At 37.7% G+C, this 72,089-nt stretch overlaps 2 protein-coding genes across 2 annotated transcripts; both read left to right on the forward strand.

Annotated features, from left to right (window-relative positions):
- Positions 15,483-17,029, forward strand: LOC109838613. Its single transcript, XM_020407043.1, has 3 exons — positions 15,483-15,912; positions 15,974-16,419; positions 16,910-17,029. Exons 1-3 carry the CDS (start codon positions 15,483-15,485, stop codon positions 17,027-17,029), a joined length of 996 nt encoding a protein of 331 aa, XP_020262632.1.
- LOC109838614 lies at positions 40,243-41,313 on the forward strand. Its single transcript, XM_020407044.1, has one exon. The coding sequence runs from the start codon at positions 40,243-40,245 to the stop codon at positions 41,311-41,313; it is 1,071 nt and encodes a 356-aa protein (XP_020262633.1).

Consider the following 72,089-nt stretch of genomic DNA (forward strand, 5'->3'; position numbering starts at 1 on the left):
GATTCATCTCCATATTTGATTCTACCTAAAAAGTCCTGCTCATAATTTGTAATAATATAAAGTTTGTTCAGTTGTGGTTTCACATAATACAAAGATTGTAATTATTAGCATATTTCGGAAGCACATACTATAATACAAACATAAATATATCTTGATTTATAGTAAATAAGAAATGAATAGAAATTGTGTATAACTTAAAATTGAATAAGTATAATAGATTGAGGAATCTCTTCTTACAATTTCTAGCATAAATCTTGCAAAATCTAAATTTCTTCAAGCTATAATTTAGAAGTACATATAAGTATCATGTCTATTTTAATAAAGAATATTTGTAAGATCATGTTTACAAAGTAAATACTGATTGCTTTTGCATTATATTATATTATATTAAGTTATTGACACACTGAAACAAATCTATACAATTGACATTGCAAACATTATAATCCTTCAAAAATAAACTTTATTAGATAATTAGGTCGTTGTCAATTACAGCTATTTCAGTCGGTTGAAAATGTACTGGATAGAAGGCATAATGTTGCACACATGATATACACGTCAAGTCATTTCAGAAATAAATGTGGATAAAGTCAATGCAGCTTGTCTGCCCAGGTTAAACTGACATGGTATTGAAAAGGTTTTGGGAATTAATGTGGAAGGACACTTCTTTTAAATTATGTGTGCAGTTATATCTCTATATAAAGAGCATAACAAAAGGAAGTGAGAGTTTTGGATTTGTGAAGAACAAAGAGACCAGTGTTGGCTTTGCCTACTAAAATCTATTCTTTTATTATCTAAGATTGTAGAATTTTTCTATTTTTCCGTTTATTTCAGTTGACTTAGTTCTTCTAATTAAATTGTAGTTTCATTATATGAAGAGAACACATCTCGCACTTCCTTCAGATTCACCACCGCATTCGCCAAAGGTAATGATACTTACTGATATAAATTTCATGCATTGTTTGTATTGTTTTCAACTGATAGATAAATTTAGCCATTGTCGTGTAGATTGTATGCATAAGTGTGGATGAATGTGAGTCCTGAAACCTTACTGAAAATGAAGAGGAGATTGAGGAATATGATAGGCGCTATTTACATGTATGATAAGCATGGCAATCTGAGATGTTCATTCTGAATTGGAAAGAAATAACAGGTATAGGAGATGAGGGACCTGAGTCAACATGCCAATCGAGTTGTTTTCCATCCATCACAAACACAGCGCAAGAGTGATGAACTTGGCAAACACATGGCCCTCATCAGATATTTGAAGGTCACTGCCGAGATCAATGAGGAGGACAATGAGGTTCAAAATGACAAAGGAAACAACAATGTTGACAACAACGGTGTACACAACAGTGCAAGCAATGTTGTAAACAACAATGTACATAGACAAAGGCGCAGACTACTATAGCGCAGACAACAATGGAGGGTACAATAATGCTGACAACAAAAATGCTGGGATCTCTGGCGCTCCTTAAGATGGTGGAAGAGGTATTTTGTTGTTGACAATGATGGTTAATGTATATTTTGCTAAAAACTTTACGATGGATATTTGTCTTATTATGTTGCCGCTGGTGATTGCAGGATTTATATATTTTTGGACCCCTTGCAATGTCTATGTTTTTGTTAAATATGACAGACTGAACAACATGCTATGTTTAATTAAGTAGTATTATCTAAATATTAGTCAACAGATACTGTATGCTTAAAAAGATGATGTGAACGGTGAAATACTCTGTACTTGTATGCTATCTATAAAAATTTCTTTGCAGACATTATTCTATATTCAAGCAATGCAGGAAGACTATACATGAGGCACTGTTGTGATCTATGTTTATATTTCAATGTCAAATTTCTATTGCTGATGATTCTCCTCGTTTTGTAGGACATTGATATGTATAGGCTTTGTAATCAGACAACATGCAAATGGCAACAAAGCCATTGTAATAACATTCATTATAAAAAACCTCTTATGTAAGGTTGACAAACTACTTGGATATGTAATTTCTTAATAAAAATGGTAAATAACAGTGAAGATAATATCAAAGGTTAGACTTAAGAAGAGATTTTGGAATTACCTGATGTAGTGAGAGAAATTTTCCTTGAGTGAATTATGAATGGAAGTGTATTATAGTGGGAACTTGGAGGGAGAAAACATGAGTTTGGAGGGAGAATAGATGATTTCATTACAATAATTGTATTTGAATTTTAAATAGATGGTAAAAGACATCTGAGGGGATGGAAACTATTATTTTAATCTTTAATTTTTGAATTAAACCGCTCAATTTGTAGGTGTGATATGTGACTAACACTGATAGAGGGATTTTCACATATTTCTAAATATTTGAAAAAAAAATAATTGAATATAATGGATTATAATTTTAAGGCTACTGTAGATGCTTTTGGTTCTGCCTTTTATAAAAAGTAATTGATAAGTTTTAGAGTGCTTCTTCTTAAATTGCTATAAAAGTACTCTTGATGAATCAGTTGTCTAGTTATCGTTATCACCACTCTGAAGAAAAAATAACAAGAAATGAATCATTTATTGCATCATACGGAACATATTTGGTTTGCCAATCCATATTATTCATTGGTCTATCTCTTTAGATTCAGATTAGAATGTATCGATATTCTGTTGGTTTTGGAAGTGTGAAGACCGAAACCTGAAACAAAACGGCGAGTCTGGAAATTCTCGGGTCGGTCAACCAACATGGTGACTCCGGTCGACCTCATCGACTGTAGGAAAACAGCCCAGGAATTCACTCTAGCCAGTCGACCGAAGCAAGATGGCGGTCGACCGAGAGTGGTCATCCGATCAACCAAAGGTGATGGTCCGGTTGACCGAAAAGGTGCACAAAACCGTGTAGGAAATTGTCGTTCTGGCCTATCGACTGATACTCATGGTCCGATCGACCGAAAGTCGTTTTTCCAGTTTCCTAAAGTGTTTGAGAAACTGTTTTGGGCTGGGATCTTATATATACCTAAACGATTTTAGGATTATTAGAACACGTGAAAAAGAGGGTTTTGAGAGGATTCTTTCAGAGAGATCTCAGAGAGATAAAAACATATTTGTGGGCATTGTAATCTTCTTTAATTAATCAAAGAATTGTGTGGTGTGGCTCCCGAGGACATATGCACGTTGCCGAACCTCGTTAAATCTGGTGTGTTCTTTCTTGTTTATCTTTCCTGTAATTTTTCTTTATTTGCGGTAATTTTCCTACTTGCTAAACTCTTATCACAAGATCTGGAAGGAAACGAGTTCGATTGATTGTTTCGAATCCCCAACAACTGGTATCAGAGATTCGTTCAGAAGATTTGTGCAAGAACCATGGCAAAGGAAAGCAAATCAAAGATTGAGAATTTTGACGGGTCAGACTTCGCCTATTGAAAGTCACAGATGGAAGACTATCTTTACCAGAAGGATCTTTACTGTCCATTGATGGGCAATTCTAAGGGAAAGAAGAAGGAGGAATCGGACGAGGAGTGGGAAATACTGGATAGGAAGGCTTTAGGAAAAATCCGATTGTCGCTAGCTAAATCAGTCACCCACAATATATTGAAGGAGAAAACGACGGTGGGGCTTATGGAAGCGCTTGCGAAGATGTACGAGCAACCATCAGCTACAAATAAGGTGCATCTCGTCAAAATGCTTTTCAACCTCAAGATGGCAGAAGGATGCTCCTTCACGATACACCTTAGCGAGTTTAACATGATTATTGATCAACTTATCTCCATGGACATCACGTTTGATGATGAAGTGCATGCCCTATTGATTCTATCACAGTTGCCGGATAGTTAGGCAGGTTGCGTGGTTACAATTAGCAACTCGACGGAGAATGAGAAGTTAAAGTTGAGCGAGGTTGTTAGCATGATTCTATCTGAGGAGGTTAGAAGAAAATCGTCCAAATCAGAAGGTTCAGGTTCAACCTTAAATCTCCAGTAGAGAGGCCGAAGCCAGAAGAAGTGTAACTAGAACATGAATCAGTCAAAGTCAAAGAAGAAGAGGTCAAACTCGAAAGTTAGACCTATCAAAGGGAAGTGTTAGAACTGCGGTCAGGAGGGCCAAATATTTTTAGTCAGTAAATCATAAAAGAAGGATACGAATGAGCAGGAGGCTCATATCGTGCAAGATGCCTTGATCCTTACTATGGATAGTGATTCTGATTCATGGGTAATTGATTCAGGAGCCTCATTTCACACCACTGCTAATAGGAAGCTTCTTCAGAACTATGTAGCAGGGGACTTTGGGAAAGTGTACTTGGGAGATAACGAGCCTTGTAGTATTGTTGGAAGAGACGACGTGCAGATTCAGATGAAGGGCTCCAAGTGGAATCTAAAGAATGTCAGACACGTACCGAAGCTGAAGAGGAATCTTGTTTTGGTTGGCCAGCTTGGAGCTGAAGGCTATGTTTCAACATTCATCGAAGATTCATGGAAAATCTCTAACAATACTATGATGGTTGCCCGAGGCAATAAAATAGGAACTCTCTACCTCACTTCACATGCGAGTGACACCCACGCAATTGCAGCTGGCAAGGAGAGTACAAATCTGTGGCACAATAGGCTGGGATACATGAGTGAGAAGGGCATGAAGATTATACACTCACAGGAAAAGCTAACCGGTATCAATTCTGTAGAAGTTGGTGTTTACGAGGACTGTATCTACGGGAAGCAGAAGAGCGTCAGCTTTCAGAAGGGTGGAAGGCCACCTAAAACTCAGAAGCTAGAGCTTGTTCATACAAATGTCTAAGGTTCAGCTAGCGTGTCTTCTATTGGCAGTTCGGTGTACTATGTCACATTTATCGATGATCACTCGAGGAGGAAGGTGTTGGTATACTTCATGAAGCACAAGTAAGAGGTGTTCGGAATCTTCCAGAAGTGGAAATCCATGGTGGAGAACGAGACAGGTCTAAAAGTGAAGTGTCTGAGATCAGACAACGGTGGAGAATACGAGCTGGAGGAGTTCAAGAGGTTCTGTGCTCTAAATGGGATTCGTTTAGAGAGGACTACTCTAGGAATGCTGCAATAGAACGACGTTACAGAGAGGATGAACAGGACGTTGATAGAGTATTCGAGGAGCATGCGTTTACATATAAGTCTACCTAAGACATTTTGGACAGACGCGGTGCATACTGCAGCTTATCTGATTAATCATGGGCCATCTGTTCTATTAGATTTTGGGATTCCAGATGAGATTTGGAGTGACAAGAAGGTTAATCTCTCACACTTATGAGTATTTGGCTGCGTGGAATATATTCATATCAGTGACCATGTCAGGGACAAGCTAGAAGCTAAGTCACAGAAGTGTACATTCATTGATATGGCATTGATGAGTTTGGGTATCGTCTATAGGATGAGAAGAACAGGAAGATCATCAAAAGCAGAGATGTGATATTCAATAAGAAGGTGATGTACAAGAACAAGGATAATGCCAATGATAGCCAAAGCAGTGGGAGAAGCACTACGGATACAGGAGGATTCGAGTACATAGATTTGGAGGAACTTCTAGATGGGAGCGACAACGACAATTCTGACCGAAGAACGAAGGAGACTCCAGGTGCAGAGATGACTACCCAGGGTGTAGAGCTTAGGAGGTCATCTAGGGTACCCAAATCGAATCCTAGATATCTCTCATCAATAGATTTTTTACTTTTGACAGATAGGGGAGAACCATAGTTCTATGAGGAGGCTATGCAAGTGAGTGAATCTCAGCAGTGAGAGTATGTAATGCAAGAAGATGGATTCTCTACACACTAATGAGATATGAAAGTTAGCCTAGCTACGTACACAGAAGAAAGCCTTACATAACAAATGGGTCTATCGGGTCAAACAAGAGAGTGATGGAAGCAAGAGGTATAAGGCCAGATTAGTCGTGAAGGGTTCCAACAGCAGGAAGGAGTGGATTATAGGGAGATATTTTTCCCCGTTGTGAAGCTTACAACCATTAGAGTGATGTTGAGCTTAGTAACTGCAGAAGATCTTTATCTTGAGCAGTTGAATATAAAGACTGTCTTTCTTCATGGTGACTTGGATGAAGAAATCTACATGAAGTAACCTGTTAGGTTTATAGAAGAAGGAAAGGAAATGATGGTGTGTAAGCTCAAGAAGAGCTTGTACGGATTGAAACAGGCTTCGAGATAGTGGTACAAGAAGTTCGACAACTTCATGCAGAGCAATGGCTATGGAATATGTAATTCAGATCATTGTTGCCACTTCAAGAGGTTCGAGTCCAGCTATATCGTGTTATTATTATACGTTGATGACATGTTAGTAGCAGGACCATGTTTAGAGGAGATAAACAATTTGAAGAAGCAGTTAGCGAAATAATTTGCTATGAAGGATCTGGGTGTAGCGAAGCAAATTTTTGATATGCGAATCAATAGAGATGAAGCTGAAGGGACGTTAAAGTTGAGTCAGGCTGAATACATCGAGAATGTACTTCAGAGGTTCAACATGGAGAACGCTAAGCCCGTCAACACACCCTTTGAAAGCCAGTTCAAGTTATCTGAGGAGCAATCACCAAAGACAGATGCAAAGAAGGAGCACATGATCAGAATGCCATATTCATAAGCCATTGGTAGTCTTATGTACGCGATGGTTTGCACGAGGCTGGATATCACCCATGTAGTGGGAGTTATGAGCAGGTTTGCAAACAATTCAGGAAGCAACACTGGGAGACTGTGAAGTGAATATTGCGTTACTTGAGAGGGACTACGAATATGTCACTATGCTTCAAGAGGAAGGAGTTGGTACTGCGGGGATACATGGATGCATATTTCGCTGGTGATCATGATATGATGAGAAGCGCCATGGGGTATGTTTATACCTTGGCGTTGATAACAGTGAGCTGTGTTTCACGTCTGCAGAAGATAGTAACATTGTCCACGACTGAGGCATAGTATGTCGTAGTGACTGAAGCTAGCAAGGAGATAATTTGGTTGACCGAGTGCCTAGAAGAGTTGGGTTTGAAGCAGGCGAACGGTGTTCTTTATTGTGATAGCTAGAATTCTATACACCTTGCCAAGAATCCAGTATATCATGTCAGAATGAAACACGTCGATGTACGTTACCACTTCATACGCTCGCAGATTGAGGACGGAAAGCTATGATTGGAGAAGATTTTGGGGAGCCAAAATCCTACGGATATGTTGACAAAAGCAGTGACTATCGAAAAACTGGAGTTGTGCACAACTCCAGTTGGCCTTCACGCGTAGAAGATGAAGGCGGAGCCAAACTAGGAGGATCGGCGGGATCGCCGAGATGATGATGATTGAAGAATAGATTTATTCGTGGAGGAGAAGATGCTTGCGAAGATGGTAGGAGTTCGGGATAGCTCGTTGATGACGGTTTCGTCTCAAAGTGGGAGATTGTTGGTTTTGAAAGTGTGAAGATCGAAACCTGAAACAAAACCGCGAGTCTGGAAATTCTCCGATCGGTCGACCGACATGGTGACTCCGGTCGACCGCATCGATTGTAGGAAAATAGCCAGGAACTCACTCTGGCCGGTCGACCGAAGCAAGATGGCGGTCGACCGAGAGTGGTCATCCGGTCGACCGAAGGTGATGGTCCGGTCGACCGAAAAGGTACACAAAATCCTGTAGAAAATTGACGTTCTGGCCAGTCGACCGACACTCATAGTCCGGTTGACTGAAAGTCGTTTTTCCAGTTTCCTAAACTGTTTGGGAAACTATTTTGGGTTGGGATCCTATTTATACCTAAATGATTTTAGGGTTATTAGAACACGTGAAAAAGAGGGTTTTGAGAAAATTCTTTCAGAGAGATCTCAGAGAGATGAAAACATACTTGTAAGCATTGTAATCTTCTTTAACTAATCAAAGAATTATGTGGTGTGGCTCCCGAGGACGTAGGCACGTTGCCGAACCTCGTTAAATCTGGTGTGTTCTTTCTTATCTTTCCTACAATTTTTTATTTGCGGTGATTTTCCTACTTGTTGCTAAACTCCTAGCACAAGGTTCGGAAGGGCACAGGTTCGATTGATTGTTTTTAATCCCCAACATATTCAAGACCATAGAAAATTGAACAAACATTATATTAGCAACATCAATCAAGAAGGTGAAGTAAGAAATGAGTTCTCCCGTGATTTAATATAACCTTTTTTTTAACAGGGAACCACTCCAAACTTAGACCCCATTCCAGATTGCCATTTTTAATTAACCGAATTTCAAAAAACCATTTTTGTATAACATTCCATCAACAAATAAAAACTTGCACTCTTTTTCCGTTCAATTTACCCATCACAAAGTAGTAGTATGACGGATAAAGTAGATAAGCACTATTGTATTTGTTTCTTTTAAGATTCGAATCTCTTTGCTGTAAAAAAGTAATGGATGGACCACTACGTTATTATAACCATTGATCATATAGTGGATGGTTATGATTTTTAGTACAAATTAGAAATGAGTGCAGTAGATGGGGGTGTGTGAGTATTAGATTTAAAATATATCATAATCACTTATTTGGATAATTAATGATTGTGATCAAAAGTAGTAGTGCCGCCACTACTTTTTTATAATAGTGAGGATCCAAATTATTTCTTTTAGTCTCACATTGCTTGGGATACTGGAAGTACTCCTCTTACTATTGTATATAAACACATCAATATAATAAAGGATATAATCCATTTTCTCCCAATTCTCTACACTACACTACTCTTTGATCCAAATTATTTCTGTTAGTCTCATATTGTTTGGGATACTAGAACTACTTCTCTCACTCTTGTATATAAACACATCAATATAGTAAAGGATGTAATCCATTTTCTCCTAATACTCTACACTTAAAATGGTATCAAATTTACCTCTCGCGCTTGAGAGACCTCTTTCTTCTTCCCCAATCTCGAGGCTACTAGGGGGTTTCACCGCAAACTTCATCTCTGCGCTTCCCGTCGGGTGCTTCGACATTAATTTCGATCGACATCAATCCCACCAACCTACCCTCTAGCAACACCACTGCCGATCCTTCCTCAGGCAACAATTTGGCGACCATCCCCTCAACCCTCTAACCATCATCACTACAGCCCTCATGCCTCAAACCTCTGCAATACGACTCTACAAAACTCCCCCACCAGCATCCCTAACCAAGAACCCCTCCATCTAACTCCTGTAGTCAGCACGTTCCCAACTTGCACCCCCCGACCAGCTCTCTCGGACAAGCATCCTTCGAGCCAAATCCCCTTGCCAGCCCTTCCCACTCAGCTAGTTTTCCTTAGAAAGCACTCATCTGGTCAGCCTTCCAGAAAGCATCTACTAGGCACCCCGACACTAAACTCGATCGACAAACTGCCTTTGGTTGACCGCAAAACAAATTGATTAAATATAGTAGATAAGCACTTTTGTACTTCTTTCTTTCCGGCTCACATTATTTAAGATACTAGAACTACTATTCTTACTCTTTTATATGAACATCCAAGTATGATGAAGCATATAATTCATACTCTCCCTGTACTCTATACTCAACAATCACAGCAGGGGCGCCGCTGAGGCGGTTCCGCCGGTTCCGCAGAACAGGGCCCCCAACTTTGGGGGGCCCCCAAATCTCTCGGGGTGACAGGGCGAAGGCGAGATCAGAGATGGGCTCATTTGCTTCATCAATCTTAGATCTCCGCTCTACTCGGATCCCTAATCCTCCAGGTTTCGTTTCATCAAGAAATCCGAACAAAGAAAGAGATCCTAATAGGCGAATCCAGAATCCAATGGAGGCTGCAATGGATCTGATGAGGAGAATACCTCCGAATCAGAGCGAAATGGCGCTCTTCGCTGAGCTCTCCTCTCTCTTCTCCCTCATCACTCCGCCAATCTCCTCTCTCAAGTTGACCAAGCCCCTTCAGGTCTCTTCTCTTCGATTTGATTCTCTTTGTTAGGGTTTCACTTAAAGATTCGATTTTGTTATCTGGGTTTTCTTTTATTTGGTCTCATGTAGAAGGAATCCTGCTCATCTGAGTCATCTCGTAATGCTCTTAACTAGGGTTTTATTCTAGAAGGTAGTTATCGTAGCATGTGATGCTATGTTAATGCCCTTCAATCTGCATTTTCCTAAAATTAGTGGGGTTTCCTTTCCTAAGGTTTAGGATCGTGAATCTTGCTTAATTTTTATGTTCAGCTCTTTAAAATTAGTGAAGATTGAGCTTCATTAACCTTAAAAAATCAAAAAAAATCTGAACTTGAATCGATGTGGTTAAATATTTGGAGAGTCTCTCACGTTGCCGCTATTATTTTAGTTGCAATAATTTACTATTATCCCAGCCAGTTGGAGCTAAAGTTTGGATGAAGGCATTTCTGTATCCTATTTTCTAGGCTTATTGTTATTCTACTGTTGCTGTATTTCTCAGTATTGATGTAAAAATTTCTTTCCATGGTTAGTACTACGTATAAAAACAATTATTAGTTTCTTCTGAAGATTGATTAAGAGGCCCCGATTGAAATTTAGAACCGGGCCCCCAAATTGTCAGCCACGCCTCTGAATCACAGCACGCTTATCACACGTGTAGGGCTAAGTCCATCATTTTATAGCTTTTTGGATGGTAAACTAATATAATCGAAAATGGACACGGGTGATTACAGGTTGACGGAATAGCACATAAAAATGGATTGGCTCATGTTATGTCTAATTTAACTTATTTTAAGTCTAAAAATAAGTTGAATTAGGCTTAACATGAATCATGTTAAGTCAATTTCAACTTATTTTAAGTCCAATTTCATGTTAAGTCCAATTTGGTTTATATTAAGTACAATTCGGCTCATGTTAAGTCTAATTTGGTTTATGTTAAGTCCAATTCGGTTCATGTAAAGTCCAATTTAAATCATGTTAAGTCTAATTTAACTTGTTTTAAGTCTAATTTCATGTTAAGTCTAATTTAATTCATATTAAGTCTAATTTAATTCTTTTTAAGTCTAATTTAAATCATATCATGTCTAATTCAACTTGTTTTAAGTGTAAAAACAATTTGAATTAGACTTAACATGATTTATGTTAAGTCTAATTCAACTTGTTTTAAGTCTAATTTCATATTAAGTCCAATTTGATTCATGTTAAGTCTAATTTGATTCATGTTAAGTTTAGTTTGATTCTTGTTAAGTCTAATTTAGTTTCTTTTAAGTTTAATTTAAATCATGTTATGTCTAATTTAACTTATTTTAAGTCTAAAACAAGTTAAATTGGGCTTAACATAAATCATGTTAAGTTTATTTCAACTTATTTTAAGTCTAATTTCATGTTAAGTCCAATTTGATTCATGTTACGTCTAATTTAATTCCTTTTAAGTTTAATTTCAATCATGTTAAATTATTTTTAAGTCTAATTTAAATCATGTTAAGTCTAATTCAAGTTGTTTTAAGTCTGATTTCATGTTAAGTCCAATTTAATTAAACATAAAACAAATTAAATTAGACATAACATGATTTAAATTAGACTTAAAAGGAATTAAATTAGACTTAACACAGTTGCTACTTATCAAATTTTTTGGCGGTTTCTCCTTGGTGCACGTTAGCAGGCGATTTTTTGCCTGCTAACTTGCGCCCCCGTCTTGATTCAATGGTGAAAAAAAAGAAAAACAGCGGATCTGAGATCTTGAAGTCTGATCTAAGTGCCTCAAATTCTTGTGCGAAATCATCTGAGATCTTGAAGACTGATCGAAGTGCCTCAAATTCTTGTGCGAAATCATCTGAGGCTGGAGATGATGAAGGATTAAACCATGAGGTCATGGGATCTACGGGACCAAAGGGAGAGAAGAAGAAGTTACTGATGACAGACATCCTCAACTCTAGCAAGTTCGTGGTTAATTCTCTTCAACCTCAGAAATCTCCTGAGGTTTGTGGATTACAATCGAGGCAGCTCTGTAAGTCTTTGAACTCTGTAACTGGTGAATGTAGCTCTTCTCGATTTTCTTGGGCAGATGATCAAGAATCAGATATCTCTTTGAAGATTTTCTCAAATAATGATAAAACTTCTATGAAATTGGATTCCTTGACGAATCTAGATAAAATATCTGTGAATCTTGATAGGATAAACTCTGATCCGACAACAGATTTCTTGAATGGGGAAAATTTCCCTCCTCTTGAGAAAACAACTAAAACACCAATTCCTGATCCAGTTATGGCAAAGAAAAGTTGGACTAGTTTATTCGCTGAGAATAGAAAGCCTGGAAATGGTTTTAGCTTGAATTATGTGCCGCCTGATAGTAATGACACAGTTACTTTTGATGAAGAAGAATGGAATGAAGGGGAATCTTTTTGGAAGTTTTCCCTAATTGGGCAGATTTTGGGATTAAATGCTAAGTTCAAAGCAATGGAGAATTATGTGCAGAAGATATGAGGAAATTTGGCAGTGCCTGAAACTTTTCTTTTAAAACCTGGTCTGTTTTTATTCAAATTCAAGAACATAGAAGATATGAGGAAAATTTTGGAGCATGGACCTTGGTTCTTTGGTTCCAGGCCTATACTTTTGAAGCCATAGACAATTGATGAAGAACTGGAAAAGAGAACTGAAAGTGTTTACCCTGTCTGGATACAATTAACAGGCTTGAGGTTGAATCTATGGAATGAAAAGAGCATTAGCAAGATAGCTAGCATCATAGGTAAGCCAATTACCACTGATATGTTAACAGCAAATAGGCAAAGACTTGCATATGCTAGAGTCTTAGTAGAAGTGAATATGCCCTCTAACCTTCCTGATGTTATAACAATTAAAGGACCAGATGGGAAAAGTTTTCAACAGAAGGTGTATTATGAGTTTAAGCCTAGATGGTGTGAAATATGTAAAAATGTGAGCCATGACACTCAACATTACAAGAAACAGGCAAGAGTCCAGGTATGGAGGCCAAAACAGAAAACTGATATTTCAGTTAAAAAAACTGGTGTAGAATCAGTTCTCTCTCCTGTGCATATTATACAATTGAAGGATGATGGGATTCAGACTAATGTCTTACTTGGTCAGAAGCCTATACTAGATCAGCCTGTGTTGCTGAATTCTCAAACCCTTATGCATTGTACTGAAAATAAACAGGTTAGTAGAAATGGTGTTGGAATGAATAATGGTCACTTTTCAAATATGGTGAATCCTATGCAAGCTGAGCAAGAAAATCAAATAGGGAAAAGTGAAAAATCTGAGCACAGGAAAGGTTATAGCAGGAGATCTTGTGCATGTTGTGCATGTCTCACAGTCTGATACTGATACTCAAACACATTCTGGAAATCTTGTGCATGTCATGCATGTCTTACAATCAGAAGCTGATACTCAAACACAATTTGAGAAACCTTGGATGTTAATGCGAAGGGGTAAACTCTCACCTATAAATCCCTTCTCCCCTCTAACTGGAATAGCTTGTGATTTGGATCCCTCTACAATGGATAGAGGGGATAAAGCCAAATGAATATTTCTTTTTGGAATGTTAGAGGACTTAACAAGTCCTCCAAGAAACACATGATTAGACTGCATATTGCTCAGTATCACATTTCTTTTATTGCTTTGCTAGAAACAAAAATAAAGGAGGCTAAAATCCCAGCAATAGCAAAAAAGATTGCCTCTAATTGGAAATGGATTTCAAATGTATCAAGCACAGAAAAGGCAAGGATAATAATTTTATGGGATTCTGATATGTTGAATGTTCAAGTCAAATGTATCAAGCACAGAAAAGGCAAGGATAATAATTTTATGGGATTCTGATATGTTGAATGTTCAAGCTGATTTCATTTCTTCTCAGCACATTATGGGATTCTGATATGTTGAATGTTCAAGCTGATTTCATTTCTTCTCAGCACATTACCTGCACTGTCAATTCTAAGGATGGGAGGATAAATTGTATTTTTTTCTTCTGTCTATGGTCATAACCATCAGGATTCAAGAAAGATTTTATGGAATGAGTTGCTCCAAGTGCATCAAATCACTGGAAATACACCTTGGCTTGTTTGTGGGGATTTCAACACTATGATCAATAATGATGAAAAATTAGGAGGAATTGCTCTTACGTACAGATGCAGATACTAGGGATTTCAATTCTTTCATTAAGGACAACCATTTATTGCACCTCAAAACAGAGGGTTGTTTCTTTACCTAGAACAACAAGCAAGATCAGGACTCTAGGGTATGGTGCAGATTGGATAGGGCTCTTGTAAATGACTCTTGGATACAAAATTATAACTCTAGCCATGTTGAATTCTTGCTTCCTAACTTCTCAGATCACTCACCTGCATTAGTTTCAATATATAAGGAGGAAAAACAAGGAAAGAAGCCTTTCAAGTTTTTTAACATGTGGACTAAGTAACTACATGTCCACAGTATCTTCAATATGGCAAAGGCAGATTGCAGGTTACAAAATGTTTTCAATTGTTACTAAACTCAAGCTACTGAGGGGAGCTCTAAAGGAATTAAACAGGAAACACTATGGAAATATCAGTGAACAAGTAGTAAGAGCCAAATATGCACTGGAGGAAATTTAAAAAAAACTACAGGAGGACCCTCTCAACCATGACTTCATCAAACAAGAGAAAGATTGCTTGTCTACTTATAACAAACTTTTGGAATGTGAATTGTCTTTTTTCCAGCAAAAAGCAAAAAATCACTGGAGCATTAAAGGTGATAGATGTACAAGCTATTTTTATTTTATTATAAAAGCAAATAGGCACCAGAATAGAATACTGGTTCTTAAAAACAGTTTGGGTGAAAGGATTACAGAGGGAGGGGAGATTGCAAATGAGCTTATCTCTTATTTCAAGAACCTTTTGGGTACAGCAGAAACTACTCTTCCTCCAGATCTCAGGATCATAAAAAAAGGACCTTGTTTGAATGAAAATCAAGTTAGTAGTCTTTCTTTACCAGTTACAAAAGATGAGATAAAAAGGGCTGTTTTCTCTATGGTAGACAATAAGTCCCCAGGCCCAGATGGATATGGAGCTTCTTTCTTTAAATCAGCTTGGGGTACAATAGGGGAAGAAGTAACCCTTGCAGTTGAAGAATTTTTCAGCACAGGGAAAATGTTGGGTACCATAAACTCCACATCCATTACTCTAATCCCTAAGGTATCATGTCCAAACACTCCTGCAGATTTCAGACCAATCTCCTGTTGCAATTTCCTATATAAAATCATCTCAAAAATCCTTGCAAATAGGATTCAGTCAGTAATGGGATGTCTCATTAGTGAAGCACAAAGTGCTTTTGTAAAAGGAAGGAACATTACTAATAACATTCTGTTAGCTCATGAATTAGTTAAAAACTATGGAAGGAAGCACATCTCTCCTAGAATCATGGTTAACATTGACATTAGAAAAGCTTTTGACACTATTAATTGGAATTTTATAGAAGAGATGCTTCAAGGCCTGGGCTTCCCAAAGGTTATAGTAAGCAGAATCATGACTTGTATAACTACTCCAAAGTATTCACTATCTCTCAATGGCTCATTACATGGTTACTTTAAGGGTGAAAGAGGTCTAAGATAAGGAGATCCCCTCTCTCCATACTTGTTTATTTTGGGAATGGACTATCTTACAAGAAGTTTGAACCTTCTTGAGCAAGATGGAAATTTCAAATTTCATCCTAAATGTGGAAGGCAAAAAATATCTCACCTTATATTTGCAGATGATTTGTTACTTTTTTGCAAAGGTGATCTCAAGTCTGTTCAACAAATCCACCAGTGTATCAACAGATTTAGTCAGGTATCAGGTCTTCAAGCAAATCCCAATAAATGTGCTATCTTCTATGGGGGAGTAGATGATGCTATAAAGGAATCAATCCAGAATTACTTGGGATACACTGAAGGAAAAAATGCCAATAAGATACCTAGGTGTACCTCTTGTATGCAAGAGACTAAATTACCTGGATTGCAACCCTCTCATAAGCAGAATCTCCAGTCAATTACAAAACAGTTTGAAGAACAGAAAACTGTCATATGCTGGAAGATTACAGGTGATAAAAAATGTAATTCTGGGAATACAAATTTACTGGACTTCTATCTATGTTCTACCAGTGAAAGTGCTGCACAAAGTGGATGAACTTTGTAGGAATTTCCTCTGGGGTAAGGGTGATCTTACATTTAAACAATCACTGGTTTCTTGGGACAGAGTGTGCACAAGCAAATTGTACGGTGGACTGGGAATTTTCTCATCTACTATCTGGAACTTGGCAGTAGCTCTGAAGTTATTATGGGACATCCATGTGAACAAAGAGTTATTATGGATCAAATGGATCCATGGCAACTATCTAAAGCATATGGAAGTATGGAGAGTGGAAACGAAAGCTAGTGATTCTTGGATGTGGAAGCAGTTAATTAAAGCCAGGAATAAAGGCATTTCTCAATGTGGAGGATTGGAAAATCTGAAGAATCTAATCAGTTCTTGCTGCAGGAATTCAAAAATCAAGTTGTCAGATCTATATCATGCTCTATCTCCTGCTGTCAACAAAGTGCCATGGAGTGTAACTATCTGGGGGGGGGGGTTTAACCTACCTAAACAATCTTTTATATCATGGTTAGCAGTCCAAGATAGACTCTTAACCCAAGATAAACTGCTGCGGAGAGGGATCATTCAAGCAAATAGATGTTTTTTTATGCTCGGGAGCAGAAACAGAAAGTTCTAATCACCTGTTCTTTGAATGCAATTTTTCTAAAGAAGTTTGGAATGGGATAATGGAATGGCTCTGTTTTAAGTGGAGAAGTTGTGATTTAAACCAATTATTGAATTGGTATAGCTGCAACTTAAGGGGGAAAAGGTTCAAGCACAAAGTTAAAAGAATGGCATTTACATCCACTATCTATAATATCTGGATTGAACGGAATGGGAGGATCTTTAATAAAAAAAGCAGAGATATAATGCTTGTTATCAAGATCATCAAGGTGGACCTGATGACAGCCATTCTAAATAGTAATACTGCTGCAGAGAATAAAGACTGGATATTATCTTTATAGAGCAGGTTTTCAGCTTACTGTCAGGTGCTTGTTGACAGTGCAAAAATGCAAAAATTTGAGGAAGCTCACAGAAGAAATAGTTCCAGAGTCTATTTTTTCGACTGGTTAAGAGGAACTTAGCTTTATAACTATGCTCATACTTTCTATACTCTGTACATAATAGTTCACTTGAGCTTTAGATTTTAGGTTTTCTTTTGTGATCTCATACAAATGATGAGATGATTGATGTATATACACTTCACATATTGGTGGTGAATAAAATTTTTCATTTACCAAAAAAAAATGAATTAAATTGGACTTAACATAAAATTAGGCTTAAAACAAGTTGAATTAGACTTAACAGGATTTAAAGTAAACTTAAAAGGAATTTAACATGAATGAAATTAGACTTAAAAGGAATTAAATTAGACTTAATATGAACCAAATTAGACTTAAAATGAATCAAATTGGACTTAGCATGAAATTAGACATAAAATAAGTTAAAATAAATTAACATGATTCATGTTAAGTCTAATTCAACTTGTTTTTAGACTTAAAACAAGTTGAATTAGGCATAACATGATTTAAATTAGACTTAAAAGAAATTAAATTAGACTTAACATGAACCGAATTGGACTTAACATGAACCAAATTGAACTTATCATGAATCAAATTGGACTTACTATGAAATTAGACTTAAAATAAGTTGAATTGGACTTAACATGATTCATGTTAAGTCTAACTTAACTTATTTTTAGACTTGAAACAAGTTGAATTAGACATAACATGATTTAAATTAGACTTAAAAAAAATTAAATTAGACTTAAAAAAGTTAAATTAAACTTAAACATGATTTAAATTGGACTTAACATGAACCAAATTAGACTTAACATGAGCTGAATTGGACTTAACATGAACCGAATTGGACTTAACATGAACCGAATTGGACTTAACATGAACCAAATTGGACTTAACATAAACCGAACTGGACTTAACATGAACCAAACTGGACTTAACATGAATCAAATTGGACTTAACATATAATCCATTACACTTAATATTTAACAAATTAGACTTATTATTCAACTTAATTGACTTAACATACAATCCATTGGACTAATTATTCAACCCGATAGACTTAGCATACAAGCCTTGGACTTCACTTCTAACTCATTAGACTTAATGTTTCACCTTGATTTGAACTTAACATCAAAAATTATAAAAAAATTATATTTAGCCGGTATTTCTTTAAAATTTCATCTTTCCATGATATTTAAACAGAAATTATAAATTTCATTAGACTTAACATACAAGCTCCTTATCGTCCTCCTCCAACACTATCATGCTCCGCTTCCCAAAATACCGGGGAATCGGAACGTGAACAAGCCCGCGACGTATTAGATTAAGGAAATAAATAAAAATAACATTTCTCCTTAACCTAATACACTAAGCGTCAAGAAATAAATGCAAAGGCATAGGTCCCCGATCACAGTTAGCAAGAATATAATAGACAAACTCAGAACAAAATAATCCATACTATAAATGAATATAATCTGTGACATAATATTCGGGTCAAACATGCCCTTATACAAAATTGAACAAATGAATACCAGAGAAATATAAAATACATTGATCAACGAAAAAAAGAAGAACTACAAAAGTAACTAGGACCAATAACTAAGCTTCGGCTTCTTCTTCTGCTCTGTCCGCAAGGCACTCTGTTGAGAATACTCTGGCTCTGGCTTGTCTCCAAGCTGGATCTGTTCTTTCTCTAAGTCTGATGTACACCAGAGAAAATAGGTGCACGTCAACGTGCATGGAACACAAACAAGACCCCACAAAACAAATAGAGTGAACGAAAATCCAAGCGGAAAACGATACGATAATAGAAATGACAAAAGGACGTGCAACTGGAAATTCAACAAAATCAATCAAGTAATAAGTCGATCATGCAACTAGTGATCAAAACAATCATCCAAGTAACAAGGTCATACAACTAAATGGAATTAATACTTAAAAAATCTACAACAAGGGGTGTAGTACGTCGAGCGAAATAATCCAAACAAGGAAACCCTCATGTATATACCATATGTCTCAAATTGTAGATAATTAAATATTAATCCCGATCTATATATGAAAAGGAAATACAACTGGCCTACACCTCACAGGAATTCATACTTAGCCAAGAAACAAGGTCATGTAACTAGTCATCCTAAAACTCACTGGTCCACATCTCACATAAAGTCAACATTCATATCACCGGATAACTGATTGTTCACAAATCATCTACGTGCATCCAATACCGCTACACGAATCGGTCAGAGGACTACACGCAATCCGATCTTGGCCTGGTTCGAACTCAGGTAAAGCTCAGGTGACGAAACAGGTCACGGACTAAAGTGACTCCACGAATTCACTTTAACCCAACAAACCAACCCCAGTGACTACATGAATTCACTGGCGCGAGCTGGAAGATACATCAACAGTCACATCCAAGCACATGAACATTAACTTCCCCTTCCTAACTCTCCTCATTTTTCTAAATCAACAGTTATATTCCACACTTAAACTCTTGTTCACCACCTAAACTCAGTTAACATACCCACACATGTTACTAGGTCTGTTCATGACGTACGAGGTCACTAAGTCATGAACTACTAATGGTTCTCAAACACAACATGGACAATACATAGCAGACATGTCAAATACATTAAATAAATATAAAACGTGAAATGTGATCATAAGTAGTAAAACATGCATACAGTCCGGTTTTATCAATATCTTGTTATCTGAATCTCAAAACCACTCATAAAAATTATACGCAGCTAAATAATATCGAAAATAACTATAGTTAAAAGAAAACTAAAATCCATTATCGTTTTGCACATGAAATGTCGCAGTCTACAACTACTGACACAAAATCATAAATTAATTTAAAATTCAAAATAAATAATCCTTTTTGCAAATAAATTCCTTTAAAACATCATAATTATCAAAAATATAATTCTTTTATCGATATAACTTAACAACTCAAAATGATCCTTTTTCAAAATAAATTAATTTAAATTATCTATTTTAATGATTATTCAAAACCAACCCATTTTAGAAATAATTTCTTTCCTCATCATAATAATTCTAAAAAATAATCTTTAAATATATTCTTTCTTTTAAAAACATCTCAAATAACCACTTTTACACAAAATACTTATTCATTTAAATTACTTACCATAACATCATTATCAATATGATCATCAACAAGCCCATGCAGTTATCACAATATTCATTTAGTAACATAATCAAATTAGTCAAATTGAAGCATATAATTAATTCATAATATCTAAAAATTGGAACAACGAGTCAAAGAATATCAGGATCTTACCTCGGGTTGTGTCGAACGATTCAACGTCAATGGCGCAGGTCGTCGGAGCTGTTGGGGGCTGCCATCAGCGGGAGAGGTCACCGGCGACGTCAACGGTGAGGCGAGGACAGCGACGTGAAGGGGGCGGTGGCGCGTGATCTCCATGGGGAAGGAGAGAGGGGCGTGTCGGTGGGGCCGACGGCGGGCCGATTGTGTGGAATTCGTCGGCGTGCTGAGGCGAGCAGCAGCGGCACGCGGCTACGGAGGCAGGCTGTGGCCGAACTGCCTGCCTGAGTGGCGGGAGGAGGTGGTGAGCGTGTTTGGCACGGAGATGAAAGGCGCGGCGGGGTTTGCTCGAGTTGGAAGCGTAACGGGGCAGCAGCGGTGGCAGGCTGAGCGCGGAGGGAGCGACAAGTGGAGTGGCCGCAGTTGGCTCAGGCCGTGGACAGGGAGGAGAAGGATTGGATTGAGGAGGTGGGGCTTGGTTGAGGTGTCAGGTCAGGGACGAGTTGGGCGGACGCGGAGGAGCCAGGTTGGTTTGAAGTAGGAGACGGGGGTTGAGTCGGTGAACGGAGGAGAGGCGGTGGGATGGTTGCCGTGAGTTGGAACCCCGAGAAGGAGAGGAGAGGGTGAAGGCTGACGAGCGGAATTCTGGGTTTGGGAAGAAGAGAGACGAGGAGATGAGAGAGAGATGAGAGAGAGAGGGAGAGAGAGAGAGATGAGAGAGAGAAGAATTATCATATATATTAATATCATAATAATATATATATTATATATATTATATAGTATATATATATATATATTATATATATAGAGCAATATCGGGTATGCTTGGTACAAGCACAAAAGTTGATGCTGGTTCCGTATGTGTCCATCCCCGTCCACTCATTAAAATATGGGACCACATTCACATGGTAGCTGAGGGAATGGGATGTGACACATCACTACAAACATTAAAATTTGGTGCTTCGTACCAAGCAATACCATTTTCTCATATATAATAATATATATATATATTATATATAATTAGTATAGTATTAATATATATATATATATATATATATATATATATATATATATATATATATATAGAGAGAGAGAGAGAGAGAGAGAGAGAGAGAGGAAATTAGGGTTTCTAAAAAGTAATTAAAAATAATAATAACAATGAAAAAATTTTAATAATTACGTAAAAATTATCTACACATCAAAACGTACCAGTTGTAGTATTACAATCGATAATACACAATAGAGAAATAATGTAAGAAATTACACAATTAAACAAGAATAATTAATAAAAATATAATTACTTATATTTAAAATCAAATAATTATGGGATAATTATCCACACAGTAAAACGTACCAGTTATACTAATACGACAGATAATATGCAACAGAAGAAATAATACAACTAATTATACAAATAATACGTAATAATAGTAATAATACAACATATTATTTAATTTGATAAGTAATAGTATCCACAACACAACAGATTAATTTTAGAAATTTGTACTGCACTAAATAAATTTATAAATATTAAAATCATTTAAATAAATATAAAATTTAGACTTTTAAATCATAGGAAATTATTAATAAATAGCACCCTAAAAATTGTAAACAACCCCTAGAGTATGAAAATTGCAATTAGATCCTTCAAATTAAAAATACAAAAAACTCCAAAAAATTACTAAAAAGTAGAAAATTCAAATGTCACACCTTGCTCACGGATATGACCTAGTAGGAAAAAATTTTATAGAAATTTTTTTATAAAGTATCCTATAAATACCTTGTAACTTGTCTTGTTATACATTCACAAACACTCATAATATAAATATACACGAAAGTGCAGGTCTCATCACAACAACATCAACATTACAATAGATATCAAGTAGAAACAAGAAAAAGAGATATAAATAGGGTAAAAGGGAGCGAATTGTCTGAAAAGCGTATGTTAGTGGGCGATATTTTTGCTGCTATCCTACGCTCCCGCTTAGTTTTCAATGGCGAAGAAGAAGAAGGGAAAGCAAATTCTTAACATCGATTTGAGATCTCAAGGTCCTAATTCTTGTTCGCAAGCTCAGGAGGATCTCTCTGATCCTGATTTCTTGGAAGATGATGTAGATATCATGGGTTCAACCGGTCCAAAGGGTGAAAAGATGAAGAAATCGATGGAGGATATCATCAGATCTAAGGATTTCTTGATAAAATCACATAAATCTCCATCAAATTCTCTTCTGGAAGGATTTCAAGCTCGGAATCTGGAGATTAATGGCGCTAATAGCTCTTCTAGGGCTAGCTGGGTTGAAGAAGTTGATCTTGAGGTGATTTCTTCCTTTCCTCAATTAGCTCCAAATTCTAATCGCAAAACTACTAGTTTTTCTGGATCGGATCCTGTTTTCTCAAAGAAGATCTCAGTTTCAGATACTGTTTCATTGCCTGATAAGGATAAAACTGTTGAGATTGGAAATTCTAATTTGGATGCTAAGAATTCTTTTGAGCCTAAAGAATCTGTGAAACAAGCAGATAATGAAACAGAGCAAATTGTTAAGCCTTTTTTGGAAGAGGTTCCAACTGTACCAAAGAAAACTTTCGCCAGTTTATTTTCTGACAACAGGAAATTAAGCAATGGTTTATCCTTAAAATTCATGCCATCCTCTGAATTAAACACAGTCTCTTTTACCTCTGATGAATGGAAGGAGGGTGAAGATTTATGGAGAAATGCTTTAATAGGGCATGTCATTGGTCTAAACGTTAAATTCAAGTCAATGGAATCTTATATTAGCAAGCTCTGGAGCAAATTCTCTATTCCGAAGATCTCATTAATCAAGCATGGTCTTTTTCTCTTTGATTTTCAAACTGAAAATCATATGAAGGAGGTTCTTGAGGCAGGGCCTTGGTTCTTTGGCTCTAGGCCTTTGATGTTGAAGCCATGGAGTATTGATGTTGATTTGAATACAACTCAGGATTTTTGTTACCCCTTGTGGGTGCAATTTCCAAATCTGAAGCTCAACCTTTGGAGTTCTACGGGGATCAGCAAAATAGCTAGCTTAATTGGCAATCCCATTGCAACTGATAAGCTCACAGCCACTAGGCAAAGATTAAGCTATGCAAGAGTTTTGCTGGAAGTGAAACTACCCTTAAAGGAACCACTCCCTGATAAACTTGTTATCCTTGGACCTGATGGGAAGAATTATGCTCAGGATGTGGTTTATGAATTTAAACCAAGATGGTGCACATTATGTAATAAAGTGGGGCATGAGACTGTTCAGTGTAGGAAAAATGCCAAGAAAGTCTGGGTTCCTGTCAACAAGCCAAATAATGCTGAAAATTTGAATGTTGGTGCAACAAAGCTGAACACTGACACAAACACTGAACATGCACAAGATAATACACAGAGCCAGTCTGAGCATGTAAATGAGAATGAGGCAAATGCTTCTCAGTTTAAGCATAAAGTTGCTCATACTGATGCATTTATGTCCCCTACTGCAAATGCCATTGGATTCAATAGTACTACTATTACTGGATATTCTGAAGCTGTGCCAGTCTTTGGTTTTTCAGCACAACAAAATAAGCAAATTAGGCAAAAGGAAGTTTCTCCTACTGTCAATGTTTCTGGATTTACAAATGTCACCAAAGCAAACTCTGCTAGAAGACACAAACCTGACTTTTTGGACAACTCAGTCCATACTTCTCAATTCTCAATTTTGGGACATCAGAAGCTTGATTTAGACCCCTATAGTATTGACAGGGGTGGATTTTTCAACTGAATGCATTTTGCAATATGGAACATTAGAGGATTCAATAAATCCTCTAAGCACTTGATTGTCAAACAATTCATTCAGGAATACAAGATTTCTTTTTTGGCTCTCTTAGAAACCAAGTTAACTGATGAGAAAATGAAACTTATAGCTAAGAAAATTGCTAATGGCTGGCAATGGGCTTAAAATGCCCAGCATTCTGATAACAAAGCCAGAATATGGATCTTATGGGACAACAACTATATTTCTGTACAGATTACTAGCTACTCAATGCAATCTATGTCTTGCAGGATAGAATCAAAGAATGGCAATCTGGATTGTTCTATCACAGTAGTCTATGCACTTAATCAAATGGAGGGGAGGAAAACTCTTTGGCAGGATCTATTAGCTATCAAAAGGTATATTTCAGGTCCCTGGCTAATTGGAGGTGATTTTAATGCAATTCTGAATGGAGAGGAGAAAATAGGGGGTGCTCAGGTATCAGATGCTGAGGTTGAGGATTTTCAGAATTTCATAGATTCTGCTCAACTGAAACATATAAAATCCACAGGCTGTTTTTTCACTTGGAGTAATAAACAGGATGCACATACTAGAATATGGAGCAGATTAGATAGAATGTTAGTAAATGAAGACTGGATCTTGAACTACACATCAAGCCAGACAGAGTATTTGATGCCACTTTGCTCTGATCACTCTCCTGGTCTACTGACAATTAGTGATAACAAAATTGATGGCAAGAGACCTTTCAAGTTTTTTGCTATGTGGACTAAACACCCAGACTATTTGTCAGTTGTAAGCTCAGTTTGGGATCAACAAGTTCGGGGTTACAACATGTACAGGTTACACACCAAGCTCAAGAATCTTAAGCCTTCCCTCAAAGAACTGAATAAGAGGCATTTCATGAATATCAGTGAACAAGTATCTAGAGCTAAATTGGAGTTGTATGAAATTCAATCTCAAATTAGCTCTGATTTACTCAACCCAGTTCTGATTTCTAAGGAAAAAGAGTGCATCAGAAAATTCACTAACCTACTGGAATGTGAAAACTCCTTTTATAGACAAAAAGCAAATATTAGCTGGGGATTGTATGGGGACAAGAGCACTCAATTCTTTCACTCTGTTATGAGGAATAAGTGGCACCATAATAGAGTGTTGTCAATCCACTCAAGAAATGGCTCTAGAATCACAGATCAGCAAGGTATTATCTCTGAATTTGTTGATTATTATAAAAACCTGCTTGGAACTACAGGTCCTATAATAACACCCAAACCAGAAGTTATCTCGCAAGGACCAATTCTCTCTTCTGTTCATTGCTGTGAGTTGGGAAAGCCTGTAACTAGAATGGAGATCAAACAAGTAGTCTTTACAATGCCAAATAACAAAGCCCCAGGTCCGGATGGTTATAGTGCTTCATTCTTAAAATCTGCATGGAGTGTTATTAAAGAAGATTTGTTTATGGCTGTTGAGGAGTTCTTCACCTCAGGTAAGCTACTGGGTGCCTTGAACTCTACCTCTATAACTTTGATACCAAAAATCCTCAATCCAACTACAGCTTCAGACTACAGACCTATTTCTTGTTGTAATGTAATATACAAGATCATTACCAAGGTCATTGCTAACAGAATCCAAAAGGTCATGGGTTTCCTGATAAATGATGCCCAGAGTGCTTTTGTCAAAGGGAGGCTTATTTCAAGCAATTTCCTCCTAGCCCATGAACTAATTAAGCACTATGGAAGAAAGCACAATTCACCTAGAGCTATTATAAGTGTGGATCTTAGAAAGGCTTTTGATACTATAAACTGGGATTTCATCAAATCTATGCTAGTTGGTTTGGGTTTCCCTGCAAACATGATCGGCTGGATTTGGGAATGCATCACCACTCCTAAAATTTCTCTATCTTTAAATGGAGGGTTACATGGCTACTTTCATGGAGCTAGGGGGCTAAGGCAGGGGGATCCATTATCCCCTTATCTTTTTGTGTTGGGAATGGAATATTTGTCAAGAAGGTTATCTCTTCTTAAAGATGACAGTATGTTCAAGTTCCATCCAAATTGCTCTAGATTGAAGATAACACATCTAATTTTCGCTGATGACCTGTTATTGTTTGGAAAGGCTGATTTTAGCACCATCACAAAGCTACAGGTATGCTTACAGGAGTTCTGTCAAGTCTCAAGCTTAGATGTTAATCTTGGTAAATGCTCAATCTATATGAGTGGTGTTGATGACAGTTTGAAGTCTCAGTTTTGTACTCTTCTGGGCTTTATGGAGGGGTCCTTGCCTATGAAATATTTGGGATTGCCACTAACAACAAAAAGGCTATCTCATCTTGAGTGTTCTTCCCTTATTAGCAAAATCACTAATCAATTCCATAACTGGCAGCAAAATAGGAAGCTATCCTATGCGGGGAGAATCCAGCTGATTAAAACTGTTATTTTTGGGATTCAATCTTTTTGGGTTAGCAATTATATATTGCCGATAAAAGTTCTTGAAAGAATTGATAAGCTTTGCTCCTCTTTCCTTTGGGGTCAAAAAATCCATCTGATCTCCTGGAGTACAGTTTGTTTAGGGAGGATGCAAGGTGGCTTAGGCCTTTTTTCGGCAAAGGAGTGGAATAATGCAGCAGCAATTAAACTTCTTTGGATGATACATCAGAAAAAAGACCTGTTATGGGTTAAATGGGTGCACGGTCACTACTTACAGCACTCAAATATTTGGCAAGTTCAACATAGGGGCAATGATTCTTGGATGTGGAAGCAACTTCTCAAAGTTAGAAATATGTTGTTAGCTAAGTTTGGTAATGCTGAAGTATTGATGAGTTCTCTGGATGCTTGTTGTGTCGATGGAAAAATCAATATGACAGCAATCTACAATGCCCTGTATCAATCAAATATCTCAGCAGTATGGGCAGAAACTACATGGGGGAGATTGAACTACCCTAAACATTCTTTCATCCTCTGGTTAGTTATTCACTCAAGGCTCCTTACCCAGGAGAGACTGTGTAGACTGAGATTATTAGATGCAAATCTATGTGTTTTGTGCTCCAGTCAGCCTGAAAATTGCAAGCATCTCTTCTTCGAATGCCAATACTCAGCTGCTGTCTGGATCATGATGATGGACTGGTTGAGATTCACTTGGAGAACTTGTAACTGGTACTTGCTCATCCAATGGTACTCTCACAACTTGAGAGGTAAGAACTTTAAAAAGAACCTGAAGAGAATGGCTCTTGCTGCTGCTGTCTATTCTATTTGGCAAGAGAGAAATAATAGAATTTTCCAAGGGAAAGCTAGGGAGCATGCTGATCTCTTTCGAGCAATCAAGTATTCCATATATTCCAAAATACTAAACGAGGATATACCTGTACATATGAAGGATTTGCTTGTGAAGCTGTAGTGTTTTTCTTTGGTTACCAGGTCAAGTTTCTGGCTGCCTGGTCTTTTGATGTACAAACTTTTCTATATTTGACTGATGAATAAAGCTTTATTTCATTGATAAAAAAAATAACACTGATACTTAAGACATATATATCTGGATACGTGAAGTTGTACTTAGATTTAAATATTTCACCAAAACCTAACTATAAAAACATTTATGGAAGAAAAATTAATCTATTTAAAACATGGGGGGCTAGGCATTTTTTTTGTTCGGGATCCGTTTGTTTTTTAGTATGTTGCATTTCATGCGAAAATCTCCGTACACATATAGAGTTTGTAATTATATAGTTTATAAATAACAAAATAGAGTTTCCAATAATTTACTCATTTTTTGCGTACGCAATCTTGACTTTGTAGTCGCACCATATAGTACTAATATCAAGTCTATGTACTGTTGTTGGTATTATTTACCTAGTTATATCTATTTGTCAAATTGATAACATGGTTAATTTTTGTATATAATTATTTATAAAAGTTTAAACAATAAATATTTTACTACTATTTACAAAATGAATCTCCAAACCAATTAGCAAGTTTTATCATTTTTTTAATAAAGCTAGAAAAGATTTACATATGTGAAATGTCTGAATAAAGATTCTAGTCATCATCTGCAATAACAAAAAAAGGACGTATACAATATTTTCAAGGTCTAATAATCTTACTTTAGCTTTAACAATGGATGAAGGTTTAAAAAATTTCTGCAAATATGAGCAGCATTTTCCAGGTTAAATTTTTTTTACTTCGGTTTGAACATAGTGCGACAAGGGCAAAAAAGATTTATTATAGCATGAACAATATTAAAGTTTCAAAATTGTTTTGTTGCTTGAAGAGGTGTTAAATATTCTAAATTATACTATAACATAAATAGTGTTAGTATTGTTGGGTATCAACTCAAATTCTAAGTTAGTATAGTGTAGGCCTGTCCATCCGGGCCGACCCGGCCCGGCCCGACCCGGAAATCCGGGCCCGGGCCGGGCAAAACCGGGACCCAGACCCGGACCCGGGTACCCCGGGCCGGGTCCGGGCCCGGGCCCGACCGGGCCGGGTTCCGGGCTGGCCCGGGTGATTTTCTTTTTTTTTTAATTTTTTTTCCAAATTTTTTAATGTTATTTAAATTATAAATTATAAAAAAAGATAAGAAAAATAATAAAAACAATAATTTTATTAATTACTTAAAATGACATAAATTACAAATAAAAAATGATAAAAACAAATTCTTTATTAATAATTAATAAATTATTTATAAATTACAAGTACAAATTTATTTTGGAATTAATCGCATCACAATAGATAAGTAAATCCCATAGGTTGGCACCTACTCACCTATATCATTATCATTTGCAATTATTTCCAAAATAATTCTTTATAAATTTTAAGCGAAGATATAAAAACTACAATCTATTCTTTATATCTATCTGTTAGTCCTAATTCTTCAAATTTATCTTCAATTCCAGCCATCCGATCGATGCCTTGCGTTCGCTTCTCGTACCTCCACCAATCTTGTAGGCACATCACCGCTTGTACAGTATACGGATCCAAGCATGTCCTGTGATCGTCGATCAAACGACCTGCTGTGCTGAAGGCGGATTCCGAAGCTACCGTCGAAACCTGCACTGTTAGTAAGTCACGAACCATGGTGGAAAGTATAGGATATGAAACTGATCCATATACTTTCCACCATTGCAAAATATCTAAAGCATTTCCTTGACATCTAACTAAAGAAGCAGAAAAATATTCATCTATTTCAGAAACCTCCGATGATGACGATCCAAGTCCAGATCCACCAGTTAGCTCGGCTACCATTGCATACCTATCAAAACTTACACTTTTATCTCGGGCTCGGGATGAGCTCGAAGAAACCGAAGCTGGTTGTGTAGCTACACCATGTCTAGCTGCATACTCATCATATAAAGTTTGAAAATAATTTCTAATAAGTAAATGATGAGTAGTAGCATTCAGGGTGGTTCCATCATCTAAGTCTATAACCTGTCCACCATACAATGACTGTAGCAAACTTCGAAGGCCAATATCCTTCAAGCATGGATCAATAAGAACCCCCAAACCAAAAATATGAGGAATAGGCCTAAAATACTTATTAAATTTGCTCTCCATTTCAAAAACCATAGGTCCAAAAGTAGCATCCAAACGATATTTATCAAAAAAATTTTGAATATTTAAAATTTGTAAAGCAGCTAAAGTAATGGTTGGATAATAACAGCCAGATAATAACATGGTAGCATCATAAAAAACTTGTAACATTTCATTTAAATTACATATAACTGTCCATTCATCTTCAGTTATTCCATAAGTGCTACCAGAACTAGAACTAGAAGCATAATAGTTTATAAAATCAGTTATAATGTCTTTATATTCTATTGCTACACTTAACATTGCATATGTGGAATTCCACCTATGGTCAACATCTTTTGGAATTAGTCTAGGCTTTACATTTTTTCTTTTACAAAATTGTTTCCATCTTTTAAGTCTTTGTTCAGAAGCACTATGCATGTAAGCAACTGTTCTAACCTTTTCTATCATGGGTTTAATTTCAGTAAATGCACTTTGAACAATTAAATTTAAAATATGACAGATGCACCTAATATGAAAAAGATCACCATGACATGGCAATGATAAAGATGATCTGATAAAATCAACAGCTACATTGTTATTACTTGCATTATCTAGTGAAAGAGAAAATATTCTTTGTGAAATTTCTAATTTCATAAGTTCTTCAATTATTAAATTTGCAACATTAGCACCAGTATGTGACTCTTCTATTGCAATAAAAGAAACAACTCTTTTAAACATTTGCCAATTTTCATCAATCCAGTGTGCTGTGATACATAAATATCCAGTTTGTGCTCTAGATGTCCAAATATCAGAAGTTAAAGAAAATTTACAGTTTAAATTTTTAAAATAAGAAATTATTTTTTCTTGTTCTTGCTGATAATATTTTAAAATATCACGTTGACAGGTTTGACGAGAAAATTTTTTAAATGCAGGATAAAAACCATCTCTAAACATATCTTCAAATTCATCATCTTCTACTAATTTAAAAGGAAGGTTTTTAAGAATGATAAACCTGATTACGCATTTCCTGGCTCTGGCAGCGTCATAGTTCCAACTACCGAGACTACCAGAAGAGGAGGATTGAGAAATCATGGATTGTCGGATATCACCTTGAGGAGGCTGGCCTTTGTTGTGTTTATCTAAATGGCGTTTGAGGTGGTTGGTGCCGCTCTTATGATGAGCTTGAAAAATCTTGCCGCACAAAGCACACTTAGCCTTCTGGGTGAGGATCCTACCGTGTTCATCCTTGGTGACGTCGATCTTCTCGTAAAAATTCCACACATCGGATCTTGGCCGTTTAGGAGCTCTTGGTGCAGATTCGTCGCCACCGGATTCGGGATTAACTTCGGTAGGAGGACTTATAGTAGAAGGACTCATAGTAGGAGGACTCATTTCAGGATCAGGAGAAATGTTTTGCTCTTCATAATCAGATCCGGAAGCCATTTGATGAAAGGATTTTTTTCCAGCAACGGTCACAATTTGTGACCGTTGCCACATGGGCCGGGCTCCGGGCCCGGGCTGCCCGGCTCGGATGATGCCCGGCGCCGTACTGTTCCGGGCCGGGCGGGGCCCGGGGGGCCCGGCCGGGCCCGGGCCAGCGGGTAAAATGGACAACCCTAGTATAGTGTTTTGTAATTCTTTGTAGAACTTCATGAGAATTAGATAGGGTTAGAGATTTATCATGATTAGGAGTTTGGGTTCCATCATGATTAGGAGTTTGAATTTTATTCTAATTAGGAAGTTAGGCTAAAGATAGGGTTTTGGTTTCCCTATATATGTCCTTCTATTGTTAGAGGAAAAACTAAGAAGAAGAAGTGTAGAGAGAAAGAGAGAGAGGGTTTGGTAGTCTTTATTCGTGCAAAAGATTGTAATTTGGAGGTGAAAGTGAATTGATTTTGATCCTGTGGTTTTTTCCTGTTGAGGGTTTTTCACGTTAAATCTTGTGTAATTTTATTTGCTGTGTTTGGTGGTTTTTCAGATTTTTTTTAGATCTAAAAATCCTTACAAGTGGTATCAGAGCGGGGTTCGACGGTTCGTAGAGGTTTGATCGGTACGCGATTCATGAAGGCGTTAGCTGTCGAAGCACGATGGTCGACATCGGGGAAAAAAGGTTATTGTAGCAACGACACTGCAGCGGGAATACTGTAACGGGTACTATTTACACAGATCCGACGGTTGAGGTTGATTTGTCTTTTAATCAAGGATTTGGAGGCGGATTTTGGTGATCTAGGAGTCGTTCCTAGGGTTTTTCGACGTGCTGAGTTCTTTTTTAACGTTGGTTTATCAAATTCAATCTCTACAGTGACTGCATTGAATTTTGATTGCGGTTTGAGGATGATGACTTCTTCGGATCCGAAGTTTGATATTCCGTTATTCAATGGCAAGACAAATTTTATAGTATGGTAGTACACGGTTCAAAATATTATTGTGCAGCGGGGTGTTGATCAAGCTTTAGAGGATAAGAAACCTGAAGGATTGAAGGATGCTGAATGGAGTTCTATGCAAAAGAGGGCAGTTATCATAATTCGTTTGGCACTCGCCCCCGAGATCAAGTACAATGTTATGCAAGAGACCATACTAAGGGGGCTGTGGGAAAGGCTTGAGGGGATTTATGCATCAAAGTCAATGACCAACCGATTGTGTTTTAGGATGGAACTTTATTCGTTGAAGATGGAAGAAGGTACTGTAATTCAAGACCACATCAATGCCTTTAATCAGCTAGTTTTCCAACTTATGAATATTGATGAGCAGATTAAAGAAGAAGAGAAGACGCTACTCCTATTGTCTTCCTTGTCGAAGTCGTATAAACCATTAGTTTAGACGATAATTGAAGGGAAGCAGACTTTGAAGTTTGACGATATGACAACACTCCTACGTGAGAACGAAAGAATGATGGGATAGGAGAGTGCATCTAATGATGATGAGAGTGTACTAGCTTTTGAAGGTTCTAATCAAGGCAGGAGTACGGGAAGATGTGACAGTTATCAAGGAAGGTCAAAATCTCGGGCCCGAGACAACAGTGAAAAGGAGTATTATTATTGCGGAGAGAAGGATCACATTAAGTTTAGATCTTCCCAGATGCGTGATGATTTAAAAAGTATTAGACAGATGAAGCTTCAAGAAAATGGGAAGAAGGCGGGCTCCTCGGTGGTTGTGTGTGATGAAGATGTGATTTTATTGATGTAGAGTACATGTACTGATACGAGTAACACTTGGGAGTTAGATTCTGCAGCCTCTATGCACGTTTGCAACAACAAAAATTATTTTAACACATTGAAAAAAGATAAAGAATTTGATGATGTGATTGTTGGAAATAACGAGAAGATGAATGTTGAAGGTGTTGGAAGTGTTCGCCTCAAGCTTCATACTGGGAAGGTCGGAATTCTTCATCATGTGAGATATGTGCCATCGTGTGGTGTTAATTTAATTTCGTTAGGTGAGATGACATCACGTGGATACAAGTATGTGGGTGAAGGAGAATGGTGCAAAGTGTATAGAGATGATGATTAGATTTTTCAAGGGAGGAAGAATAGTAACCATATTTACTATTTAGATGGACGATCTATTAATAGTGTAGATTACTCTTCTTAGACTCTTGTCCACAAGGGAGAGGTGAAGAACAAGATGAAGAGAGTGAGTTTTTCTGAAGCATTTGAGACACTCGAAGATTTTTTGTTGAGGGATGATATGTTGGGTATCAACTCAAACTCCAAGTTAGTATAGTGTTTTTTAATTCTTTGTAGAACTTCATGAGAATTAGATAGAGTTAGAGATCTATCATAATTAGGAGTTTGGGTTCTATCATAATTAGGAGTTTGAATCTTATTCTAATTAGGAAGTTAGGCTAGAAATAGGGTTTTGGTTTCCCTATATATGCCCTTCTATTGTTAGAGGAAAAACTTAGAAGAAGAAGTATATAGAGAAAGAGAGAGAGAGGGTTTGGCAGTCTTTGTCCGTGCAAAAGATTATAATTTGGAGGTGATAATGGATTAATTTTGATCCCGTGGTTTTTCCCTGTTGAAGGTTTTCCACGTTAAATTTTTTGTAATTTTATTTGCTGCGTTTGGTGATTTTTCGGGTTTTTTAGATCTAAAAATCCCTACAAGTATAACATGAGCAGTGATTTTAAGGTTTTTGACAAGAGAGATTTTAATCTCCAATAATGATCATGGTATTTTACAGCCTTAAAATGGTTTTGGATAAGATGATCCAAATTTCGTATCATGTTTTCCCCCTATTCTAGTTGTTTTCCAATGCTTCAATGTTTAGATGACTAGTATGCACCCCGTGCAAAGCACAACCCCTTATTTTTTAGCACTGCATTTTGAACTTGTCTCCCTCTAAGTTTTAAAACATTTGATTTAATTATTGTATGCTTAAAATTAGAAATCATATCTGCTACTCTATACTAAAAGAAAGATCCAAAATTTTAATATATTTGATTTAGAAATTATATCTACTCCCATATACTTAAAGAATGATCCAAGTTTTAATACATTTGATTTGTTTTACTATTTATAATATAGTAAATTAATGTGTATGAACAGTAACTTCAAGTATGGATGAGCATATCTAATTTACTGTTTATGCTATAATACCACCAAATAACTTATTATTAAAAGAAACCATAAGTAATTTTTGTTTACAAACACAGTGTCTAACCCTATTTGTTTATAAGTCCACTATTTCAAAAATCCATCTTAAGTACATAATGATCCACGAGTTTGATACTTTTTTCAACTCCACAACATCAAATAATAATAAATAGATAAATTGTTATTTATAAACCCAATAAGCTAACCCAATTTTCTTTTAGGTCACCCACTTGAAAAATTAATCATAAACCTAAAATACTTCATCAACTCTAATAATATAATATAATAATACAATGAAGGACCATATAAAGAGTACTTTTTGCTATAAACCCAAAATTCCCTAATTATTTTTTGACCTAAAATACTCTAATAATTACTTTCAAACTTGATTTATATTTCATAAAATTATCATATCATAAGTTACAACTGTAGATTGATTATTTAGCTATAAATCTTATCCTTATTTATTTTCAAACCTACCTATTACAAGGATTTTTTATTATAAATCTAAAGTATTAGATCAATTTATTTTACAACTACACACCCTTGAAAATCACTCTTAGAGTCAAAAAACTACACCAACCTATTTTTAAACTCAATTTGTGATAGTTTGTACATATGGTTAAGTTGTTATATGTCACTTTGACTTGATTTATTTTTTCTTAAGAATATAAGTGTACAATATTTTAGACCAAATGCTTAAGCATTATTTTAGGTTTTTTGCACATTGTTGTAATGTCACAAATGATAGATGAGTTTTTTCCTATAAGTTCAAAGTTTTATACTCATTTATTTTTAAAATCCACCCACTTTACAAAAAACAATTTTGCTAAATCAAAAGTATTCTGGCAATATTCTATACATGTAAGTAGTTATATTTCATTTTAACATGTAAAATTTTGTTTAAAGTGGTTAGGTAGAGTAGGGATTCTATTAGAAGACCCTATCTAATAGAGTAATCTATCCACTAATGGGCAGTTTGTTCGTAAATTATGGTAATTCTATTAATGATGTAAACAATCCCACTTTTATATGAGTTGTTTTCATAGAAATCCTACTATTTTGATACACCATGTATTTCATAAAGCAACATCGAAAATATTTTTTTTTGTATAAACTCAAAATTTTAGCACAATGTCTTTTAAACTTACTCTCTTCGAAAAAGGAGTTCTTGTGTATATGTTCAAAATATTGCCTTCATTTATTATTAAAGTCACTCACATCCAAGATCACTCTTGAGATCCAAAATATTCATTCGAACAAATCTTAAACTCACTTTTCATTTTTACTAGCTCATCATATGTGAGTTTCTATATTTTGTTATAACCTTGTCCATTTTCATTCTAAATCCAAAGTCATACTACTTATTTTTAAACCCACTCACTTCCAAAGCTACCCTTAAACACAAAATACTCAACATTATTTTTAAATCTATTTTGTATTTCAACGGTTTGGTATACATTGTGAGTAATTATATTTTTGTTTCAAGTGGTCAGATACAGTGTAGTTTTTAACTAAATATTTAATTCATAATTTTTTTTTGGTTTTTCACCTCAAAGCCCAAAGTTCCCCTCTATTTTTTGAGCCCACTCATATTCATAGTTATTTTCTCTAAATTTTTCGGTGTACTATGTAACCATATGTATTAAACATTATATTTTATCTTCTTCCATGTTAATGTTGTGGCTAAGTGAACCGTAAATGTGTTTTTTATTTACTTTATTTATTTTAAAACTCACTCATTTTTAAAATTTTTATCTCTAAGCCGAAAATTTTACATTCATTTACTTTTTAGATCCACTCAGTTTCTATATCACCTTGGATCTAACACACTTAAAAGAATAAATTTTAAACTATTGTATATTAGTAGTTTTGTATCTTTGTAGATGGTATAATTTGCTTTAACTTACTATTTTATTCAAAGTATTAGGTGTACAATATATTTTTAGGAAAATACCTAAACTATATTTTTTATTGTTTTTACACAGACGCCAAGGCAACACAGTTCAATGTTGCTCGTTTATCTATATACTAAACCTATTGAGGTTTGTACTCTAGTTTGGCACTATTCATTCTATAGTACCCAACAATAGCTCATACTTAAAAGAAATAACTAATAAAAAGGCTTTTGTCTATCTACCCATTGTTATAACTATTGCTACATTTAAGCCTACCTACATCAATGATCTACATTAACAACAAAATGTACAACGGGTTTGTATTGTAGCTCGGTAACTTGGATTCTACACTTTACCCTTAAAACAAATACTAACAAATTGCTTTCTTTTTATAAACCCAAACGAGTGATCCAATTTACTTTTAAATCCACTCACTTCAACAGCTCAAGTTTAAGCCTAAAATGCACCATCAGCTTCATAAAATAAGATAATAATATAATGAGGACAATATAGAAGTTTTTTCTACCTTTAAGCTCAGAGTTCTTTTACTTTTAAATCCACCCAATTTACTTTTATATCTATCTACTTTCTTTTTGGTAAATGAAAAAATTTTATTCATCCCCAATATGTAGAATTTTTGTACATCAAGAATCTCAAGAACATGTAATTGAGATAACAAATCAAACCCTATAGCTAAAGCTCAAGACCTAGCTAAACAAAAAACCAAGAACAGATACAAAAACCTGCACATAACCAAAGTGCAAGCGATTATCAGCAGGGGGGCTTCAAGCTTCAGCCCCTTATAACTCTGCATATCAATCTGAGAAAACAAAAGAGGATCAGGGGAGTATGCAAACTGCAGGCTCAGCCCAGATTTCAACCATATAAATCTTCCCAGTAAGCAGATAATGGACTGTTAAGCACTGCAGTTAACATTTCAAACTTGATTTCTTTCTCCAAGCTGACAGGATCTTTGCTTCTCTGATTAAACAGCCTGTCATTACGTTCTCTCCAAATGCAATAGATTGTAGTTGTTAATGCCATCCTCTTTATTTTTTGCTTGAATCCCCTTCCCTTCAACCTTTTAGAGTACCAATCCAACACATATCTCCAAAGGCAAGATTTCCAATTGAACTTCAACCAATCCATGATAGAATTCCAAACTCTACTTGAATAAAAGCACAAGGCAAGATTTCCAATTGAACTTCAACCAATCCATGATAGAATTCCAAACTCTACTTGAATAAAAGCACTCAAAAAACAGGTGATCTCTAGATTCCTGTCCAGCTCCAGAACATAGGTAACAAGTGTTAGAAGTGATTATACCCCTTTTTAATAACCTGTCTTGTGTGAGAAGCTTGTTCTGAATCGCCAACCAACTAATAAAAGAGTGCTTAGGGATATTCGATACTTCCCAGACAGTATTGCACCAAGGCACCATATCTATCTACTTTCAGAATCATTCCTAGGCTCAAAAATACCCAAATGAATTATTTGTAAACCTACTTCGTATTTCATAAATTTGCTATATAGTGTCTACTCTAAGATAAGATATTTTACCCAATATCCAAATTCTTATTCTTATTTATTTTCAAATCCACCCCCTTCCAAAAAGAATTTTAACCTATAAATTGAAAGTTTAAGCTCTATTTATTTTTATACTCACTTCCAAGATCACTTTTAGACTCAAAATACCACAAAAAAGTTATTTATAAACTCACTTTGTGTTTGACATATGGTTTTAGTTGATGTATTTCACTTTAACTTGATATATTTCTTTTCTAAGTGCTTACGGATGTGATGTATTAAACGAAATTCTTAAAGCATTATGTTTAGGATTTTACTTGTTGGGGTTGTGTCTTTGATTATTTGTAGAACTTCATGAGAATTAAATAGAGTTAGAGATCTATCATGATTAGGAGTTTGGCTTCCATCATAATTAGGAGTTTGAATCCTATTCTAATTAGGAAGTTAGGCTAGAGATAGGGTTTTGGTTTTCCTATATATATTCTTCTATTGTTGGAGGTAAAACTAAGAAGAAGAGAGTGGAGAGAAGATGTAGTAGAGAGAGCCAATATTCTTGTAATCTAGGGTTAGTAAAGGACGTAGCCTGATTCAAGAATATTATGTGAGAGACAAGGGTTCGTGATCTTTATTCGTGCAAAAGATACAAGGAGTGGGCTTTGGAGAGAATATGAGAGTTGATTATATATGTGAGGTTGTGAGATTGAGAGATGAGAGTTAAGAAGTTCCTCTTGTAGTTCTTCCTGATACATAGTGAATTTCTCGTATTGTTACTCCGAGGACATAGGTCCAAGTTGGTCGACCAAACCGTGTAAATCCCGGTGTTTTTTTTCTTGATTGTGGTTGTTTTATATCTTGTTGATTGTGTGTTATCTTCGAAGTTGCGCATATTGTAGTAGACAGGGAGAGTGAAATTCCCCAATAAGTGGTATCAGAGTCATGATGATGGTGATGGATCCGGGAGCGAATTCGCAAGATAGAAGACGACGTTGTGCAAGATTGAAGATCGACGTTACAAGAATCAAGATGAAAAGAAAAAGAAAAAGGAAAAAATTTTGTAGCAGCGGTGTACTGTAGCAGGCGAGAATGAAACTGTAGCAGGAACACTGTAGTAGCACGGCGGGTACTGTTCACCCAGATCCAATGGTCGAGATTGATTTGTCTTTTGATCGAGAATTTGAAGGCGGATTTTGGTGATCTAGGAGTCGTTCCTAGGGTATTTCGACGTGCTGAGTTCATTTTTGGAGTTGGTTTTATCAAATTTAATCTCTACAGTTACTGATTTGAATTTTGATCATGGTTAGAGAATGATAACTTCTTCGGGTTTGAAGTTTGATATTCCGCTATTCAATGGCAAGACAAATATAATGGCAGATAAGGAGCATGAGTTGGTTGGTATGCAAACTAGAGGAGAATAGTGCTAGATTAGGTGGAGCTTGCAAGCTGGCACGACCGAGTGACACGCAGGGTAATAGAAATGGTGGCATTAGACTTGAAGACGATGAGCGCTCATATATTCGGTCCAAGCCAAGTGATGGAGGAGATAGAGGCATCCGACTTGTAGTGTGGAGTAGGAGAGGTGCACCGATATGATTCGAGATGAGCGACGTAGGTGGAGCACAAGGACAACAAGTAAGGGGAGGCTATTGTCAGGCTTAAGTTGGGAGGACAAGCATGATTGATTTGCTTTTATTGTCAGAGGTAGCGAAGATCTCTTAGTGCACGCAAAAGAGGTGGAGGCGCCACGGTGAAGCAGATGATAGTGAGGGTCATGAGACAACCAGTTGGAGTGCATATATTCTGATTAGGAGTGTGGCTGCTTTGATTTGAAGTGCAAAATAAATAGAAGACTCTAGCGGGAGAGACAAAGTTTCAAGAAAACGATGATATATCTTCAAGGGAGTTTGGGAATCAAATCCAATGTGGAGATTGTTGGGATTATGCCTTTGATTCTTTGTAAAATTTCATGAGAATTAGATAGGGTTAGAGATCTATCATAATTAGGAGTTTGGGTTCCATCATGATTAGGAGTTTGAATCCTATTATTATTAGAAAGTTAGGCTAGAGATAGAGTTTTGGTTTTCCTATATATATTCTTCTATTATTGGAGGAAAAACTAAGAAGAAGAGAGTGGAGAGAAGATGTAGTAGAGAGAGCCAATATTCTTGTAATCTAGGGTTAGCAGAGGGCGTAGCCTGATTCAAGAATATTGTGCGAGAGGCGAGGGTTTCGTGATCTTTATCCGTGCAAGAGATTACAAGGAGTGGGCTTTGGAGAGAATATGAGAGTTGATTATGTATGTGAGGTTGAGAGATTGAGAGACGAGAGTTATGTGGTTCCTCTTGTAGTTCTCCCTGATACATAGTGAATTTCTCGTATTGTTGCCCCGTAAACATAGGTCGAAGTTGGTCGACCGAACCATGTAAATCCCGATGTTCTTTTTTCTTAATTGTGGTTGTTTTATATCTTGTTGATTATGTGTTGACTTCGGAGTTGCGTATATTGTAGTAGGCTGGGAGAGTGAAATTCCCCAACGTTACTATCATAGCAGCACAATGAAGTGTAGACAAGTTTTTTTCCTTATATGTCCTAAGTATTAGCATCAATTATTTTAATTCATCCACTTCTAAAAAGGATTTTTTCCCCATAAAGCCAAAGTTTACTGCCTCTCCCCACCCCCATCCCCCCCACCCAAACTCAGATTTATTTTTGTTCTTGGAATGGAATATCTGTTAAGAAGGTTAAACATTCTTAAAAATGACAAACTATTCAAATATCATCCCAAATGCTCCAAGTTAAATATCACTCACCTATTCTTTGCTGATGATTTGCTCCTGTTTGGAAAAGCTGACATCTACTCTGTTGCAAAGCTATACGGTTGTCTTCAGGAGTTTAGTCAAGTTTTTGGGTTAGAAGTTAACCCAAATAAGTGCTCTGTGTACTTAAGTGGCATTGATGAAAATTTGAAACAGCAGATTTGCACTCTTCTGAATTTTTCTGAGGGGGTATTACTAGTGAGATACTTGGGGATGCCTTTAATCTCTAAAAGATTATCCTCTCTGGAATGTTCCCCTATGATAAATAAAATCACTGATCAGTTCCAAAGCTGGCAGAAGAGGAAAAACCTTTCTTATGCTGGTAGATTACAGCTTATCAAATCTGTAATTTTCGGGGTTCAAATATTCTGGACAAGCAACTATATCCTACCTATGAAGATCCTAGAGAAAATTGACAGATTATGTTCTAACTTCCTTTCGAATCATAAAATACATTTGGTGTCATGGGAGACAATCTGCAAAGATAAAAAACAGGGAGGCATTGGAGTGTTTTCGGTAAGAAATTGGAATCTTGCAGCTGCAACTAAGCTTCAATGGTTGATTCATTTAAAGAAAGACTTGTTGTGGATAAAATGGGTTCATGAAAATTATCTGAAACAACATAATATCTGGCATGTTCAAGTAAGGGTGAGCAATTCATGGATGTGGAAGCAACTTCTAAAGGTGAGGGATATTCTCATTGGCAAATTTGGGAATGTTAGTAATATGCAAAATGCAATCAGTAAATGCTGTTCTGGGGGCAAAGTCTTTATATCCTCTATTTACAGAGAAATTGCACAACATACTCCTGAGGTGAATTGGTCGGATACTGTCTGGGATAGTTGGAACTACCCCCAAACATTCCTTTGTCCTGTGGCTAGCTATTCATGCAAAGCTATTAACCAAAGACAGGTTATGTCATATGGGGATACTGGACACAAATATATGTGTCTTGTGTTCAAATCAGAGCAATGAAACCTGTCGACATCTCCTATTTGAATGTAAATATTCTATTGAGGTGTGGAACAATATGATGAACTGGCTGGAATACAAATGGAAGTCATGTAGTTGGGATAGTATCATCGATTGGTACAGCACCAGGCTAAGGGGAAATGGGTTCATGAAGAAATTGAAGAGGCTAGCTTTGTCTGCAACAGTATATGCGATTTGGATTGAGAGGAACCAGCGGATCTTTCAGCAAAAGACTAGAACTCCTGAAGTTCTTTTTCGCAATATCAAGATCTCCATTCTTTCAAAAGTTTTGAATGACAAAGTTCCTGTACACATAAAAGAGAAAATTGAGCAAGTGTAAATTTCTTACTAGTTGATTCCCAGATTATGGTCTGGATGTTTTGATGTACTTAAATATTTCACATTTGGAAAATGAATAAAAATGAATTCATTGACCAAAAAAAAAAATTCCTATACTGATAAGTTGCTTTTTTAAATCTATAATTTCTTGTTGTGCCTTGTGTGTGGGCCATGTGGCTAGGTATACGATGTAATTTTAAACTAAATATTAAGAAAAATATATCCTCATTTACTTTTAAATTCAGACACTTCAAAAAAGGATCTTCTGCAGATATGCCCAAAGTCTTACATTCATTAATGTTTAATAAACCTACCATACTTTCAACTTCACTCTAGAACCGAAAATACTCCTTCAAACTAATGATAAACCCTCTTTATATTTTAGTAGTTTGGTATATATTGTAAATTACTATATTTTGTTATAACTTCATATATTTTTGTTCTAAAGCATTAGGAATGTAATATATTTTTGAACTAAATGCTCAGACTATTTTTTGAACTTTATTACAGTAACAGCATAACAAATAGAGAGATTGACTTTTAGCCCTATAAACATAAAATATTATCCATATTTATTTTTTAAACTGGCCCAACCTCTGTAAAAAAATTTGTCTACAAACTTAAGTTTTACACCTGTTTATTTTTAAACCCACACACTTTCAAAATCACTCATACACATGAAATATTCAATCGAAATATTTTTAAATCCATATTATATTTCTACAGCTAGATATACAACGTAAATCATTATTTTTTGCCATTAATTGCTATATTTTTATTCAGCTAAAACCACCAAATTATTTTTTTTATAATCCCCTCATTTGATTTGGTACAAAATGTTTCTTTGATCATATTTCAGTATTAAAAGTCAACCAAAAGTGCACACAGACCTTTTTTTTCACCATCAGCCAAATTGTACGCGAGTAAGTAGCATGTGACCTCACATGATGTACTCTTTAGGCTGTTAAAAGGTTGAAGTAGCTATTTTTAGATGATGTGGAAGGATTTATGAGAAAGCAAAGTTTAAGCGGGAGAAACCAACTAACCCTAAAGTAGCAAATACCAATTAGGTAATTTAACCCATTTTTATTCCAACCGTTAGATATGATGTATTTTTAAATTAATATTTAAATTATTTTTTAGTTGTCTCTATACTAATGCTCCAGCATCGCGCGGGTTTGTTTTTTAAAATCTATTGAGAATTGGATACCAATAGAGTTTTAACATGTACCTCATTTCTAGCTCAAAAAGATTTTAAATTCAGCTCACATTCAAATCTGTGCAAGTTGTCAGCTAAAAATGTGGTTGGAAACGAAACAAATCAAATCCAATATCATGATGTTCGTGTATGGATTCATTTAAAATTTTGAATTCGAATACGATTTTGAATATCATTCTCAAAATTTCTTTTTTTTTTTTTTTTGGTCAATGAAAAATTTTATTCACTCACCAAATATGTAACGTTATGTACATCAAGTTACTCAAAAACAGAGATATCAACTATATATACATTTTTGCCTAAAAAATATGAAACTCAAGAAAGCAAAATCATCAAACTTTTGTATCAACTACAGTGAGAGGAGCCACTGTTTGTCTTCAGCAGGTAGTGGATAATTGAGAGATATAGTCAATATATCCACTTTAATTTTCCTAATCAGCTGATCAATACACCTGGCTTTTCCCTTGAAGATTCTATCATTTCTTTCACTCCAAATATTGTAAATTGCAACCGAAAAAGCCAATCTCTTGATTCTTTGTGTGGTGCATTTCCCTCTCAACCTGGAAATGTACCAATCCAAAAGCCTATGCCAATCTGCTGATCTCCATTTAAACTGCAACCAATCCATAACACCATTCCAAATTCTGTTTGAAAAGCTGCAGTCAAAAAATAAGTGATTTCGGTTCTCAATACTAGAACCATCACACAGGCAACATAGATTATTATGTATAACCCCCCATCTGATAAGCCTATCCTGTGTTAAAAGCTTGTTCTGCACTGATAGCCATGTAATGAAAGAGTGTTTAGGGTAACTCAGCTTCTCCCAAACTGTTACATACCAATCAGCTTTTGCTGCAGTTGAGGACAGAGCAGTGTATAGATCAGAGAGATGAACCTTTGAATTTTTTGAGCAAGAAATAATCTTCTGTTTCAGATTTTCAACTCCCCCCCAGGCATTCAAAGCATTATCCCTAACTTTTAACAACTGTCTCCACATCCATGAATCACAAGCCTTAGCAGATACATGCCAAATATCTCTGTTTTTCAGATAATTTTCATGAATCCACTTGATCCACAGAGATTCCTTATTCATATGAATGTGCCAAATAGCCCTCAACGCAGTAGCAATACTCCACTGAGTTGCAGAGAAGATCCCCAGTCCCCCAAGCTTTTTATCAGTGCACACATTTGTCCAGTTCACAAGGGGAATTTTGAAAGCCTGATCAGATTTACCCCATAGGAAATTTCTACAGAGTACATCAATTTGACGAAGAACTTTGATTGGAAGAATGTAACAGGAAGTCCAGAATATCTGAATACCCAGAATAACACTTTTAATTACTTGTAGCCTACCAGCATATGACAGCTTCCTGTGTAACCATGTCTGAAACTGGCCTGATATTTTCACAAAAAGAGAGCTACAATCCATGTAAGACATTCTTTTGCATATGAGTGGCAAACCAAGATATCTGATAGGAAAATTCCCCTCAGGAAAGCCCAAACAGTTTCTGATAGTATCCTTTGTAGATTCATCAACTCCACCATAAAAAATAGAGCATTTAGAAGGATTTGCCTCTAAACTAGATTTAGCACCAAAGTCTTTGACACATTCATAAATTTTGTGCACTGAATAAGAATCCCCTTTGGTAAACAGTAGTAGATCATCAGCAAAAATTAGATGGGAGATATTGAGCTTCTTACATTTTGGATGGTATTTAAAATTTCTGTCATTTTTCAGCAAAACAATGCTCCTGGAGAGGTACTCCATCGCAAGAATGAACAGATAGGGGGATAGGGGGTCACCCTGCCTTAACCCTCTTTCACCCTTAAAATACCCATGCAAAGATCCATTAAGAGAGATGGAGTATTTAGGGGATGAGATGCAAGCCATAATCCAATCTATGAATACCCGAGGGAAGCCCATGCCACTGAGTAAGTGCTGTAAGAAGCTCCAACTAACAGTATCAAAAGCTTTCTTAATATCTATGTTGATCATGGTCCTTGGTGACAAATGTTTCCTACCATAACCCTTAACCAGTTCTTGAGCTAGCAAAATGTTATTGGTAATTTGTCTACCTTTCACAAAAGCACATTGAGCCTCATTTATGATACAACCCATAACAGACTGAAGTCTGTTAGCTAGGATTTTAGATATGAACTTGTAGAGGCAATTACAACAAGAAATGGGACGGAAATCAGCAGGAGTTTTAGGGCAATGTACCTTGGGAATCAATGCAATATAAGTGGAGTTTACTGCACCCAGAAGCTTCCCAGTTCTGAAAAATTCTTCAACTGCAAAAGTAACCTCATCTCCAATAATAGACCATGCTGATTTATAAAAAGATGCACTATACCCATCTGGTCCTGGGGCTTTGTTGTCAGGCATAGAGAAAACTGCTGCACGAATTTCATCTTTTGAAATTGGTCGAGATAGGTACCTAACTTGAGTATCAATCAGACAAGGGCCACTCTGAATGACTTTGATGTCTGGGACAGAGGTTGGAGTAGCAGTTTTTGAATTAAAATAAATGCACTTTTTGAATATCCACTAGTATTTCACTAATATGTGGTGTATTTATTTCATTAATAAATTTCGTAGTTTACGAATAGTAAACTACATAATTAAGAAGATATTTTTGTTCGTTAAAGAAATTTTGTGTAAAAAAATGACATATGACCCCTTATAAAGTTAGCATAAAACCTAAATCAAAAAATGTATATGGGTCAAAAATAAAACATCATGCATATAAAAATACAATTTATTAAAGATGACACTTAAAAAAATATTTAATAATCAAATGAGTTGAATATATATATATATATATATATATAAATTGAATTAATTTTGAATCAAAAACAAAAATTGTTTGTTAACTTTTAAATGAACAACCTAATTGAATATAACTAAATAGTTGGACAAACAAGTAGCGAGCTATTTATTAATTATTTGGTTTATTTCTACTCCTCACTCGCAACCGGAGGCCTTTTTGCTACCTCAAATTACGCAAGTATAACTATATTTAAAAAAAAAAGACTATAGTTGTATTTATTAGTTGCAGCAAAACAGATATAGTCCTAATTCAAAATATGTAGGATAACGCGCACAAAGATACTTTACATGCTTCCATGACACTTCAGTAGACTTACAACCTGTAAGTAAGAGTGTGGTAAGTATTGTAGAATTGACGAATACATTTGAAAAGTTCAGGAAAATACAAGCAGGAAACTTTTTTCGGTGCAGTCCGATCGACCGAAGCTTAGGTCCGGTCGACCGAAAACGTGCACACCACTACAGGGTGTTCATCTGATTTTTCGACAGGTCGACCACGAAGTTATGTCGGTCGACCGAGAACCCTATTTGGTCGACCGCAGAGCATGTCCGGTGGACCGAAACACTGTAATTGATTAAGTTGAGTTTTCATCGTTCTGGCCGGTCGACCAGACCGTATTTGCGGTCGACCGGATCATGATTTTTTACCAGATTAAGTTTCCTGATTGGTTTGGGTTTGTCGTTCATATAAATAGAAACATTGTTGTTTCTAGGGTAAGTCATGAGACGATTTTGAGCAGCTTTTGAGAGAGTTCTGTGCATCCTTTGAGGGAGAATTTGTAAGAGATTTTGAGAGCTTTGTTTGAGGGGTTTTTTTGTCGAAATTATAAACCTATTTGTATTCTCTTTATCTCTAATAGTAAAAACTCCCCACTCCTTACCCCGTGGATGTAGGCAACTTGCCAAACAATGTAAAATTTATTTGTCTTGCTGTGGTGATTGTGTTTTACTTATTGGTTGTGATCTATCTCGTTCTTGTTCGTGCTCTTTTGTGTGTTTTTGAGTTTCGTTGCGCACAACAAGTGGTATCAAACCCTCGGGTTTGGTTTGGGGCTCGTTTGGAGGATTTTCTGAAGGATTCTTATTTGAAGAGTTAGCTCATCAATATGGGTGAAGCAAGCACATAGGGATCGTCTCTCTTGAAGGCGATACAGACTTTGAGCATCAATAACATAAAGATTGATGTTTCAAAGTTCGATGACAAGATTAATTTCAGTTTGTGGAGGTGCCAGGTGACGGATGCGTTGGATGCCCAGAATTTGGAGGAAACACTTGAATTACAAGAGATACCTGAAGACATGGAGGACAATGTTTGGAAGAAGTTGAACAGTATAGTATGTAGGGTTTTTCGGTCGTGCTTGACGCCGGATTTGCTTTATGATGTGATGAACGAAACGTCAGCGAAGAGATTGCGAAAAACACTCAATGAAAAGTATCTTACGAAGAGCATTGAGAATCGGCTTTACTTGAAGAAGAGATTTTACCAATTCAAGATGAAAATGGGAGTTTCCATTAGAGAGCATGCCAATAACTTTACGAAGTTGCTTTCGGATATGGCCAATGTGGACATCATGGTTAAAGATGAAGACAAGGTAATGTTGCTATTGTATTCATTGTCGGAGGATGATTATGGTACATTTGTCCTCACTATGATCAATGGAAAAACTACTGTTAGCTACAAGGAGGTGACCTCAGCATTGGTGAATTATGAGTTGAAAAAGAGTGATGCCGAACCCTCCGAGAAGGCATCGAGAGATGCATTAACAGTTTGAGGCCATAGTCCAAACTGCCGCCAATTCAACCGCTCAAAGTTAAAGAATAAAGGTGACCATAAGAGTGTCGGTAGAAATCAATGTGCCTTTTGTAAAGAAGAGGGACATTGAAAGAACGAATGCCAAAGTTGAAGGATAAATCTGGGAATAACAAAGGGAAAGTTGTACAAGCTCCAGAGGTGAATGTTGCCAAGCCTGTTGGTGACAATTCAGATTCAGATTCTTTAGGCTACTCTTGCTCTGCACTACCGTCAGTTTGCTATACTGACTCTACGGAGTGGATGTTGGATTTGAGAGCTACATATCATATTTGCCTTAGGAGGGATTGGTTCTTCAGCTTTGAGGAGTTGGAAAGAGGAGATGTCGTGCTTATGGGTAATGATCATGTATGTCCTATTGGTGGTATTGGTACAGTCCGGATCAGAATGTGTGACGGGGTGACTAGAGAGCTAAAGGAAGTGAGGTTCATTGCACAGTTGACGAAGAACATCATTTCTCTTGGGATTTTGGAGGCAGCATGCTATCGTGTGATCTTAGAGAATGCCACTTTGAAGGTCATAAAAAGGTCTATGGTGGTGATGCGAGGTGTCAGAAAAAATAACATATACTACTTGAAGGGCAAGACAGTTATAGGGGGGTCTGACAGCTTCTATCATTATAGAGAAGGATACTACTAGCTTATGGTACCTGAGATTGGGACACACTGGTGATAAGTCCCTACAGACATTGGTGAAACAAGTGCTATTAAAAGGTGCAAAGACCTTCAAGATGGAGCTGTGTGAGCATTGTGTACTTAGAAAGAAGACTAAAGTGAAGTTTGACACCATAATTCATAACACACAAGGTATATTGGATTATATTCACACATATATTTGGGGCCCTTCCAAGCACACATCACTTGGGTGGGCTAACTATTTTATCACTTTTATTGATGACTATTTTAGGAGAAATTGGGTATATAACATGAAGCATAAACATGAGGTCCTGAATATTTTTATGGAGTGGAAGAAGAAAGTGGAACTGCAAATAGATAGAAAGGTAAAGATACTTCGTTCAGATAATAGTGGAGAGTACAAGAGTGATCCATTTCTGTAGTTTTGTCGAGATCATGGCATTAAGCGATACTTCATAGTTCGAGAGATACCGTAAAAAAACGGGATGGCTGAGAGATTGAACTGTACCTTCCTGGAGAAGGTGCGATGTATGATGTCACAGAGTGGATTGTCAAGATCCTTTTGGCCCGAAGCGTTAGTTTATGTGAGCCATCTCGTGAATAGGTTGTCGTGCACTACGATACAAGAGAAGACTCATATGGAGCTATGGTCTAGTTTGGTGGCTAGTGACTATGAGTTACTTTGAATATTCGGGTGTCTAGCTTATTATCATGTCAATGATGGAAAATTAAATCTGAGAGCGAGAAAAACAGTCTTTGTGGGCTTTAGAGAAGGAGTAGGCTTAAAATTATGGGATCCACAATGCAAGAAGATAATCATTAGCAGAGATGTCACATTTGATGAGGCATACATGATGAGGCCTTAAGTCCCTCAGCAGGTGGAGGAAGACCAGACTAGTAGGATATCGTAGCAGGTGGAGGATGATGTGACTATACCCACTCCAGATAGCATTGTATCCATTGAGACTCCTACAGAGGTGACACTGGGAGGAGATGAGATAACAGATGGGCATTTAGAGGATACAGTGGTTAGTGAGACTCAGGAGCAGGGTCGTATTTAGGAGTCGATTGCAGCAAATAGACCTAGAAGCGTGATTTGTCGGCCAGCTAGATACAATGATGTGTTGGTTGCATTTGCTTTATCAGTAGAGGTTGTTGATGATTTGGTTCCTTCTACATATAGGGAGGTAGAGTCTAGCTCTGATTCGATCAAGTGGAGGGAAGCAATAGAGGAGGAGATGCACTCTCTTCAGAAGAATGACACTTGGGAACTTGCAAAGCTACCAAAGGGAAAGAAGGCTATTGGATGTAAGCGAGTATATATAAAGAAAGAGAGATCTTCTATTGGGGACATTCGGTACAAAGCCAGATTGGTTGTCAAGGGGTTAGCTTGAGGGTATTGATCACAATGAGGTATTCTCACCCGTTGTGAAGCATTCGTCGATTAGGATTCTTTTAGCATTGGTGGAAAAGCTGGATTTAGATTTAGTCCAAATGGATGTTAAAACAGCCTTTCTACATGGATACTTAGATGAGGAGATCTACATGACACAACTTATGGGGTTTAACGCTACAAGAAAGAAGGATTTGGTGTGCAAGCTGAAGAAATCTCTTTACAGATTGAAGCAATCGCAACGATAATGGTGCAAGAGATTCGACAACTTTATAATTGGTCAAGGATACACGAGGAGCCTATATGACCCATGTGTTTACATGCACAAGCTACAGGATGGTGAGTATATTTATTTGTTGTTATATATTAATGATATGCTCATTGCTTCCTGAAAATATTCGGCTATTCGAAAGTTGAAAAAGGAGCTTTCATCCGAGTTTGAGATGAAAGATCTTGGAAAAGCTAAGAAGATATTAGGTATGGAGATCGAGAGAGATAGAGTGAAGGGGAGATTGAAGCTTATACAGAGGAGCTACTTACAGAAGATGTTGAAGAAATTCAGCTTTGATGGTAATGCCAAGGCGGTGAGTACTCCATTAGCTCTCCACTTTAAGCTTTCAGCTAAGATGTTACCTGTTTCAGTTGAGGATAGAGAGTACATGTCTAAGGTTCCATATGCCAATACGGTGGGTAGCTTGATGTATGCGATGGTGTGTACGAGGCCAAATTTATCATAGGCTGTGAGCATGATGTCTAAGTACATGCATGACCTCGGGAAGGGTCATTGGGAGACCGTAAAATAGATTATATGGTATATCAAAGGTACCGTAGATGTTGGTTTGGTATTTCAGAAGAATAAGAAGATTGAGCAGGATTGTATTGGTTATGTGGATTCTGATTATGCGGGGCTTGACAAGCGTCGGTCTACTTCAGGATATGTATTTATATTGGCAGGAGCACCAGTATGTTGGAGGTGTACACTTCAATCTATAGTGACTCTCTCTACTACGGAGGTGGAGTCCATGGTGGTGACTAAATTTGTAAAGAAGGCTTTGTGGTTGTACGGATTGTTGGATGACTTGGGGATTGCATAGGAGACCATTCGGGTGTATTGTGATAGCATGTCAGCTATCTATTTAGTAAAGAACCCGGTTTATCATGCACGCTTGAAGAAAATTAATGTCAAATTCTATTTTGTTCAAGATGTCTTGGATGATGGAGATGTTATATTGGAGAAGATCCATACAAAGGACAACCCTACAGATATGTTGACCAAAGTTATCACAGGAGTAAAATTTGGTCATTGTTTGGAGTTATTGAATATTCGTCGTTGCTGAGGGCCTTTGGAGGCCATTTGAGTGAACTACGTGAGGCTTGATTCCTTGGGTAAGGGGATACGTAGGCAGTCAATTTTGATGCAACTGGTTGGAGTAGTTGATTTTGACGGGGGGGGGGGGGGGTTTTTTGNTTATTTGAGATATTGTTTAGGTTCCCAACTTGTTGTGGATTGAGTCCGTTGTCGTGGATTTATTCCACTTCATACTGGACGCACCAAGTGAGACATTTGGTTGTTATTGGTGTCGGTTCAGTTTTGGGAAAAACTTCACTGAGGTGGAGATTTGTAGAATTGGCAAATACATTTGAAAAGTCCAGGAAAATACAAGCAGTAAACTTTTTTTTTGTGCAGTCCAGTCGACCGAAGCTTAGGTCCGATCGACCGAAAATGTTCACACTACAGGGTGTTCATTTGATTTTTTGACCGGTCGACCGCGAAGTTATGTCGGTCGACCGAGAACCCTGTTCGGTCAACCGCGGAGCCAGTCCGATTGACCGAAGCCCTGTAATTGATTAAGTTGAGTTTTCATCGTTCTGGCCGGTCTATCGGACCATATTTGCGGTCGACCGGATCGTGATTTTTTGCTAGATTCAGTTTCCTGAATGGTTTGGGTTTGTCGTTCATATAAATAGAAATATTATTGTTTCTAGGGTAAGGCATGAGACGATTTTAAGCAGCTTTTGAGAGAGTTTTGTGCATCTTTTGAGGGAGAATTTGTGAGAAATTTTGAGGGCTTTGTTTGAGGGATTTTTTCGAGATTGTAAACCCTATTTGTATTCTCTTTATCTCTAATAGTAAAAACTTCCTCCTCCTTGTCCCGTGGACATAGGCAACTTGCCGAACCTCGTGAAATTCATTTGTCTTGCTATGGTGATTGTGTTTTACTTATTGGTTGTGATCTATCTCGTTCTTGTTCGTGCTCTTTTGTGTGTTTCGAGTTCCACTGCGCACAACAAGTAAGTCGAAGAGAGGGGGTATTGCGATAATAATTTTTAACGAGCACAATTTATATTGGCTCAAAGGCTATACTATCAACAGAATTAACTCAGCATCAAGTAAGGAGCACAACTATTAAAGAGAGGATGCTTTTGCTCCTCAGTGTGATATACTCAACATCGATCTCGACTATCATCAGTATGCTTTGACCGTACTTAGAGAGTGCAGGAAACCAAGCTTTTCATTAGCAAACTTCAAAGAAGTGATCGATGAAATTAAGAAACAAGAGAGATAGGTTTCAGGTATCTTTTATTCCCATGTCAAGCGAGATTTGAATCTCATTGTTCATAGATTAGCTAATATAGCTTTGAACATTCTATATTTCACTAGTAGAAAAACGATCAATCTAGACGGAAAAAATTTCTGTCTAGGTTGAATCAAACTAGACGGAAATTTTCCGTCTAGGTTAATCCGTCCAGTTTGGATCAAACTAGACGAAAAATTCTGTCTAGTTTGTCAAACGAGACGGAAAACGCAACCTAGACGGAATTCCCTCTAGGTTGCCTGTAAACCTAGACGGAAATTACGTCTAGGTTGGGGGCAACCTAGATGGAATTTCCGTCTATGTTGCATGGTCAACCTAGATGGAAATTCCGTCTAGGTTGACAGGCAACCTAGGCGAAATTCCGTCTAGGTTGCCTGGGCAACCTTACCTTTTGGCAAGCCCGCCAGCCCCCCATATTCTCTCATTTCCTCTCTCTTACTTCCCCCCTTTCCCCCCTTTTCGACCCCCCTCCTGACCCCCCCTTCCTCTGGCCACCTCCCGACCCTCCCCCTTCGGCCCACCCCCCATCCCCGACGCATCCGCCCCCCTTCGGGCAACCCCCTTCCGGACCCTCCCCCCCGCCCCCTCGGTTAGCCCCCTCCCCGACGCCTCCCCGCCGCCCCCCCTCCGGTAGCCCCCCTCCCGACCTCCCCCCCCCTCTTCCCGGACCCCCTCTTTTCCTCCGAGGCCCCCATTTCCCCCTCCCCCTCCGACAAGCCCCCCTCCCCCTCCCGATCCTCCCCCCTTCCTGAACCCCCTTTCCCTCCCCCTTCAAACAGTCCCCCCCCTCCCGAGCCCCTTCCCACCCCCGTCCCCCCTCGGGCATGCCCCCTCCCCCTTTTTCCCCCTCCCCCTGACAGCCCCCTCTCCCTCCCGAGCCCCCCTTCCCCCCTTCCCCTCTCGGCAACCCCCTTCCTCCCCCGCAGCCCCCTTGGCCCAGCCCCATCCTCCCTCCCGCGCCCCCCCTAGCAGCCCCCCCGACCCCCCTCTCGAGCCCCATCGGCCCTCACCCCTCCCCCTCCCCCCCGCCACGGCGTGTCGTTGTTGAATATACTTAAAAGGTATGATTTTTCTACTGAGCTTTAGAATTTTTAATTTTATTATTATTTATTGTTGAATTTGGTTTAAAACCCTAATTATGATAAAAAAATAAACGAGTTCAATTCTGAAAACCCTAACTCAACTACATGTTAATTCATTTCAACAACACTAGTAATCATTATTGAGTTTTAAACACTTATAAACCCTAACACGATTAAGTTTCATTCGTGTTATAAGTAGGTGTGAATATTTAAGTTTGTGATGTGAAAATATGTGAAATAAAAATTTTAAAAAAATAGAGTGATATATAACACATTATAATTTTTTATAATGTGTTATAATCCAATTTAGATGAATAAAAAAATAACGTTATCCCTAGACTTCCGTCCTATAATTACATCCAATTCTTTGGACTTATAATATATGATATACGACTCAGATTTGGGCAGGAGACGAAGTTTTCTCCCGGAAATGAGCGTTTATTTTATATTATACGAAAAAAATTGATACTGAAATTCGTAATTATTGGATCTGTCCTTCTCGGACGGGTTAGGAATATAGTAGTGCATACATCCAACTTTGTTTACTTTGTATATTTTCATTGTTGAAAGTTTTGACAGCACGTATTCGTTGTTCTCCGTGTACAATAAGTGTATGTTGTTATGCGTTTCGGACTATTGCTGATACGCATAATAACATCCACACAGTATACAGGGAGAACAGCGGGTAGGTGCTGCTGGAATTTTTAAGAAATAAAAATATACAAAGTATACGAAGTTGGATGTAAGCACTACTATATTCTTAATGGATAGAAGCTTTCCTATGACAGCCGCTAGATTAATGTAATTAGTTTCCACGTACGTTCATATATATTTTATGTAGATAAATATTCATATTGTTAAATGATATGTGAACATATGTTTGATGTGTGTTGAATGTACAAGAGTCATGGATGTACTAGTAGTTGTGAGATTAATCATAGTTAATAATTATATATAATTTACAGATGAGGATAATTCCTGACAAATCATGGATAGATATCCCACAGCTTGATAGATTTTGTGACACGCGATACAAGGAGGGATGTGACTCCTTCATGCGTTATGCTGAAATGAATCCGAGAAATTTAAGAAGTGGTGCTATGTATTGTCCTTGTTGTAGGTGTAGAAATATGAAGCTGCTGAATAGGAATGATATACGGATTCACCTAATAAAATCAGGTTTTGATGAAAATTATAAATATTAGAACTGTCATGGGGAAGATATAACTGAAGATGAGGATCCAAATGTGCGTGTTGGTACGTCCGGTGGCCAACGGATAGATGACACAATAACGATGTTGAATGATATTTTTCCTCGACCTACAGAATATGATGTCGATGATGATATCGGAGATAAAAGTGAAGATGATATCGAAGTTGAACCTGAAGAGGTTGGAGATGTCGAAAGTGTCAAAAATTTTGATGATATGCATTCCTCCGCGGAAATAAAGCGAATAATGGAGCTACTAGAAGAAAGTGTCAAAAATTTTGATGATATGCATTCCTCCGCGGAAATAAAGCGAATAATGGAGCTACTAGAAGATAGTGAAAAGGACTTATATGATGGATGTACCGAGTACTCCAAATTTTCATTTATGCTGAAACTCCTACATATTAAGACACTTAGCGGCATGTCAGATAAGTATTTCGAAATGCTCCTTGATTTGCTTCGGACGGTAATTCCTAGAGGAGAGAATAGCATACCCCAAACAACTTATCAAGCTGAGAAGATTATCTCCGCTCTGGGTCTTGATTAAACAACTTATCAAGCTGAGAAGATTATCTCCGCTCTGGGTCTTGATTATAATAAGATTGATGCATGTCCGAATGATTGTATTTTGTACCACAAAGCCAATAAAGACCTTCAAGAGTGTCTGACATGTGGAGTTTCTAGGTGGAAGCAACGCACAAATTCTTCAACAAGGATTACAACAGAGACAGATGTAACGTCGAAGAAAATTCCTGCCAAGGTGCTTCGACATTTTTCATTGGCTCCTAGATTGCGAAGATTGTACATGAACAAAGACACAGCAAAGAACATGAGGTTGCACAAGGAAGATTGAGTAGATGATGGCAAAGTGAGACATCCTGCTGATGTTTTAGCATGGAAGCATGTGGATAAAACTTATCCTCGTTTTGCCGAAGATTGCAGAAATGTAGGACTGGGTCTATCTAGCGATGGATTCAATCCATTTGGGGTAATGAGCTCTGGTTGGTCTACGTGGCCAGTTATATTAATGCCATATAATTTACCTTCATTGCTTTGTATGAAACAGCCGTTTATGATGCTTTCATTACTGATACCTGGTAAGCACACTCCAGGTAATGATATTGATGTCTACTTAGAGCCTCTAATTGATGAACTGAAACAATTATGATCTGAGGGTATTTTAGCATATGATGCTCATTTAAAAGAGTCGTTTAGATTACGTGCTATTCTATTGTGGACGATTAATGATTTTCTAGCTTATGCTAATCTGTCCAGGTACTCTACGAAGGGTAAGTGTGCTTGTCCTGTATGTGGTCCGGAATTTGAAGCTCTTCGACTACCACATAGCCGGAAGAGTTGTTATTGGTTTAATCATCGGTGGTTGCCCTTGAGTCATAAGTACAGAAGCAAATCAAATATGTTTGATGGAACAATTGAGAAGAGAATGAAGCCGCGTCAGCTGGCAGGTAATGAGATCGTAAAATTACTTGAGGGTTTTCCAAAAGTTAGGTTTGGAAAAAATCGATATTCTAAATTCAACCCGATTGGAGTAAGAGATTCCTTAAAGTCAAAAAAGTCATTGAAGCGAAAACGGAAGGTCCAAAAAATGCAAGTTGATAACGAAGCCGAAAAATTACCTAGAGGATGGACTAAATTTAGTATCTTCTTTCAGCTACCTTATTGGCAAAATCTTAAAATCCGACACAATTTAGATGTTATGCATATTAAGAAAAATATATGTGATAACATAGTGTCAACTCTCCTACAAGATGCAAACAAGTCGAAGGATGACCTACGGGCGCATCAAGACCTGACTGCTTTGAATATCTGGAATGATTTACAAGCTCAAGATATTGGTCTTAAAAAATTAAAGTTGTCTCCGTCTCGTGTTACAATGTCAACTGAGCAAATGCATCGATTTTGTGAAATTCTCAAATCAGTAAAGTCGTCGGATGGTTACTCTGCTAACATATCAAATAATGTCCAGGTGCAAGAGAGAAACTCTTAGGTCTGAAGACCCATGATTATCACGTTCTTCTCCATCAACTACTTCCAGTTGCAGTCCGTAATAATATGAATAAAGAAGCGTCGAAGATTATTATTAAGTATTGTGGATTCTTCAGAAAATTGTGCTCTAAAGTCATAGATGTAGATGAATTTAAAAAGCTTGAAGCCGATGTTCGAGTTACGCTATGCAATATGGAAGTAATATTCCCTCCTTCATTTTTTACAATTATGGTCCATCTTACCCAGCATCCTACAAGAGAGGCTAGAATCGCCGGTCCTGTAACTTATCGTTGGATGTATCCGATTGAAAGGTAATTTACGGTTTTTGTTACATTCATTAAATATATATGCATTTTTAAAATTACCATGCTAATGATTACCTCTTCTTATAATTTTAAGATACTTAGGCTCCATGAAACACAATGTTCGCAATCGAGCTCGTCCCGAGGGATCGATAGCTGAAGGATATGTGGCTAACGAATGCTTTGTGTTTGTCTCACGTTACATGCATAAGAAAAAAACCACATCTCAAGTACTTGATAAGGAGAGGAATCGTGAAAAATATCCGAGATGTCTCTTAGATCAAATTCATGCGTATGTGTTGGAAAACCTTGATATGTTCGAAGACTATCGAAGGTAACACATAGAGATGAGAAGTATTTATTTTACATATAGTTTATCAATAAAAACTTATATATTGTTTATATAGGCGACATCTGGAGAAGCTTAAGAATGAAATAACCGGTGGGAATGCAGCGCATAATATTCAGAAAAGACATAAGAAAGAATTTTCTGACTGGTTTAGAATTGATGTAAGTGTTTTACAATTAATTGTTGAACATTCATGATATACCATCACCTAAATATTCTCAAATTATTTGGCGTAGGTTGAAAAATCACTTCTTAATGGCACTACATTATCAGATGAAATTATTTTCCATGCACAACATCCTTATCACGAAGTGAGACGTTATAATGAGCATTTGGTCAATGGATATAAATTTCGAACGCTAGAGACCGATGATAGGAGGGTAACCCAGAACAGTGGGGTCATGGGTTTATTTGCTCAAGAATGTTTTTCAAGTATAAGAGATCAGAACCCAATTCAAGCTAACATACTATATTATGGCCAAGTAGAAGATATTGTTGAGGTAATTTACGGGTTTGGTAAACCAAAACAATGTAGTTACACGATGTTCAAGGTTCGGTGGTGTCCTGTAAAAAAGCAAAAGGATCATTATGGATTTACACTAGTCAATCTCCATCGAGAAGTATATACAGATGAGAAATTTATTTTCGCAGAACAAGCTGATCAGTGCTTTTACGTGAAAGATCCGAATGTTATGTCTGATTGGGTGGTTTTGTACAAAGAGCCAAGATCTCTTGTTCTTCCTAATAACAATGAAAAAATATTAAAGAAAGTGAAGATAATTACAGTGAACCAATTGGGTCATCTGATGATGTTTGGCAAGAATTCTCAAACACAGAGAATGTGACAATTGATTTTGGTATGAACTATATATGTTACACCGCCTTACCGATTTTCAGATTATCATATTAAAAACTATGAGGAAAATTGTATTTTCAGATGAGGAGGCTCTTTAGCCCGGGGGGTGATCGAAGACGGAGTATCACTCTGGGTACCGGTGCTGATGATACACCACCATCTTCGGATGAAGGTATAAAAATTATTTCAATATTTTTTGTAAATTATTAGTTAGCAGAAAACTCATAGTGTTCATTTGTTACAGATGTGGGTTATTCATCACCCGGCCCCTCTGATGCAGCACCAGAACCATCCTCCGATGAAGGTATTCATTATTTAACATTTGATAATGGTCAATTTAAAATTTATATTGATGATTCTCCTTTCTTATGTAGGTGCTGCTTGGACCCCGACATACCCTTCATATACATTCCACACTGACTTGCGTTTGAAGACGCAAGACTATCTCAGCTTACCCTTCCCTCCGGACTCTCATAAGTCCAAAGCTGACTCAATGAAGTTTCACTCACGTGCTGCGAGAAAGTTGGAGGAAATACTTCTTATGTTGCAGATTAGGAAAATGCTGCACTCGCAGCAAAAGAAAGAGAGAAAGCGAATGGTAAATTGCATAAATACTTTTAACTATCTCCTTGCTTATTTTACCAATTCCAGAAATTTTAATTATAAACTTTTGTTACAAAAACCAGTAAGACAAATTAATTAAGGTAGATGCCTCCTTGCTTATGTGAGAACTGACTATTTAGTAGGATTTGAGCATATTGTATGAATTAACATGTTCTTTATGTTGTATGATCAATGGTAGAAATATATATCATAGTTAATAACCAAAACAATGTAGGCACTCCACAAAGTTTGTGTTAACGTTACATGTTAAAGGATATATATAAATATAACAAGTAGCATACATAGGTCACTATATAGTAAGTATAGTACATAGTGTTATACAATTATATGTAAGCAGTAGTATAGTAGGGTATCACTGTATAAAATTTAGTTAGAATTCATGCATAATGGTCTTTTCAGATTTATATATTTTATGATATATTATCATGTTGTTTTTATTGTAGGTGCTAAGCCAGATCGCATAGAGAGCCGACGTGGCAGAGGTAAACCTGAATCTAAACAACCACCAAGAGGAATGCGGGCGGTAATTCGGTGGAATAGTTATAATTTGCCAACTGGTCCTTGGTCGATAAGATTGAATGCATACATTGGGGTTCTCGTGCGTAGAGCGAGCATTATCAACCCTTATTTTCACTTCCGAGAACTACCATAGACCACGTACGAGGCGATATGGACTGAGCTTATGGTAACTTCATATTGCTTTAGCTTTTCATTTATTAATAATTAGTAATTGATATTAAATTATCCGAACTAAATGTGTATGTAAATCTACAGGAATGCTTCTGCCTTGAGGACTTTGAGGGGGCTTGGAATTATGTGTTTAATGTCAAGGTTGAAGCAGTCCTCAAACAATAGAGGCATGAGATCAAACACATTACTTATGACAAGTATGAGGAGGACTGGCAGAGGTTTTTAAACCTCGATGACCGAGTTGACGAGCTTCATTTCACGGCTCTCCTCATGTATTGGACAGCGATGCCGCCAAGGTTAGTTTCATAAAAACTACTTTATAAATAAAAGATATTATTTCATTGCATATTTACTGAAATATTTTTTTTAAAGAATAAATCCATGAAGAGGTCAGAGAATAGAAGGAAGAAGCTATATGATCACCACTTGGGCGCACACTCCTATGCCAATCTGGAGGATGTTTATTGTCATGATACGGTATATGTCATTTAAAGCTTAAAATGATCTTAATGCTTAATATGATTATGAAATCTCATAAATGTATAATATGACAGGGAAAATCAAAAATGCCGATACACTTGAAGGCAAAAGCGGCGTATGGTACTTTTCGTGATAGGTATAGGGGTGAGGAGAAGGATCAAGAAAAGATCAAGGCAAATCTAAATTTGGTGGTATGACTTATATATTTCTTAAGTAGTATTATTAACTCTATTTCGTTGAATATTATGAGAAAACTAGAACACAAATAATATGATCTTTACCTTAAATTAACTATATATTTGTGATTTAGGCGGGATTTGAGACTGCATCCAAGGAGGCTGCATCAATGAGGTTGTCGCAGGAGGGGGAACAAGGCGAGTCGGACCCTCATATGCTTTCTATAGAGGAGAACATCATTCTTATGCAGAACGTAATGGGACATAATAGGTATGGATGGTAAAATATCGATTCAATTTGAATGCTACGTTCCTATTTATATTTGTTTACATTATTGATTCGAAAGCAAAATCTAAATTTATTTCTCCTTAATAATAGGAGAAGAAGATATCCTCTGCATGGTGTTGAAGCTTCACCCGACATAAGCATAAGATCATCTACAGCATCCTTCATGCCATCTATAACAACGAGAGCAATCCCAAGCAGTTTTCAGGCCATGCCATTTATCGCACGCATCTCTGCGTATTTGTTTGACAAGATTGATCCAGAACTGCATATTCAGGTGACTACTGAGATGACTAGAGTTGCGAGGATGGCCAACTCAATGGATGATCTCATGGGGTACGCTATGGAATATTTAGGCGGTGTGATTCCCCATAGCGCATACGGTGGAATCATACGGATCATAAACTCGATTGGCGATAATTCCGGTGCTAGACAGAGTATCGTTCATGTACCTTATTTTTTTTATATGTATAAATTCATTTTTGTTAACTATGTTATTAAACACCACATAATTATTTTTCAATTGGACCTTCAGAGTGGAGATATTGGAGGGAGCAGCACCCGTTCTCGTAACCGGGATATAGATGCTACTGACGACGACGAGAGTTGAGGTTTATTATTTTTGTTAATGCAATAAACAGTTTTATTTGTTATAACACTCTACTTTTATTCATGTTGTGTACCCTATCTTAATTATGTGTATTGTTAGTGAACATGTGGTTGGATGTATATATTGGTCCGAATTGATTGATGTATATTTTGGATTGGATGGTTGAATATGTGTATTGTATGATGAAATTGTTGGATATGTGCATTGGATGGTTTGATTATATTTGGTTATTAATGTAACTGTTATGAATATTGATTATATTTGGATGATTGGATGTATTCATGTGTATAATGTAATTCTACAGGAAATTGAAAATTTTAAATAATTTTTTTGTTGTAAAAATATCAAACTAGACGGAATTTTCGTCTAGGTTGCCATAACCTAGACAGAAATCCGTCTAGGTTGGTTTTACTACAACCTAGACGGAACTTCTGTCTAGGTTGTCAATCTAGACGGAATTCCGTCTAGGTTGCCAATCTAGACGGAAATTTCATAACCATCTAGATTGCTTTCCGTCTAGATTGGCAACCTAGACGAAATTCCATCTAGTTTGTGCCAATCTAGACGGAAATATTCTAGACGGAGCAAACTAGATGGATTTCCGTCTAGGTAAACCAATCTAGACGGAACTTAGAGCAACCTAGACGGGAATTTCAGTCTAGGTTGCTCATTTTTCTACTAGTGATAGGTAGAAGTGACATTACATAGGTAGAAATGATTCTGGATGGGATTTATTTTCTGACTTCCTATATTTCTTATTAGTTTCATAATGAAGGTTTTTCCTTTCAAAAAAATTATAGTATGAACTATTCAATGACATTGTATAATAGATATGATTTTGTCATTAAGGACTAACCATTTTTGGATCTGTGTAAAACATAAAATTAACATTAGTACACTAGTTCAGGAATGGAGATATTAATAGAGTATTTCTCCATTCATTATATGACGTCACATGTGTTATTTTCTTGGAATTCTAACCAAGATCAAAGAATACCACTAGACACATTATTTCTATGCTAGTTGGTCCCATGATTTTAGGTTCTAAATTAATTTCTCAACTTAATATGCCACCATTGTATTTTCTTTCTTTCTATTTTCCTCTTCTTTTCTTGAGAAAATATTATGGCACTTGTTGTGCGCAGGAGAATCCGAAACGAACACAACCAAACTGAGATAGAATCACAACCAATAGGTAAAACAAGAACCAACAATGCAAGACACCAAATTTTACGTGGTTTGGTAATGTGCCTACGTCCACGGGGCAAGGAGGGGATAGATTTTACTAATAGAGAGAGAATATAAATAGAAATTATAAATTCACTCAAAACTCACAAATTAATCTTTCAAACAACGCTCTCAAATCTTTCACCAAATCTCCCAAATACACAGCTCAAATGTCTCTTCAATTTGCCCTTAAAGAAACCCTAAAAACGTGTTCCTATTTATATCAAATATAAAACCCAAACAAATCAGGAAATCAAGCATAGGCCCATACCTGAGTCACGATCGACCGTACTTGACACAGCGGTCTACCGGACAGAATTACAAAAACTCAAAAATTGATAACAAGGTCCGTGGTCGACCGCACTTGATGATGTGATCGAGCAGACAGAAATCCGAAAATGCACCCTATAGTGTGCACGTTTCCGGTCAACCGCACATGTTGTCGCGGTCGACCGGACAACACCCAAGTGTCTCCTGCTTTGTTTTTTCCTGAACTTTTTCTCCATTTCTTCAATTCTCCACCTCGGCAAAGATTCCTCAAAACTAAGCCGACACTAATACCAACCAAGCATCCAACTTATTGCGTCCAGTACGAAGTGAAATCAATCCACGACAACGGACTCAATCCACAACAAGTCGAGAACCAAACGAGAATGCGTACAATCTCCCCTATGTCGGTATCAACTCATCAAACTGGCTGCATAAAAAATAACTGCCTACGTATCTTCTTGCCTAAGGAATTAAGCCTCAAGTAGTTCACCCAAATGGCCTCTAAAGGCCATCAACACCGAAGAATGTTCAATAACTCCAAATAATAATCAAATTTCACCCTAGTGACAACTTTGGTCAACATATCCGCCAGATTGTCCTTTGTGTGGATCTTCTCCAATATAACATCTCCATCATCCAAGACATCTTGAACAAAGTAGAATCTAACATCAATGTACTTTGTGCATGCATGATATACCTAGTTTTTTTGCCAAATAAATAGCTGGCATGCTATCACAATACACCCGGATGGTCTCCTGTGTAATCCCCAAGTCATCCAACAATCCTTGCAACCACAAAGCCTCATTCATAGCTTCAATCACCGCCACATACTCCACCTCCATAGTAGAGAGAGCCACTATAGACTGAAGTGTACATCTCCAACACACTGGTGCTCCTGCCAATGTAAATACATATCATGTAGTAGACCGGCAATTGTCAAGATCCCCCGCATAATCAGAATCCACGTATCCAACACAATTCTATCCAATCTTCTTGTTCTTCTCAAATACCAAATCGACATCCACGATACCTTTGATATACCATAGAACCCACTTCACAGCCTCCCAATGACCCTTTCCGGGGTCGTGCATATACCTGGACACTATGCTCACGACCTGTGATAAATTTAGCATTGTACACATCATAGCATACATCAAGCTACCCACCACATTGGCATATAGAAATTTGGATATATACTCATAATCCTCAACTAAAACAGGTGACATCTTAGCTGAAATTTTAAAGTGGTGATCCAATAGAGTGCTCACCGCATTGGCATTACCATCAAAACTAAATTTCTTTAGCATCTTCTGCAGTAGCTCCTCTGTGTTAGCTTCAACCTCCCCTTCATCCTGTCTCTCTCAATCTCCATACCCAATATCTTCTTTGCTTCTCTAAGATCTATCATCTCAAATTCAGATGACAGCTCATTTTTTAACTTTCTAATAGCTGAAGTATTCCTGGAAGCAATGAGCATATCGTTAATATACAATAATAAATAAATATACTCACCATTCTGTAGCTTGTGCATGTAAATACATGGATCATATAGGCTTCTCGTGTACCCTTGGCCAATTATAAAACTGTCGAATCTCTTGTACCATTATCACGGCGATTGCTTCATCCATAAAGAGACTTCTTCAGTTTGCACACCAAACCTTTCTTGCCTGCAGCTCTAAAACCCATAGGTTGCGTCATATAGATCTCATCTTCTAAGTCTCCATATAAAAAGGTTGTTTTCACATCGATCTGGACCAAATTTAAATCTATCTGTGCCACTAATGCCAATAGTATCCTTATTGACGAATGTTTCACGATCGGTGAGAATACTTCGTTATAATCTATGCCCTCAAGCTGGGCATACCCTTTAGCAACCAATATGGCTTTGTACTGAATGTCCCCATTAGAATATCCTTCTTTCTTTTCATATACTCACTTGCATCCTATAGCTTTCTTACCCTTCAGTAGCTTTGCAAGTTTCCAAGTATCGTTCTTCTGAAGAGAGTGCATCTCCTCCTCCATAGCTTCCTTCCACCTGATTGAATCAGAGATTAAGTCTGCTTTCTTATATGTAGAAGGAACCAAATCATCAACAACCTCAACTGATAAAGCATATGCAACTATCATGTCTTCATATCTAGTTGGCCGACAAATAACCCTTCTTGGTCTATTAGCTGCAATGGACTCCTGAACATGACCCTATCCCTGAGTCCTAATATCCACTATATCCTCCATCTGCCCATTTGTCATCATGTCTCCTCTCAGTGTCACCTATGTAGGAGTCTCAATGGATACAATGCTATTTGAAGTCTGTGGAGTCACATCATCCTCCACCTCTTGTGATATCCCGCTAGTCTGGCCTTCCTCCACCTGCTAAGGAACTTGAGGTCTCATCATATATGCATCATCAGAAGTGACATCTTTGCTAATAATTATCTTCTTGTCTTGTGGATTTCACAACTTGAAGCCTTTAACTCCATCTCTAAAGCCCACAAAGATTGCTTTTCTAGCCCTTGGATTTAATTTCTCATCATTTACATGATAGTAAGCTGGACATTTAAAAATCCGAAGCAACTCATAATCACTAGCCACCGATCTAGACCATAGTCCCATAGGAGTCTTCCCATGTATTGTAGTGCATGACAACCTATTCACGAGATGCTCACATAAACCAAAGCCTCGGCCCAAAAGGATCTAGTCAATCCACTCTATGAGAGCATACAACGCACCTACTCCAGCAAGGTACGGTTCAATATCTCGGCCACCACGTTTTGTTACGGTGTCTCCCTAACTGTGAAGTGTCGCCTAATACCGTAATCCCAAAAAAACTACAGAAATAGATTACTCTTTTACTCACCACCATTATCTGAACGGAGTACCTTCATCTTTCTACATGTTTGTAGCTCTACTTTCTTCTTCTACTCTATAAATATATCCAGGACCTCATGTTTATGCTTCATAGGGTATACTCAATTCCTCCTGGAATTATCATCAATAAAAGTGATAAAATAATTAGCCCCACCATGTGATGTGTGTTTGGAAGGATCCTAAATATCTGTGTGAATGTAATCCAATATACATTGGGTGTTGTGAATTGCGGTATAAAATTTCACTTTTGTCTTTTTCCCAAGTATACAATGCTCACACAACTCCATCTTGCAGGTATTCGTACCTTTCAACAGCCCTTGTTTCGCCAATACCTGTAGGGACTTATCATCAGTGTGTCACAATTTCATATGCTATAAGCTGGTAGTATCCTCCTCTGTGATAATCGAAGCTGCCAGACCTCCTGTTATTGTCTTGCCCTTCAAGTAATAAATGTTGTTTTCCCTGACACCTCTCATCACCACCATTGGCCCCTTTGTGACCTTTAGAGTTTCATTCTCCAAGATCACTCTATAACCTACTGCCTCCAAAGTTCCAAGTGAAGTGATATTCTTCGTCAACTGCGAAACGAATCTCACTTCCTTCAGCTCCCTAGTCACCCTGTCACACATCTTGATTCGGACTGTTCCAATACCACTAATAGGGTATACGTGATCATTACCCATGATCATGATATCCCCTCTTTCTAACTCCTCAAAGATGGAAAAACAATCCCTCTTCGGGAAAATATGATATATAGCACCAGAATCCAACATCCACTCCGTAAAGTCAGCATAGCATACTGACTGTAGTGCTGGGCATGAGTAGCCTGAAGAATCTGAATTGTTGACACTAGCTGTAGGCTGTCTAAAAATCACAATAGATAGCTTATCCTCCATCAAACACCGATGATGGAAGTTACAATCTGACGACTTCCAGAAGGCTACAATTTGAAGACTTTCACGTAGATCGCTGAAGGTTACAATCTGACGACCTTCACGACAACCGATGAGAGCTCTAGTTCAACAGCATTCACAATCAACATCGGGAGTTACAATCTGACGACTCTCATATTCTCAAGGAGCCAAGACGAAGATTACAAGACAATGATCTTTGCAACGCTATGACAAAAGATATTACTTTGTGATAATCTCTTCAAGACAAGACGCGAAGGTCCTCCCTGTGTGCCAACATCAAAACGCCGGAGTCGACCCCGCGTTACAACATCAAAACGCGAGGGTCGATCCCGCGTTACAACATCAAAACGCGAGGGTCGAACCCGCGTTATAACATCAAAACGCGAGGGTCGAACCCGCGTTATAACATCAAAACGCGAGGGTCGAACCCACGTTACAACATCAAAACGCGAGGGTCGATCCCGCGTTACAACATCAAAACGCTGGAGTCGGACCCGCGTTACAACGCTGGGGTCGGACCCGTGTTTTTCAACACCCAGCGAGTACCGAACTCCGCGTCTTAATTCTAAAATGCGGAGTTAGGATCCTGAACGCCCACGTGGGCGTTTGACTCATTCAAACACGAGCTGAACGGTTGCAGCAACCGTTTTCCCTCCACGATTTGAGGGATTTCCGCCCCACTATGGAGAGAATTAAGGGGGCGGTTACACCCCTTAATTCCCTATAAATATGGGCAAACTCAACTGAGTTAAGGGCTGGCATTTTCGGATCTGGGAATTGACGGCAAGGTTCGAGGAGGAGATCGGCCTTGATCCTTCAGCAACATTCGGCAACAAGGAGATCTCGAAAGATCCTGGAGCAACAGCTTTTATCCTTGGCCTATAAACCGAACTTTCGGTTAGATCAACTCTTTTCAAGAGTTCAAACTCGTTCAGAGTTGTCAACTCATCAAGAGTTTCAAACTTGCCACGCAAGTTATCCACAGCGTCGAATCGTGAGGAGAAGACATCGTTCCAGTGAAGCAAAACATCGGATCGTCAACGGAGAGCAAACTCGACGCAAGCATTCGAGGGAGGCACTCCATCGCCACCGTGAAGAACCCAGTTTTAAACAAAGGGGAGAATCAAATTTGTTCTCCTCTCTTTTGTAATCGAATTGTAACCGGAATCAAAGGAATACAAGTCAATTTTCTTTGTTCTCTTCTTTGCAATTTTCCCTACATCTCCTCCGGATCTCTTAGCCCCAAGGCTATGCGCAAGATCCACAAGGTTTCCAAGGAGACTAAATCTCCAACTGTTGCTGGAGTGCCAAAGGAAGTCCTCTCTTTTGGCCACAATTTGTCGAACAGCCCCTCTGCTTCAGGAGCGAGCTTAGCCTCAGCCGAACTCGCCCAGCGAGTTGAATGTCCCACATCCGCGCCAATACGATGTGTTATGGGTGGTAAAAGGCCTACGATGGAGATAGATCCAATCAACGCCGATGATGCTCCTGCAAAAGCCTTAAAACAGGCCAAGAGGAACGCTGCTCGTCGAAGAAGAAGGTCTCAGCGACGAGCACAACTCCGAAAAAGTCAATCCTCCAACCAACGCGAACTTCGCGTTCGTGAGCCTAAACGCGACCCTGAACTTCGCGTTTATGAGCTTCGCGAGAACCAGACTGAACGTGGCCCTCAATGGCGCGTTTTACAGCCAAAACACGGACCTCAAGTCTACGTTGAACGCGAACTTCAACTTCGCGTTTCCCAGTCAAAATATGACCCTCGCGTCGACAATGAAGAACGCGACCCTCATGTTGCCAAACCAAAATGCGACCTTCGCGTTTCAAGTGCCAAACACGACCTTCGCGTCTCAGGTGCCAAACACGACCTTCGCGTCTCAGGTGCCAAACGCGACCCTCGCGTCCCAAGTTCCAAATCCAATACAGAATGGGTAAGGAAACCCAATATAGAACTTGGTGTATACTCTGCGTAGCGCGATTATATTGAGGGGCGGATATAAAAAGTTCATGGATTCAAGGAATCTCAACCACATCCATGTTCACCAAGAGCCAGTCTTGTCCAATCATGGACTGGGGGTTCCAATTCAAACCTCACGATCAGTGAGTAGTTCTCCTCGAATCTTTACAACAGATTTGAGAGAGTTCATATCGAGAGCAAGACCGATGCAACAAGTCATTCGTTCATTCCAATATGAACGACTGATTTCTATGGTCCTCTCGGGATGTCAATGCTGCTCATATGCGGCCCAACTGTTGGTGTTCAACCAATTTACAAACGTTGCTTTACCCAACCAACGACGATGTTCACACAAGAAGAAGACTTCTGAGGATGAATACCTTAGAGTCACTTCTAACATGATCGGCAGAGGGAGATCATCAGTTCCTAGTTCCGATGAGTCAGAGAACGATCAGTCTCCTAGCTTGAAAGACTTCCTGAATAAGTCCGATGGAGTTTATCAACATACTCGGACGCGAACAGGAGCCATTCCCCTGTCAACTATCGGAGGTTAGCCAGAGAAACCAATTCCGATGATGAACACTCAGCCATTGCAGAGTCCCAGTCATCAAGCTCTTTTGTTGAACATGAGAGCTCCGCTTATATGACGGGAAACCATGAAGATCTCGTAAAGAGACTTGATGAGCAGGAGGCCATGCTTAAATCTCAGCAGGAGGCCATCGATGAACTCTTGGCTCTGTTGACTCAACTTGTCGCAGACAAGGCCAAATCTCAGAAGATAGATTCGTCACTCAGGCAAGAATCTTCCCGAAGGGAAAGAACGTCTTCGTCCCGACCTCACACAAGCAAAGGGAAGGGAAAAATGGTTGATGACACGGCTTCTGACCAAGAAGCCCACAACCTGGAATCTTCCTCTGATGAAGGAAGAGAGACGGAGTATGAGCAAAATCCTCAGTCGGCTAAAATCGAGGAATTGGAAGCCCGCCTCAATGTCATTGCTAACAGAAGCGAGCTCCAAGATGAGGGAGTTGTCAGGCCCTACCCTGTCCTCAAAAATTTAAAGTCCCGACGCTATAAACTTTTGACGGCACGGGATCACCGAATCAACATATTTATCATTTCAAGTCACAGACTGGAAATGTAATATCAAACGATGCCATACTGGCTCGATTGTTCATTGGCACCCTCAAGGGAGTTGCCTTTGAATGGTTCAGGAAACTGCCTACAGGATGTATCCAGAAGTGGGCAGATCTAGAGAGACTCTTCCTATCAAGATTCTTTGAAGAGGATACAGAAGTCTCTATTCATACACTTCTCTCTACTAAGCAGAAGAAGAGGGAGTCCGTCAAAGCCTTCGTCAAAAGGTTCCGAACCATGGCTCTCCGGTGTTCGTCAGGTATGACACAGTCTACCTTAGTAGAGACCTGTCGACACAACTTGCAGACCGACCTCCTAGCCCGAATCGGAGTTGCAGAATGTCGTTCTTGGAGACAACTAATCTCTCAAGGCGAACAGGCTCAAAAGATTATTGCCAGGATCAAAGCTGAAGAACAAAGTGGGCAAGATCAGCCCGAGCAATCGGACCAAGCCCAACCTTCACCTGAGCAATCGGACCAAGCCCAATCTCCTCAGTCAGAAGGGGAAGATACTACGACCACTAAAGCTAATCCTCTTCAGTAGGATGTCGGGTCTCCAATAACTATCACGTTAACAATTACCTCTGATAGTCAAACTCGTTAGATAATGACTCACTAGGCGATGTGTCATGTCTTCTCTTTTCCCCTGCACTTGTTCAAGACTGGGGGTTGATTTATTGGTAGTTTATTGGATTATGAGTAATAAATTTTCCGAGTTGTTATGTTTAATAGAATACCTCTGTCAACCATAAAATCTACCAGAACTATCACGACCATCAACTTGTCAATCCGCTTCAATAGGATGGCAGGTCCACTAAAACTATCACGTTAATGATCACCTCTGATAGTTCATTTTCTTCAAATACCCTCACCAATCCTCTTCAAGTAGGACGGCGGGTCTAACAACTATCACGTTAACATTTATCTCTAATAGTCCATCAACTTGCCAATCCTCTTCAACAGGTTGACAGGTCCACAAAACTATCATGTTAACATTTACCTCTGATAGTCCATCAACTTGCCAATCCTCTTCAACAGGATGACAGGTCCACTAAAACTATCACGTTAATGATCACCTCTGATAGTCTGCTTTCTCCAAATTTCCCCACCAATCCTCTTCAAATAGGATGGCGGGTCTAACAAAACTATCACGTTAATGATTACCTCTGATAGTCCATTCCCTCCAAATTCTCTTGTTAATCCTCTTCAAGTAGGATGGCGAGTCCGCAAAAACTATCACGTTAACAGTTACCTCTGATAGTCAAACTCATCAGATAATGGCCTACCAGGTGATGTGCCTCTATTTCTACTTCATGGATAGTGCCTCACTAGGCGATGTGCCTTGTCTACCTCTTTTTCTTCCCCTGCTAAGTCTTAATCAAGACTGGGGGTTGGTTACTTGGAATCCATTGGATTAAGAGTAACGAATCTTTCACATCATCGAGTTAACATTACACTTCTGACGATCATCATCCCCACAGAGTATGCATTCAACTTGCATCACTCCCAATTTGTCACGTTAACAATATACCTCTGACAACAATCAACTTATCAATCCTTGAACATAGGATGATATCTCAAATCGCAATCTTCCCCAGCAAGACACTAAGTCGTCAAAATCAAATTCAAATCACAGGTATCATAACTCATTGTTCTTGATGATAAACTCACCTAGCAAGTCTCCCCAGCGAGACGCTAATTCCCAAAATCTTGTGCAAGTCACAAAACTCACCTAGCAAGTCTCCCCAGCGAGACGCTAATTCCCAAAATCTTGTGCAAGTCACAAGAACACATCCCTATCATGTTAACATTAAACCTCTGACAACAATCCACTTATCAATCCTCGTCAATAGGATGATAAGTCCACAAAGTTGCTCCGATCGCAACACATCTCTGTCATGTTAACATTAAACCTCTGACAACAATCCACTTATCCATCCTCGTCAATAGGATGATAAGTCCACAAAGTTGCTCCGATCGCAACACATCCCTGTCATGTTAACATCTAAACCTCTGACAAAACCCACTTATCAATCCTCGTCAATAGGATGATAAGTCCACAAAGTTGCTCCAATCGCAACACACATCCTGTCACGTTAACACTAAACCTCTGACAAAATCCACTTATCAATCCTCGTCAATAGGAGGATAAGTCTCCAAAGTTGCTCCAATCGCAACACAAACTCTCGTCACGTTAACACTAAACCTCTGACAAAATCCACTTATCAATCCTCTTCAATAGGATGATAAGTCCAAATATTCACTTATCGACTCTCTTCAATAGAGCGATAAGTCCTCAAAATTGCTTTCATAGCAATATTCTTCTTGTCACGTTAACACTACACCTCTGAAAAAATCCACTTATCGACTCTCTCCAATAGAGCGATAAGTTCTCAAAATTGCTTCCATAGCAATATCTTTCTTGTCACGTTAACACTACACCTCTGACAAAAATCCACTTATCGACTCTCCTCAATAGAGCGATAGGTCCATAAAATACTGTTAGGTTAACATCACACCTCTAACAGTCAAACCCCCCAATGAACTTGTTAATCCTTTTTCAACAAGAATAGCAAGTTTTCATTATGAAATCCCCAACGGATTAAAGATTTTCTAGAATTATCCTAGTGATAATAAAGAAAATTTTTGTATTTCACTTTAGGTGAAAATTCATGCCAAGTTAATACTATACCTCTGATACTTCCAACTTTCTTTCGGTGTTTCAAGCCACACAGGAAGAAACGACACCAAAAATCCATGCCTTCACGCATGGGGGACTTTATCTCGATCCCTAATTAGAGATAAGTCTACGCCTAACACGCGTCGCCGGTTAGTCTTTTTCCGTAAAAATGACAAAACCTATGTATTCAAAATCATAGCATCAAGTCTAAGAGAGTTCATTCTCTTAGCACAAC

The sequence above is a fragment of the Asparagus officinalis genome, chromosome 4 (assembly GCF_001876935.1).
Source record: "Asparagus officinalis chromosome 4, Aspof.V1, whole genome shotgun sequence".
In the NCBI taxonomy this organism is placed as follows: domain Eukaryota; kingdom Viridiplantae; phylum Streptophyta; class Magnoliopsida; order Asparagales; family Asparagaceae; genus Asparagus; species Asparagus officinalis.

Coding starts and splice junctions, on each gene's coding strand:
- LOC109838613 (XM_020407043.1), top strand. CDS start 15,483: ATGGACTATCTTACAAGAAGTTTGAACCTTCTTGAGCAAGATGGAAAT. Junction 15,913..15,973: donor CATATGCTGGAAGATTACAG/GTGATAAAAAAT, acceptor ATGTTCTACCAG/TGAAAGTGCTGCACAAAGTG. Junction 16,420..16,909: donor TCAACAAAGTGCCATGGAGT/GTAACTATCTGG, acceptor TTATCTTTATAG/AGCAGGTTTTCAGCTTACTG.
- LOC109838614 (XM_020407044.1), top strand. CDS start 40,243: ATGGAATATCTGTTAAGAAGGTTAAACATTCTTAAAAATGACAAACTA.